Source organism: Engystomops pustulosus, chromosome 2, assembly GCF_040894005.1.
Source record: "Engystomops pustulosus chromosome 2, aEngPut4.maternal, whole genome shotgun sequence".
In the NCBI taxonomy this organism is placed as follows: Eukaryota; Metazoa; Chordata; class Amphibia; order Anura; family Leptodactylidae; genus Engystomops; species Engystomops pustulosus.
The window spans coordinates 123919662-123980609 of record NC_092412.1 but is presented as its reverse complement, the minus strand read 5'-3'; the positions used below and the strand labels follow the sequence as shown (position 1 = coordinate 123980609).

The following is a 60948-nucleotide window of genomic DNA, read 5'->3' as shown; positions in this document are numbered from 1 at the left end:
TCCATGTCCCCACAGGTCCCTCTCACACTGCCTCCATGTCCCCACAGGTCCCTCTCACACTGCCTCCATGTCCCCACAAGTCCCTCTCACACTGCCTCCATGTCCCCACAAGTCCCTCTCACACTGCCTCCATGTCCCCACAGGTCCCTCTCACACTGCCTCCATGTCCCCACAGGTCCCTCTCACACTGCCTCCATGTCCCCACAGGTCCCTCTCACACTGCCTCCATGTCCCCACAGGTCCCTCTCACACCGCCTCCATGTCCCCACAGGTCCCTTTCAGTGTCTCCATGTCCCCTTTGCCTCCCACAATGTCTCCAGGTCCCTCTCACACTGTCTCTATGTCCCTGCGGCCCCTCACAATGTCCGCCTAACCGTGCGGCCCCTGCCACACTCTTCAATTCCCCAGGTCCCCCGCTACTTGCAGAGGGCAGGCAGCAGCCTCTCTTCCTGTGTTAGGGGCTTCAGGCTAGAGCCCGCCTCTGCTTCCTGTCACGTGATCCGATGATGTTAGAAGGTCCTTACGGAGTGTAGTATTGAGCCATTACATTACCATGGTGGCAGAGAACGGCCGAGGGAGTTCATGATGTCGGGGGGAGGGGGGCACCGGAGCTGACAGGGGCTGCCTGCCCGGGACCGGATCCAGGTAAGCGACACACCAATAACTTGTACACACTTACTGAGAGATATGGCAGCCTCGGGCAACATAGCGGAGCTCCGCGCACTGATGTGCATGGAGCAGCAGAGGATCGGTTATCGTACATGGGCAAACATATTCACATGTGCGTATTGCCCTAGACTCCTGGATAGCAGGTATCGTTCCATGACCAGTGCCCACAATGAAGGACCATCTACATCATTATCCTCCGCTTCAGACTGCTGACGTCCCAACATGATGGATGGAGGCTTCAGATATCTGTTCAGTCTGCAGAGTATCACTTGTTGCTGCACTGTGCATTTCTAACATTCACTTTGCACCTCGTATTATTATATTTAGGAGGTTCTGGAAGACTCTTTACAAGACTCTTCTTGTCTCCTTGGGACAGATCTGTACAAATTCTAGGAATAAATTACTGTGTCTGTGTACTTCCATCTAAAATGTCCTGCTACCTGACTATATAGCATGGTAGAATTTACAGTCACTTTCCAACCCCTGCTGTGGGGGATCACATTGTAAAAAGATCAAACAGAATGCTGGCATAATGGGGCACGTTCACTCAGATGGAATTTTTGGACAGCGTGCACTGTATGTTTTGGGAAAGGATTCCAGATGACTTGGGTCAGGATCTGATTTCATCTGCTACTTGAAATATGTGCACCTTCAACACATAGATATTGGGGAGACACTATGATCTTCCATAATTGGAATTGGTAGTAGTACACCCAGTGGAATCGCCATGGGCATCCAGCTGTGTTCAACCTTTGCCAAAGATGCGCCGCAGCCTTTTTTGAAGCATGTGAATGAAATTTTGTAACAGCTAGAGGTTTAGCTGTGAAGCTGCGTTGTGTGACCCTATAGCTAAAGGCAGCTTTTCAATTTTGTTGTGGTCTTGAACAAGGAAAGCTGTACAGTAATTGGTTACGGGGGGCAACAAAGTCAGTGTTTCATTTGGGTCTTTTAATTTAGATGTTCAGTTTTACAGAGTTGTCCACTAGCAGCTAACTGAGACACAAACTTCCCAGATTAGCCATCTGCCTGACAAAGCCATGTTTGTGTATTGAGATAACTAGGAAAGCTGTAAGAACTTGATAAACACACCATTAGATCTGCATATAAAAATTGGATTTGTCATCCCTGATCTGTTTGACGTTTGGAGAGCACACAATGCCAAGAACGCATGGCATCATTTATCCTGCTTCCTTCTCCTGGCAATATATTGGGCATTACAGATGTGCAGCACCAATGAATGAATATAAATACGTTTCTGGTTAATATCTGAGAATAGCTATAAAGAAAACCACATGTGAACCATGTGTATGTGTTACTGTGTGTGTGGTTTTCAGTGGAAAGATGCATATCTTAAAAGATGTGGAGCTGATATTTTATGCTGCAAATTACAGCCCATGTTGATGTATCCTTGAGTACATCTATAGCCTAAAGCCATGTTCACTCAGAGAACAATGCAAGTGAATGTGTTTTTGCAAAATATACTACATAAGATGGGAATAGATTTGTCAGTGGACTTTGTTCTATGTAGCTTTCCTGTTTCTGAACTTTGGACTTTGACTTGGTCGCTCCTAGGAGATGCCAATGTTTTCCAGGTTTCCTGAGCTGCACTTACTATGAAGGTTGCGTATGTTATGACTCTTGCATCGGTTGTGAACACCCTGTATTGGGACAATGTCGGTATCCAGGTTTATTTGTCAGAGCCAATCCTATGTATGACGTCACAAACCTGCTATTACACAAGGTGTAAGAAATCTACAAATGTACAAATTCACAGTTGCCGTATTATCGGGGTGGGCGATTCCTCTTCTTGGAAGAGTTGAGTGGATTAGGCATTATACATTGAAGTGTTTTTCTCTAGAACGTTATCAAAGCCAGAGAGCGTTCATTGAAAGACTACTCCTCCCCCCTCCTTGAATACTGCAGCCAGGTTAGCCTTGCTACATAATCTTTGGTCATCATATTTTCTAAAAGTAGACTACACTTCTTGTAAGGGTATATTTACACACAGCAAATTTGGTGCAGTTATACCTGTGACTGGAATTCAGTTTCACTCCTATTAGACAGGTTGTATATTAGAGTTTTTAAGGGGTTAGTCACTTTACCTCTTGTTTTTGTAGTGTTTGTGATGGGGCAGAATATTAGGTAATTTACCAATCTACATCAATTAAAAGTTCTGTACCGTTTTATTGATATGTAAATTGATAGCTCATGTATTTTACCTTATCAGCCAGGCATTCCTGACCATAAAATGGCTGATGGAGAGTCATATAATATCTATCTGTCCATGAACAATCGCCCTGCAAGGACCTTATGATTGTATTTATTATATAAGATCAGACCTGAAGGACTTCTACCAGTCCCACTGAAGTAAATGCACAAACCCAAGTCCTTGTAGAAAAAAACCTGAGAATGTCCCATTCTTGTGCTTTTTTGTTGTGGCCAGGTGCAGTCTGGGATTTTCTGAGATTATACAATGGTAAGTAAAGCCGCTGCACCTGTTTTTTTCCCATTATCCTTGTTTTGCAGAGGCATCAAAGCTGATAAAAAGAAAAAAAAACCCAACCGTGTGAATGTGTGTGCTTGTCTCAAGAACCTTGCATTTTTATGGCTGGGAATTGGCTTTGGGTACTCGGGAAGTGACCGCAACCTTGGTGTGAATGTTTGATGATAAGGAGGGTTCTGTGTGTATAATTTATAAAATGTTTGCAAGTAAAACAAATCATGAGCTGTCACAGTGTAACTTGTTGGCCTCCATATGTGTATACATTGGATAGGAAGTTATTATTGCGTCCTCTGTTGTTAGCACATGTGGCAAGGACATGTCACACTATGGAAAAAGAGAACTTGCCCTGACCTCTTCCCTGTAACATGAAATTTGCCCAAACTCACATAAAAGTGAATTTATGCTTCTGTCCTTTTTGTACTTGTTACCGCGGTTCAGCGCATTTAGTGGTTCACAGGTTGTACATTGCACACAGTGAGCACATGTCTGTGCTTTCTAAGTATTTATGGTGCTCTACAGACCTGAGCATTGAATGGTTCAAGTCATCCATTTGCAGAAGGGTGTATGGTATGATATTTTTGAGCGCAAAGGGTGATGCCACACATGGCGTTTTGAATCCGTTTTTGGCCCGTTTTTAAGCAAAAAGCATGCGTTTTGCTTAAAAAAGGGTCAAGAACGGATTCAAAACGCCATGTGTGGTATCACCCAAAGTCTTTCATAGGTCAAAGCTGTAATGTCTGTAATTGTGTGTCCGCAGTTGCAGATCATCTGGGTGATAACGTGATTTATGGAGAGTATAATTATGTAGCACACAATAGTAAAAGTCTTTGTAAATGACGACACTGGAACGTACGTTTTGGCAAGGTTACAGTGTGGTTTACATTCATGGTTTCAGCTGGTGCTGGTAGTTAACTATTGCACATGACAGTCATTGTGGAGGCTTTGGAAAGACACCATCATACAAGGATCATTACAAATGTAGGGAATATTAGCCAGACATCAGATTCCCTCAGCGTTTTACACAATCCATTAGGAAGTCAAATTAAAATATCAAAAATATATTTCATATATATATCAGCTTATAAGCACAGAGGCTATTATTGCCTGTTACATGCTTGCAGCTTCAGGTATTAAGCCGAATTCACACGAACCTGGCTACGGTGTTATGGAGAGGAGGAGGTGTGACCCCTCCCCTCTCCGTAGACATGCACGGCATAAGGCCTTGTACACAGGGAAAGACATGTCCTGTCCTATCTTTTCCCCATGTACAGGGCTGTAGGGTGCCGTATCGCTCTGTGCGTCTATTGCTGTTAATGGGGGACATATTTGTGGCCGCATGCCTGTGGCCATATATACGCGCCCCCCCCCCCCCCCCCCCACACACATGTACATGTAAATGGAGCGTAAAGGTGTTTTAAAATTTTTTTTACTATGTATTGTTCTTGTTTTGTAAACAATTTTTAAAACCCACTTGTTATTAAGCCGTGCCATGTCCATATATGGGGCATTCCTAATATTAGGCCTCATAGTACAATAGTAGGGTCAACATCAAGGCACTAGCACACCTATTTCACATAGAGTTGTATGATAGTCGCTGCAGCTGCTGAAGAGCTTCTTTTGTTTATTTCGGTGGTACAGAAGAGGGTGCTTCCTGCACAAGTGATCTACAACATACTGCTTCTGCAGGAAGAGATAAGTTATGTCAATGGCCTATGTTCAAACACAGAATATTATATTATTCACAGACCTGATAGCAATGGTATTATAAATTGCAAAAGCGACGCTACACTAATTAACTGTATTTGTGTTATAAGTTAATTTTTATGGAAAACACTGCAGCAAAACTGAACAATCTCATGCCTATGTGGCTCTTTAAGTTATCGTGAAAATTTAAGTTGCTATGGTACACATGGATGCTGCATTGCCTTAATATGACGTCCACAGGAATATATACCTTTTGCTTCTCCAGTGCATTATAACGTATAGCTGTTATAGTTACTATACAAAGTATGCAGCAGTGAGATATTATCATGCAAAGAGTACAAAGGGTGGCGCCACCATCTGGAAGCCACTAGATCAAGGGGCTCCTATGGGGGTTCATATGGCAATATTATGCTGGTGTGACATTTAACTACAGTACCTGTATCTGCGACAGCCTAAGATAGGTAGAATCCAGTGGCTGTAGTGGTCACATATCTGTCCATGTGACATCACTACTCAGTCTCTCTATACAAACAGATTGGCGGTAATGGGAGGCATCACACTGAACAAAAATGTGTTCTAGAAGTGAGTATACCCTGTTTGGGCTCCTGGGGCCCATAGTAAAAAACTATAACAATCCTTGATAACCCGTTTAAAGGGAACCTTTCATCACGATTTCACATCAGGTTAATCGCATGCTGCTTTGACTAAGGTTTGTTTGTTTGGTTTGTTTTTGAGAAATCACATTTAGAGAAGATACTTATTTCCAATTTCAGCCATGTGGGCATCTCAACCAGCAGCTCGAGACCAGAGACACATGCATGCGGTAGGACACAAGTAGATGAGCATTCCTATACAAGAAGAAGTCTGTGCGAATTCTAGTCATGCCCATATAGCAAAGGGGGAGGTTGTAGTGTCTGTTCCAGGGACTGGCTACTTTTCCTGTTGGCCAGCTATAAGTAGATGCTATGTGCCACTCCAGTCTCAGGCTGCTTCTTGCTTTCCTTTGTGTTGGAATATATGATAAACCGCTAGTTTTCCTTGCCATTTGGGGACAGCTGGGGTTGATCAAATGTGTTTTGGGTTGGGAAGAATGTCTAAACAATATGATGTTATTGCTGAGAGGACAGTACATGGCGAATACTCCACAGCTCTGCCACGCAGTCATTCTGGTTTATTGTCTGCTTCACTTCCAGGAGGATTTCTTTAGATGTAAAATTACTGGTGTTAATGGCAATTACTCAGTTTTTCCAGAAATGCAAGTCATCTTTGAAAAGCACCAGTGTTGTGGTATGGAGATCAGGTTTCTGGAAATTCTGACAATTTCTCATCTCTTATGTAGACCAGTAAATTTTACTGTGACTGACATGAAAGCACATATGATAGACAAGTGACGGAGAACCTTTTTGAGACAGAGTGCCCAAACTGAAACCCCAAACCCACTTATTTATGAAGTTTCAACACAGCAATTCAAACATTAAAGTTTTTGCACTCATCTCGCTTCTTGCTGTTCCATAGCTTTCAAGGGTCCTGAGGACACAAGGATTTCGGGGGTTCCAGAGATGGCTCCAATGATAATCTGACCCTGTCAACACCTTCACTCTATTCCTTCAGTCGCAAGTAGACCAGGAAGCTTCACTTTAAAATAACGCTGGGCATGACATGTCCTGGGCTACCTGGGACTGCAGGAGGATCCCTTAAAGGAAATATACCATCAGAATCAAGCAGGGATAAACCAAGGGCACGCAATTCCAGGCACTGTGACACTTGTAATCTTATATTTGTTATCACATTGCCTGGATCTAGGAGTAAATGTTCCTGGTTTATCATGATGGATTTTGATGGAAGATTTTCCTTAAGACCTGTCTAGCGAACCCTGTGCTGAACCACTAAGAGGGCTCAGAGTGCCACTTATGATACCCTTGCCCTAGGTTTGCCACAACTGATATAGACAATCATCGCTATTTTTTTCCTAAAAATAGTAATATGTGAGGATTACAGCCATACCCCACATGTGTATATTCACCAGAACATTAAACCAGGGAACATTAAAACCACAGGGGGCGCCTGCCTTTCACAACAATAACCCAAATAAACAAACTATGTATCCATAAACCAAGCTAATGAGATAAGTCACCTTTAGATATGCGCCATTCTATTAGCTGTGCATTAATGGAACCTTCCATTGTTCACAGGAATTTGAGTAAGAACGTCATAACAAGGGTGTAAAAGATGGAGGATGGTGTTAAATAAAAAATTTATAAAGAAATGTGTGTGTTTTTTGTGTTCCATATAACTTTATGGACATGTTCTGGGTCGCAGTGTTAACATGTAGCCACATTAGTCGAAGAGGATTGATTTGTTCATCGTTTCACTAAATTTACAAAAAAAAAGTGTGTTAAGAGAACATCAGGTAAAGGAAACTTGTCATCAGGTCTCTGTTACTAATTCTGTCATGACTACCTGTTGGTAGCAGCTCACAAGGATTTCATCCCAGCCTTTATCTAGTTAAATGATACATTAATCATTCTAAACTCATATTTTCTGCCATTGTTCTTGCCTTTTTTATTCTAGAATGTTAGTTTGCTAATTTTTGCAGACATAATAGGAAACATCTTTGCTACTTTTTTACACTGCAGTAGTTAGACTACAGTTCACTACATTATTTGGTTCTGCTTTATTTCCACTGTTGCTGGTTAGAACCAATACGTAGGAGATGCAGGACTATGCAGTGAAAACACTTACAACTTATAGGATAACTTACAGATATTGATAGATTTGTCCCATACTTCACTCACTTATAGAGGACTTCTGGGATATGGGGATTTTGTTCTAGACGTTAATTAGACGTGATAATTAGACGTCAGTAGGGAGCTTTAATATTCTTAAAGGGGTTTTCCCACAAAAGAAAATTCTCAAATCTTAATCCCCTAGTGATGTTTACAAGGCCTCACACAGGAATCCAAGATGGTGGCCCGACACTAAAGTCAGAAGTTACTGGGTCATGTCTAGGGGCAACTAATGGTGTACTCCAGGACTGATAGAGACAGGTTGAACTTACAGCTGTGATATGCTGTATTTTTGTTAATAGTGAATAAGAGAATGTGTTATCATGAGTACATTTAGGAAACTTGCTTTTCTGGGAATACCTCTTTAAGTACAGGGACTTCTTACTTTTCTTTGACAAATGATTTCCGGTAAAGGAGGAATTGTGTTGTATTATATCACATCTGATCCTTTTTTTCTCTAGGATGTAAGCTACTTCCTGTTTTGTTAATTTTTCACATAAGTAACAGATTATAATAGAGATGAATGGAGATACATTGTTTTCTGTGGTTTGCAAGATGCAGTCACAGCAAAATTGCAGAAATGGTGTATGCATCTGCTTTTGACCATCAAACTGAAGACACCCCCTTCCATATGTAAGAGTCTAAGGAATGTTCTATGCCTTCTTACTTGTAGTTACAACTAGAAGGGTGATTGACATTCTGTCCCATGACTCATTGGGAGAACGCTCCTGGGTGTAAAGATCAGTACAAGTTTACAAATGGGTTTATTTGTACCTGAAGCGTGTAATATAACACTTAAATTTCTGTTTCGGCAGTATTCTGTCATTTTCCTGTATGTCATAGACCTGGTTGCCTGGTAGCAAGTAATCCAGGGTGATTTCAACTTGATGAATGATTGCATTGACATTTAATGTAATTCAGTCAGAAACCGTCGCACTAGTTGTCTCTTGCGTTTATGATAAGTATGACAAGAGAGTGGTTAGCTGATCTGTGCTGTATACTATTTATAAAAGAAATAGAGCAACTAAATGGTCTGTTGTGAGATATCTGTGTTGTATATATCAAATAGCCTACTTGCTATAGGGTTGCCTTTCCCTGGATATCATCAAGCTACTTCTCGAATCATTGCACCTTAGCCATGCATGTAAATCCATGAGAACATATTGGCTGCTGTGGTGGCCTGACATCCCATATGATTCATTGTAATAAAGGAGAGCTCTAATTGTTGGCTCTGGCAGATCCTCTGGCCGTGTTCCAGATTGAATAGTTCTTCCAAGACTATTCACAGTAATCCGTATCGGTAGAAGCCTGTTTTATGATGCATTAGCTTTGTGTAACCCATGTTTCAATGCTTTTATTGATTGTTAGATATTACCTTTACCACACTTGGATGAACTTGTTGATGGGTCACGGTTCTAGTCAGTAACTTTTTAATATAAATGTATCCTATTTATTTATGTGCAATGGCTTCACAAAAATTGTCTGGAATTTGTATTTTTTTTAACACCATGTAATAATTATGACCTAAAGAAAAGCACTTGTAAAGTCTGCATTTCTTAATAAGTTCAGAAAAATATCCTTTATTAAAGTGAACCTGTAAATTAACCCCCCTCTAAATGACAATCCTGAAGTGAAAAAGGAAAAAGTGCCGCACGGCCAAAGATGTTTGGCCAGGGCACTCTACCAGTCTATGGGGTTGTATATCCGGCCGCAAAATACACGTGCCTCAGACAGACGTGTGGATGTGGCCTAAGAAAATGTACCAATATGTTTTGTATAAAGAATTGCGGCCAGGTGCGATTTGTGCAATTTTGGGTACTCACCAAGCACAGAAAAGGGAAGCGTCTATTTACAGCGTGGAAACAAAAGTCCAAAAGCATTGACTACATGTAAATTTCTAGTTGTGAACAGTCTCCAGTAAACATTAGTGGAAATCAAGCTTGATGTGTTTCCTGTGTACTTTTCCCAGCTGAGACCTCCTAATGAGTTTGTTTGGCTGTTTAGCGATCAGATGTTAGCACATATGTTGCTGAATGAATTGAGAAGGAGGACACTGACACTACCCTTCGATTTCTCATGGAAACAGATCAATATGCGGTCTTGCCAGCTCATGTAGTTAATAAAGATGCAAAAACTACATCTTTTCACATTCTATGCACCAAGCCACTAATGTGTTTCCCAGCTTTGTGCTGAATAACTGTGAGAACCATAGCATAACAAGTCTACGTGTAACCTGGATATTAATGACAATTTCAGAAGGCAGAGAGATCATCTGATATGTTAATGATGATCTGTAGTCTGGAAGTCTCCGTCCTTTGTCATTTTATTGATTATCTGTTTCAAAGTGAAGGATTTATGGTGTGAAGGATATGCCAGTGATAAAACTCAATACCTAAGTTAGGTGTTCCCAGAAATTCTAGATGGTGAATAGGTAATGTAATACTCTTATCTTATCAGAGGAAATGTACACAAAGAATGGGTTTTTTAAATTCTTTATCTTAGTGCTCTGAAAAAGTGGAGTCTTTATCCCAGAAATATCGTGAAAGAAAACTTTGCCTCTATTTTTGTCAGGAATACAGGCCACAAAAGTGAGGTTACTTTCTCTAAGGAATAAATTCTACCTATAGGAGTGTTCTTTATGAATAGGTAATAAAGGAACGCTCCAGTCACAGCTGATTCATTGAATTATACCCTGTGCAGGGCCTGAGAGAGGACCATGACTCTACGTTCTAGACTCTTCTCTTCAAGCCCAGTAGCATACATAATTCAATGAATTGGCTTTGACTGGAGTGTTCCGTTTAACTATTTTTGAGCTAAATTCTGTACGTGCAGTTTCAGAAAATGACAATGAAGACCTTTAGGCTACGTCTAGTGTGATGTTAATATAGCTGTGCCAAGTTGCTGGTCTGGCACCACAGAGGGATAATATTCCATTCTTTAGATTTAGGCCGGCGCCACACGTGGCGCTTTTGTCTGCGCTTGCAAACGCAGACAAAGTCGCGCCCACCGGGGCGGGCCTCGGCCCGATCGCATCGGCGTTTCTATGGAAACGCCTGCGATCGGGAACGAGCCGCCGGTGTTTCGCGTTAATTTAACGCGAAACACCGGCGTCTCGTTCCCGATCGCAGGCGTTTCCATAGAAACGCCAATGCGATCGGGCCGAGGCCCGCCCCGGTGGGCGCAACTTTGTTTGCGTTTGCAAACGCAGACAAAAGCGCCACGTGTGGCGCCGGCCTAAGTGGGTTAAATAAGTATTGAACCTATCACTAATTTTCTAAGTAAATATATTTCTAATGGAGCTGTTAAGATGAAGTTATCATCAGATGTCCGTAACAAACCATCCACTCTACCCGCAAAGAAATAAAACTTTGGATGTCCTTGAATTAATGTATGTGTAATAATGAGAAAGGACACAGGGAAAAGGTATTGAACACATGGAAGTAATTGAAAGTCATGACACCAGTTTTAAGCTAACAGTAGTTAGAAAGCAATCCTTCCACTTAGTGAAAAGAGGGCCATTTTTTCGTGAGAACTAGGATTAACAATAAATCCTAATTGCAGATGCCTTTTGGTAACTGTTACAGCTGATCGTTATAGCCTGGGACCAAAGTACAGTAAATTACCAACATCTAGAGGTCTGTGTGTAACAAGGGGTCGTCTGTAAGTCTGGTGTTCTTAAGTAGGGCACCGCCTGTACAGGAAGGGTCTTGAAGCAATCAAGCTAATACAAAGTAGTATGTTTCAGTAAGTGTGTTCAATACATTTTTCCTGTAGCTTTTCAGTTTTACGCTTGGACGTTGGAGGGCCAGGGCATGGAGTGAGCTGGGCATAGTAATAATAGTTACTGGTACCATTTAGTTACCGTAGTAATGGTACCAGTTATCAGTTGGTAGATGTCCTTTAAAGCTTATCTGTAAAGTTACTTGACAAAAAAATAATTTTAGCAACAGCCTTTGACAACAATTCCAACGATGCCAAAATCATGCTTTTTGCTTCTTCCTATCCTTGAGATATAGGGCTAATGGATATATAAGTCTATATAAGTCTCCTCTCAGCTTTTCCTAAAGTGGGTGGGACTTCATGGTTGTGACATCAGCTATGGGTAAGTATCCCAGAGCAGTTAAGGGCATTCACGTGAATGTGCACAAACCCAGCCAGTCAGCACACAGTCAGTGTTACTACTCGTACAGAGATCTAGTGTAGGGCAAGGAAGACGGACCTGACAGCACTGTGTCTCTGCATCATAGTAAGAAATGATCATACAGTAATTTACTACATCACTGAGAAAAAGATATATTAAAACGTCTACATATGTATAAAAAGATGAACACATTGCAATGTCACAGTATGTGTATGTGTGTGTGTCTGTGTACACGCACATGCACACACACCGTGAAACCTCTCCAGGGGACCACCTCTCTAATTTGCCATTATGCTCTATGGAAGCTGCTGTCTTTATACTGACCACCCCTTTCCTGTGCAAATAGATCTGCTCAAAGAGGTTTTACTGTGTATATATACTGTTCAGTGTGTTCAGGGTCTGATCTCTGGTTTATTTGTGCATAAAAACTTTTATACATACACATTTCTACTAAATTCAAACTTTCAAAGACAACCCGCTCTGCTACATCCCATCCCTGGTGTGTAATTGGATGACCTGAAGCAAGGAGGTGATCGATCACATGCTTGTGACATCACTTAAGACATGCTGTCGGGACTGATGTTCTCCAGCACCCAGCAACTTCTGCCGTGTGCTGGAGAGGAGGAGGAGGTGGTGACCCCTCCCCCTTCCATAGGAAACAGCGGTGCATGGCCGCACACTCGCGAAAAGATAGAGCAGGCGATAACACCTATGTTATGCCTTTCCTACTTATAACTCATGGACTGTGGAAGGTTCTGTTATTGCATGGCTAAACAATGGCACACATCTAAAAGTGACTTTTGTTATCTTGTTAGCTTGGTTTATGGATACCATATAGTTTTTTACTTTGGTTACCGCTATGTAAGGGAGAGTGCAATAATATATCTGTGTGAAGCATTGTGAAATTTTCTTTTTTTTTGTGTAAATTTTTGTTGATGTTGGATATTGTGGTACATGTAAGTCAGCTGACTTTGTGTTATTATTTTTAACTCCCTTTTTGTGCATACACCTCCAATATGATATAAGTTTATAATATTTTTATAAATATATTTTCATTGCATTTCAATGTATTTTTTAAAAAAAGGATAATATTGTGTTTTGTCACAAAGTTGCATTATGGTGGTATGGGCAGGACACATTGGGGCACATTTACTTACCCGGTCCAGTCGCGATCTAGCGGCGGGTTCTCCGACGCTGATTCGGGTTCTGCCGGGATTCACTAAGGTCCGTGCTCCGATATTCACCAGGTGTCGCTGCTGCGCCGAGGTCCGCCGGAGTTCACCTGCTTTTTTCTGGTGTATGTGAGTGCTTGATCTTGCGACACAAATGGCTTTTTAAATTCTGCGGTTTTTCCGAATCCTTCGGGTTGTCCGATGACCACGCCTCCCGATTTCTGTCGTGCGAAAGTCGGCGCGATTGCGCCAAAAATCGATCGCGTGCGCCACAATCCCGTGAAATACAGCACAAAGTGGAAATATTCGGGAAAAACCCGACGGATTCGCAGCTGCGGACCCTTAGTAAATGTGCCCCATTGTTCTTCTGTCTGACATTGCACCGATCTCCGCTCTGCAGCGGCCCCCATCCTTGCATTCCAAGACAAGCTCCACTCACACAGAGACTTCATGCCAGCAAGCAAAAGTGTGAGGAGAATAAATCTACAAGCTATAGATAAGATAAGGTCTTTATCCAGGGGAGGGGGAGGGAGACACAGGAGAGCTGACAGTGTATGTTATGGATGTGATATCTGAGCTGAGAATGTCATGTGTTATATGCATCTCGTTATCTCATCATCTCTGATCTGTCTCATCTCTTTTTCTATGTGTCAGATACTAGTAAATGTTCAAAAGCTAAATGAAAGTATATATAAACCTGTACCATGATAATCTAAGCACATTGTCAGCATCACAGCACTAGAAGAATCATGAAGTTTCTGATTAGAGCATCACCACCCACATCTTGCACTGACCAACCTAAGGAGTTATCAGAGTGAAAAAAGCAATTTACATTTAATGTGTAAGAGGACAGATTCAGTAAACTACACATGTGGAAAGAGGTATGAAATGTTGTTGTGTTAAATAGTGCATTGCATGAGGAAGGGCATTCAAGAGAAGAGGAGACCTTGTTGATGTACTAGAAGTAAAGGTGTGTAAGGATGAACAAGTAGAAGATCTGTGCCAGAATGGAGATCATCAAGTGTAAGAAAAGCGAGGAAATGGTGGCATCAGCCAAGCTTTACACTATTCACTTTATATACATTATATATTTATATACACTTTCATTTAGCTTCTGAACATTGTACTAGTATCCGATACATAGAAAAAGAGATGAGACAAATCAGAGATGAGATGATGAGATCCATGACATGCATATTCCACACAATGACAAAGTCAGTTCTGCTACATCTCTGCTCTCACACTATCAGATGTCAATGAATCATACAGGAGAGTTGTACCTATGTTTGAGGGAGTACTACACTAATGCAGATGAGAAAGACGTGTATTGTTGCATATTTCTTGTTGGTTAATACCCATAGCCATTTTTCAGGGTATTGTAGTAGGTCAGACTTTCACTTACAGAATGGGTACCTATTGGTGGCTCTTGAGACTGCGTGTTTGTTGGTTTTCTGTTTCTAATAGACAAAGAAATTGATATTGGTATTAACCAACAAGAAGACCTTTAAATAACAGTCTTCTCTTCGGAGAACAGCTTTTTATGCTTTTTCCCACAGAACGTTGCATATAAGACTCCTTTCACATCCAAACGGAAAATCCATGCCCCCAAAACTGTCAGCAACGCTGACAATTTTCCAACCTATTTCACACATTTTCTTCCTATGTCCTGTAAGTAGTGACCTTAAAGGGGTTTGCCCACGAAAGAAAATTCTCAAATTTCAATCCCGTAGTGATGTTTACACAGTAAAGATCATTTTTAACCCCTTACTTTACATTTTTACTCAGTTTTATTGCTGTTTTAGCTCTTATAACTCAGTGATGGTCAGTGTAAAATCCCAGTGTGTGGGTGGGGACTCTCTAAGCAGACACATTATGACCCCTATAGTGATGTGAGATAGTGTGCTGACAATTGTGGTTAGATTATTAGGGTACTGGTTTATATACACTTTCATTTAGCTTCTGAACATTGTACTAGTATCCGATACATAGAAAAAGAGATGAGACAAATCAGAGATGAGATGATGAGATCCATGACATGCATATTCCACACAATGACAAAGTCAGTTCTGCTACATCTCTGCTCTCACACTATCAGATTTGATAGTGTATATAGAACTTATCTGGCTGTAGCTTGTAGCTCTCCTCTCGCTGCTGCTGTTGTTTGCCGGCAGGAAGTCGGTGTCTGTGTATCAATGTGAGCTCGTCCTGGACTGGTATACACTAGGAATTATATCTGTGAAATGCTTTATTTTTGTTAACGGTGAAAAAAGTGGGTTTTTAAATTATCCTGAGTACATTTAAAAAACTTGTCCTTGTTGGAATACCCCTGTAATGGGTTACAAGATCTGAGCTTGATGGAATATTTCTTATCTCGGTAAGGGAAGCGGCACAGATGTTAAACAAGTAAAGGTCCTGTAAAATCTACTCTGCCCCAAGTCCTCTAAAACAAATAAATAGCCGTGATAAGTCTCTTATAATAGCCCTGACTTGAGTATAGTGCACTTCTAATGATTGTCTGCTGCACTTACTGAATCCTGCCTTCAGCTATATATCCGAAGCAGGTGATCCATGTCTGTTTCTGTGTAAATAATACCTACTGTGTACTGTATACTTAAATATATCTCTCAAGTGATGTTAGTATAGTAAACACAGTCATTCCATTAAATTTCAGTCTCTATCTGAAAATCAATTGTGGCTTCCTTAATTGTCCGTGAAAGAGGCTAATTTTAAGCCATGATGGACCCCAGCCATTTTATCCTAACCTTCCCCACACAGTAGAAGAATCTATAAATACAGCAGATGTGCGTCACTACATAATAGAATTGTGCTCCGAAGCAATGGCTGCTGCCTTTGCTTTGTGACATTAATACGTAAACCCCTGAGAAGGGCTGACTCACTGCTCACTCTTCCTGTCACATCTGGTTAGATGTCCTGGAACCGATCTTTGGTCAGTCTGAATGCACATAAACTGCATGTGGTGACACACATTGGTAAGGTATTATTTTTATAACACTTTTTAGTGTACTTTGCATCACTATTTACTATGAAGTTTGTGCTGTAATATTTTTATGTGCATTCAGGTGAAAGAGTTTTGATTTAAGGAGGGCCTGAAACTTCATGTGTTTTTTTTTAATGACTTTTTTAATGTTTTTTTTTTTTTTTACTTTACTTTTGTCAATGGGGTGTTTGGCATATGGTGGCATAGTCAGAAAAAGTATACTGTTTGGATACATTCCCTAACTGTTAATACATTCAGTTCAGTTTATTCTAAAATGTCTTAGAGGAAATGTACGTGCAACAGTGGGTTTGGGTACAATGAATAATTCCTGTATTAAATAAAAAAAAAAAGACCCAACAGCAGAGCTGACACTTTTTTTTAAATATGCATTGAAAATCTATCTGTCAGCTATACATGAGCAGTAAGTTCCCCCCCTCCCTATTTTGAGAATAAACCGGTTCTAGTGCTGGATTTCATGATCGGATGACTGCCCATGCAGGGTCAGCTCTCCATAGAACCCAGTGGGAGTTATGGATACCTGAGCCAGTTCCACACTGAATCTCTTAAGATATGTATGAATAATGTGCTGTAAATGAATAATAATGACTATTATATCAGCCCAGCATCATTGCAAGTTAAGATGTAAGTTATTAACTTTTGTCCTTGCTTCTTGCTCAATCTCTTTCTGTAAAATCAAAATGTAGAGGGGATTGCATTACATTTCATTACTCTTTATTTCGTTGCTTCACATTGTATTAATTGTATTCTTAAACTGAACGTTGGCTGCATCACATGCTTTGTGTTGTCTAGCCAGCTGTATTGTCTGTGTTGTCTGTAATAATTATAGGTGTTTACTGTTTGTTTTGCAGATACAGTAGATGGCGCTCACCTTTCTGCCATGTCGGTATAAATAAACTGGAACTATTCCATCTGCCTCATTCAGGGAGACTCTGTTGTCAATATGATTGGGAAACTAAAGCAAAACCTGCTACTGGCCTGCCTTGTAATAAGCTCAGTGACTGTATTCTACTTGGGTCAACATGCCATGGAGTGCCACCATCGAATAGAGGAACGCAGTCCGCCACTCAAACTGGAAATCCCCAAAGCAACGCTAAGAACTGAACAAAGCGCAAATTCTAGTTTTACATATAACAAGGACATGCCGTTAATATTTATTGGAGGAGTACCTCGCAGTGGAACTACATTAATGCGTGCAATGCTTGATGCCCACCCCGAGATTCGTTGTGGAGAAGAGACTAGAGTTATTCCACGAATCTTATCTATCAAACAGATGTGGGCACGGTCCAGCAAAGAGAAAATGCGCTTGAATGAGGCTGGTGTCACTGATGAAGTACTAGATGCCGCCATGCAGGCTTTTTTACTGGAAATAATAGTTAAGCATGGAGAACCTGCACCATACCTGTGTAACAAAGATCCATTTGCTTTAAAATCCTTGTCTTATTTAGCCAAAATCTTTCCTAATGCCAAATTTGTCTTGATGGTGAGAGATGGACGTGCATCGGTACACTCAATGATATCCAGAAAGGTTACTATTGCTGGCTTTGATCTGAATAGCTACAGAGATTGCTTAACCAAGTGGAATCGTGCTATAGAGACTATGTATAACCAGTGCATTGAAGTGGGTTACGACAGGTGCATGATGGTGCATTATGAACAGCTGGTTTTACATCCAGAACTTTGGATGAAAACGTTACTGAAATTCCTCATGATACCATGGAATGATGCTGTCCTACACCATGAAGAGATGATCGGCAAAGCCGGAGGTGTATCCCTGTCCAAGTAAGTAATAGATTTGATATATTTTAGTTATAACATGAAACTTCAAAGGTGCGTGGTATAACCATGACTTATTTCAAACTAATCTACATTTCCTTACATAACTAAAATAGTGAATTGAAACCAAGAACATTTCATTTGGAGCTTTAGAGCTTTTTGATATAAAGGTCTGTAAATAAATTATAAGAAAATAAAGACTAAGGTGGAATTGAGAATTTGAGTTTTTTTGGGGGACGGTTTTCAAACACGTTTGTTATAGTATCAGCTGTGTCTCCACTATGGTTAGATGGTCAAGAACCACTGGCTTAAAGAGAGAATTTTAATAGATCTTTTTATTTTGAAAGATTTTTTTTTTTATTTTTTAATGGAACTTGAGTTCCTGCATGACCGCTAATCTGGTGTAGGGTCATTGGCACTTTACCTTTGGTAACCCTTTATCCCATTTCTACTCATGAGCTATATTTATACCTGTGTCTAGCAGGACTATAAACAGGGTCATAAAATATTCTAAGAATAGCTAGGATTTTAATTCACATGAAGTTTTAGTGGATAATTGAGTTGAATTGGCTCCCATTTAAGCCCTATGTTGACATTAGTATTTCATCAACCTAACCACAATCTGTCCAATAAATATATTTCTATAGTATTCACAATAGTCCATTACAGTCACCTATCTGGACCGCTTATGGTGACCGTCCACTACTGTTTTTTGTGCCTTCTATAATATTTGGAAATATTTGTTTTGTAAGACTGAATCCAACAAGGTCTTTAGATTAGGGAATTAAATAACGTCTGGATAGGAAGATGCCAGAAGATTATTGCTTGGATTAGCAGTGGGAGAGAGTCTGGCATTAGTCAGACACTTAGGCATGCATACCAATTATTCAGGATGCAGGCCATGAAGTCTTACATCACAGTCTTGTGTAGAACTGGGCAGCTAAGAATGTCAGTGTAACCTTTAAAACGCGGCTCCCCCTCCTCTTTTGTCAAAGGTAAAATATTATAGTAACAGACCAGAAATTTGCATAATCTACAGCAATATACAGAACTCTAAATCTTGAAATGTATTTAAAACTTACTGTACTTACTGTGAGTTGTAAATGTCTATAGAGAAGATATTGTTGAAAAATATTAATGATTGAAGAGAACAATTCATCCTAAAATATTCTAGATGTGAGTAATGCAGAATTTTGACATGCGACTGAAGTAGAGGAGATGAAGTACCTCTCCAACACTTTTCCATTAGTGGTAAAGGCTCCAATAAAGGGGTTTCCTAATCTAGACATCCACGGTTGCCCTTTAGGGTATTCGGATCTAATACATAGTTGCCTCCACCCCATACAATAATGGAAAGTCTTCTGACAATGGCCTGGCAGTATATCATTTGGTTGCTAATTCTTTTGAATAGGCACATTTAATTATTTTCTTTGATGTATAAAAAGGAGTTTGCCAAATTTTTACAGGTTATCATCTTGGAGCCGCAGCTTACAGAAATGGCAGTCCTATTCACATGGTCCATAAGGGTACCATTCTTCAGACCCCCACTGATAAACCTGTTGTCACCTATCATGTCGATCTGTTTTAACTCATTAACCACCAACCGACTGGATTATGGGTTGTTGTAATGCAGGATAAGATGATTTTTTTTTTTTCATAGATACAGTTCTATATGCATTTAGTGGACAAAATAGAGTGAACATGACTCCCATTATTGTGATTGGAGGGGTCCCAGTGGTTGGACTAACACTGATAATGATCTATTATATGGATTCTTGTTTGCTATGCAACCATATTTGCACAGTTTACCTAAAGTGTTATTGTCTGTCTTTGAAAAAATTTGAATAAGGGAATGCATTCTGCTTTGAAGGGTCCATCCAGACCCCTTGTGAAGCCCCCCTGGTTTCACTTTTGCACCTTTCCCCGACAGAAGCATTTTCTATTTATATGTTCATTCATGAATTGTGGCAGCTGTCTCTTTAGGTCTTGCACATATTATTGCCTTTGAGTAGAGCATCCACCGGTTGTCCTCAATGTAGATATCATGAGTATGGCTCAACAAGTTATTAAAATAGGTTTCCAAATTTATCCTGAATGATTGTGTCAAAATGAGATTGATCCTTGCAATTGAGGATAATCCGCAACATTTACAGTAACGTCAAAGTGAAGAAGATTGTACGTCATCTGAAAGAATAGGTGTAACATCCACATGGAGATTGACTGCCTGGAATTGATATCTACAGTATGTTACTCCACGTAGTGCGGTGAAATCTGTAATGAACAATGGGTTTCCTGCCCTATTGTTGTATAACGTAAGCTTGTATAGGCTGTAGTAAGGCTCAGAGCTCACTCATTTGTGCACATCAGATGGAGGAGAACACTTCTACTACATTCACATTCACACTGACTGCACTGGTTTCTTTCCACATTCCAAATGCTAGTAGTCAATTGGCTTCAGATGTAGTGTGAGTTATAGTATGTCACCCCCACCCCCTCTATGGGGTTTACAAAATGTTACACAGACAGAAAGAAGAAATAGTGAGCCTAGGAGGCATGCCTTCCCTCCCCATTACTAAAATTGCTGGGGCTTGTGAAAGCTAACTACTTAACTATGTAACTTCTGATCATTCAGGTCAGTTATGAGCTATCTTTTTGTTCCTTTTGGCTATGTGAGGCAACATTGTGATAATTACCATTATCTGCTAGTTCTTGGAGTTGACTTTGCTGCACTGGTAGTCACTTTATTACTACTCGGCTCTAGTGACTATTCATCAGCTGACAGAGCCATGGATGGAATGCCGGAGGCCCTGCAAGGAGGAGTAAGGGACAGGAGGCAGCATGAGGTGAGGTGAGGATACGGGAAGCCACGGATTTATTGTCCCGCTAAGGCATGAAACATCCACACTTTGCTGTGACTTTGCTTTTATAGTCGCTTGCCACCTAGTTGACAGAGTAATATCCTGTGAACATAGCTGGTAATTAGTCATTTGGAAAGAACTTGGTGACGCTTTGCACTTGTGTGAATGTGGAAAACTGAGTCACCTTACATTTTATGGAGTTAGAGAAGCTCACAGCATCAGGAGCTTCTCCACAAGTGGACAGCGCTCAGCCAGATTATCAGCCACACAGGTGCAGGGAAATCAGAACTGTTTGTTATAACGGTTTTTGCACCTGTGTGACATCACATGACCGTGGACAGACTTCTATCTACAGGAAGTAACCAAAGAGGTTTCCTATAGAATGACAGCAAGCAGAGATCTAGACAACTGTGAGGAATACAGTGATCATATTGGAAAATTGTTATGTGGGCATGGGGTTGCTATGATGCCAAGGTGCAGCTAGTAATAACTGGCACTGGGGTTTTGTTATATAATGCTATAATTAAAGTGTTGAAGGTGTTAGCTGGGAAAGGGGAATTACTAGATATCCCTCTGCGCTTCATGATTGTAGACAGATGAACTGAGGTTAGTAACTCTACCAGGAATATAGAAATACCCCAGTGGTTTTTGGGTTGTAATGATTTCTCACATACATACATACATACATACATACATACACACTCTCACACACACACACATATATACATACATGATTTGCATTTGATAGAACAACCAATATTCACTTAACATATCTTAACTTGGGTTAAAAAAAAGTACCATTAGTTAACAGTTGGTCACTGCCTTCTGTTCCTCGGGGTAGATACTTTGTCATACCCACTTTCTCTGGGCTTTTATATGTAGTGTGTTTACTGATCCACATTGTACATTTCTGCGTTTCAGGGATCTCATTAACCTTTTAGTCATCACATTTCACATGGAAGCAGTGGTTCTATCATATAAAAATAATGCAGTGACCCAAAGTGACTTCATGTTATGTATTTTCTGGTATTGCCAGTTTTTTTTGAAAAAATTTATTTTTTCCCTTATCTATCTATTCATGTTCAAACTGGAAGTAGATAAAATGCAATTAAAATGACAGCAAAACCATTTATGAGAATGGACCCCTGAAGTTCATCCAGATGATTTATTCAGTGTCTATGGGAATGCCGAAGAATGTTGCATTTAATATGGGGTAAATATGGTTTATGCGTACTGACCACTGATTGACTGGGTACTCAGAAAGTCAAATCGCATAGCAAAAAATTGTCCATTGGGACATCTGTACCCATTAGTCAATAAAACGTAACTTTTATTTATATAGTTAGAAAATGAACCAACCAAAAGAAAATGTTTAAAATTTCTCAAACAGTTTGAAATGGGCGTTACTGAAAGCAGTATAGTTTAGGGCATATACATCAACAGGGATGCCCCACAGTACTGTGTATTCAGATATGTGATGATCATGCTGCTCCGTTGTGGCTCTCATAGATGACAGCTGAGATGACCACAGAGATGAGCTACTGCTCTATGGGTGTGCGAACCCTAACTCACACAGCCTCTTCCCCCTTAGTATTCGCACCATACATGGTCCAATTGAGTGCACATAAACTCTGACTTAAAGACTAAGCGTGCTAAGGGGAGGAGGGGAGAGGGAAAGGGAGAATTCCTGTACACTTGCCCTATTGTCTAAGCACTCAATGTCATCACACAGTCATATATCAATTTTTTGGCTGCCTTCTCGAACTGATGATTCTAAAAACATTCACACAGTAGCCCCCCCCCCGACATGTTTCGCCACGTGGAGTGGCGACTTCAGGGGTACCGGGGCTATAATGCATTCTAAAAACATTCACACAGTAGCCCCCCCCCCCGACATGTTTCGCCACGCGGAGTGGCGTCCTCAGGGGTACCGGGGCTATAATGTACCCCTGAGGACGCCACTCCACGTGGCGAAACATGTCGGGGGGGGGCTACTGTGTGAATGTTTTTAGAATTATCAGTTCGAGAAGGCAGACAAAAAATTGATGTATGACTGTGTGATGACATTGAGTGCTTAGACAATAGGGCAAGTGTACAGGAATTCTCCCTTTCCCTCTCCCCTCCTCCCCTTAGCACGCTTAGTCTTTAAGTCAGAGTTTATGTGCACTCAATTGGACCATGTATCTGAATACACAGTACTGTGGGGCATCCCTGTTGATGTATATGCCCTCAACTATACTGCTTTCAGTAACGCCCATTTCAAACTGTTTGAGAAATTTTAAACATTTTCTTCTGGTTGGTTCATTTTCTAACTATATAAATAAAAGTTAAGTTTTATTGACTAATGGGTACAGATGTCCCAATGGACAATTTTTTGCTATGCATTTAATATGGGACATTAAGAAATTAAGACATTACAGTCATTTTTATTCTTCTTTGTTTTAGTCTTAAAATACCACCAAAACTTCAGACAGAGCCTGATTGTGATGGTGCCCTGTCCCTATGCTAGTCAGGAGTGCAGCAAGGGGCTAATAGTACTCTAATACTCACCTTTCTCTGCTGCCTCGAAGCAGCACCAGCAGTAGTCTTCTCTGTTTCCCTGCAAAGCAGCTGTGATCGCGTCATGTCTGCCAGCTTCAGAGCCACATACAGCCATTGCACAGAGAAGACTAGAGGAAGACTGCTGCTTCTTTGGGCCGGGGGATTGGTGAGTAAATATTTGGTTTTTGTTTCTCTTTTTCCACAGAAAAAAGCAGGGAAGGTGGGTAGTGAGTTGAATGAATGGAACATACAAAGTGGAAATTGGGGGCTAGCTGTAAAAGGGCTAGAGAAAAGGTGCTGTAATTCCCCTTTTTCTGTGGCCTGTAAGGGTGGATACAGTATAAAGACCAGTAAAGAGGGTGCTATAAGGAGGCTGCTAAAGAAAATTGACTTTTGGCTACTGTAGGACATAGTGACTACAGGCGGTCCCCTACTTAAGAACACCCGACTTACAGACGACCCCTAGTTACAAACAGACCTTTTTGTAATTTGTAATTTACTGAACTTTAGTCCTAGGCTACCTACAATAAACAGCTATAACAGTTATCACCGGTGTCTGTAATTAAGCTTTATTGTTAATCCTGGTTCCTATGACAATCTAACATTTTTAACCCCTTAATGACCGCCCTATTGAGTTTTTACGGCGGTCATTAAGGGTACTTCTTCTGACGCGTACGCCTTTCTACGGCGGCGCGTCAGAAGAAGATTTCGGGACACCGGGTCTCGCTGGTGCCGGTGTCGGGCTGTGATATCACAGCCCAGACCCGGCACTAACACCCGGGATCGGAAAAACTCCGATCCCGGGTGTTTAACCCCTTGCACGCCGCGGTCAAGCATGACCGCGGCGTGCAAGTGTGTCCCCCTTGGATCGGACCCCCCCCCGGTGTGCTTACCGGGGGATCCGATCCCTCCTGCCGCTGCCCCGGGTCCCGACGAGTGACCTGGGGCTTCCAGGTTCTCTCCCCGCCGGGTTCTGCCTTCCTGGCAGGACCCGGCTGTAAGTAACTGAGCATGCGCGGCATGCTCAGTTACTTACACTATACAATGCAATACAAGTGTATTGCAGTGTAAAGGCTTGAATAAGCGATCGGATGATCGCTTATTCAAGCCAAGAAGTAGAAAATGTAAAAAAAGTTAAAAAGAAAAATTAAATCTTTTTATAATATAAATAAATAAATAAAATAAAAGTCCCATAATCTCCCCAGTAACACATAAAATGCAAATAAAGTAAATAAAACACAAAAATACGTACATATTTGGTATCACCGCGTCCGTATTAATCTGTACAATAAATCTAAATCAATATTGAACCCGCTCGGTGAACTACGTAAAAAAAAATTTTTCATCAAACACCATCATAAAAAATGTTCTAAAAAGTGATCAAAAAAAGTTACGTTACCTAATATGATACAACTGAAAAGAACAACTGTTTTTGCAAAAAATAAGCCCTCAACCAGATCTGACAACAGAAAAATACAGAAGTTATGGCCCTGAAAAGTTGTCAATAGTAAAAACAATGCGATTTTCTCCAATATTGGTTTTGCTCAGGAAAATTGAGCAAAAATAAGAAAAACTATATAAATGAGGTATCACCGCAATCGTAGTGAACCAGAGAATAAAGATAAAATATTATTTTTACGTTACGGTGAGCGGGGGGAAAAAATGCTAACAATCCAAAATAAAAATTGATGATTTTGTTTGTGTCCCCCTTGAAATAGTTAATAAAATCTCATGAATAAGCTTTAGACTCCCAAAATAAATTATTTATACATTATATCTCACCCATAAAAAATAAGCCCTCATATGTTCGCATTACCAAAAAAAATAAAAATTTATAGGTTGTACAATGTGACAATACAAATCTGCTGTGAATGGCGCTTCCATTCATTCTATACTCGGCCGTGCGCCCGTACAGCAGTTTACCACCACATATGGGGTATCAGTACACTCGGGAGGAATTGGGCATCAAACGTTGCAGTGCGTTTCATCATTTAATTTATTCTGAAAATGTCAGTTTGGCCTAAATGAATGTATTTTCCAAAAAAAATTCCATAGTTTCTAAATCGCAGGTCCATATTGTTTTAACCCATGTGAAACACTTAAAGGGTTAATGGCCTTAATAGAAGTTGTTTTACATATGTTGAGGGGTGAACTTTCTATAGTGGGGTAATTTATGGGGTTTTACTATTATTTAGGCCTCTCAAAGTCACTTGAAAGCTGAGTTGTCCCTCAAAATGTGAGTTTTGGCAATTTTCATGAAAATAAGAAAAATCGCACCTAAAGTTCTGCGCCTCATAACATCCTAGAAAAATGACCGGAAGCATAAAATATCATCCCAACATAAAGCAGATATTCTGTAAACGTTAATTATCAAACTTTTTGGGTAGTTTTACATCTTGTCTGGAAAGCAGAACATTTCAAACTTGGAAAATGAAGAATTTTTACAAACTTTTGCCAAATTTTCACTTTTTTTCAGAACGAAATGCAAAACTTATCACTTAAATTTTATAACTAACATGAAGTACAATGTGTCACGAGAAAACATTCTAAAATCACCAGGATATGTTAAAGCGTTCCGAAGTTATAACCCAGTGGTGGCGAACCTATGGCACTGGTGCCAGAGGCGGCACTCGGAGCCCTCTCTGTGGGCACCCAGACCTTCACCCCAGAATGAAGTTCACCAGACAGAACTCAAAGAATCTGCCTGCAGAATCTTCCTACAATGATAGATGAATTTGCCCTCCTCCTTTCAACTGCGTTGGTGTCCTTGGGAGGTTGAAGGATTGAAAATAGTCAATGAACAAGGAGAAATACATTACTGCTTAAATTGCTGCGCTGGCACTTTGCAATAAATAAGTGGCTTTTGCTTGAAGTTTGGGCACTGAGGCTCTAAAAGGTTCGCCATCACTGTTATAACCAATTATCGTGAGGCATGTCAGATTTGAAAAATCGAGTCTGGTCATTGAGCTGAAAACTAGTGTCGGTGATAAGGGGTTAAAATCCAATTGTCACAGAGACCAAAAGTTATTTGGCTGGAGCTACCATTATAAAGTAGCTACGGAACCTATCTTGTATGTAACTGAGGGACAACCTGTATTGGCTAAAAGTGGGCACTGTTACTATTGGGGCACTGATACTTTTGGCTACTGGCTGACACACTAATTGCTGACTGAAAGAGGACTTGGACAGTATGTGAAGTACTGTGCCACTCTGCCAGGGGACTGTGAATATTGGGAACACATATTGATCTGAATGAAGTCCCCCCTCCCCCCATCTTGTTCAAATCTAACAAAATTTGTGTCAAATGTTTATTCTGGTTTGTGCAGCACAAATTTTTGTTTGTGCTGCTTTTGTTTTGAGGATGTTAATGAAATTGTAAAGTTCAAAAGGTCAGCCAGCCCCATCACATTAGCCGAATCAAACAAAAGTGTTGTCAAGTGCTTGTGCTGGTTTCATTTGCGCTGCTATCATTTTTAAGGTATGTTCAGCTGTTAACATAAATTAAGGTGTTTAGGATGAACTGGTAAAAAAAACAACCTATTGACACTTCCCTGGTTTCATCACCAGAGGGAGCTAGCAAGCACATTTAACTTTGGAAGGAAAAACCTCTGCTGACCTCTGGAAAAATGATTAATACATTAAAAATGATAGTGGCCCAAACAAAGATTTTAGCTGCACAAACATTTGACACCAGTTTTGTTTCATTCGGTAAATGTGGGGGAGGGGGGCAGGCTGACCGTTTACAATTTTGTTTATATCTTCAAAACAAAAGCAGCATAAACAAAAATTTGAGCAGCACAAACCTAGCACAATTGATTGGCAGCAGTTTTGTTTGATTTGGGTAATGTGGGGGGGGGGGGGCTGGTTGACCTCTGATGACCTCAGGAAACTTTTATTATCTTATAAACAATAGTGGCACAAGCATTTGACACCAATTTTGCTTGATTTGAACAAGGTGTGTGTGTGTGTTCACTGAGGTCACATATTGGCCATGCTGGTTTGTCAGGTTGTGGTTGCACTCAAAGGGCTTATTGTAATGGTAATGCTTTATAAACGTAACTACTAAACAACTTGCTTAACTATTATGAAATAAATATATTGATACAGTAATAAAATTACATTCTGTCCCTTTAAGGAGACTGATGTGGTGCCTGGGGAAAATTTGTTTTATACCCCTGCTCTAAGGTGTTCAGGTACATTGATGATGAGGGCAATAAATATGTAGATGTAAGTGTTCTCCCCATTTATTGCTTACAGTTTGTGTATCATATTCAGTTAAACCTGAATACATGAAATCGTATTTTTGATTGCTGTAACGCTCTTAATTACCGGAAATGCCTTTGAGTTGTTAGGGAGCAATGCAACTCAGATGTTGTCTGCAAAGAAACTGACATAGGAATACTTTTTATGCTTCAGTTCTATATAACAATTTTTATCAACATTTGTGTACAGCTATTAATTTAGGCCAATTGCAGAAACTCCCACCTGGCGTAGATTTCAGTTATTTTGTTAACCATTATATTAAAGGGGTTGGCCACTCTTTTACATTGCCCATGTGCTTTTTCTACCTTTTAATAATAATCCCTGAATGCTCACCAATCGATTCATCATCCTTGATGATTCCTCTATTACTGTGTGCAGACTCTCTATGCACTCCATGAATAGACATGTAAACTTAGATCCTACACTGATAAAAGGGAGGGACTTGTAGCAGGAGATTATGACTCATCCTGCTGTCACACCTCTCTGTGTATGTCAGTGAGATGGACAGAGAGAAAATACACACACTGGAGGCTGCCATTACAGATAGAGTATAGGAGTGAGAGACCAGGAGATGCAAAGTGCAGCATGTGGATAATGGGGAAAGGCTGAAGCTCTCAGAGGAGGCAAATACACAGGTACATATACATGCAGGGACCTGTCTAATGGAACAGATTTATTGAAAAGTGGCTAACTTCTTTAAATCTGACAGGTTATTATGATGGTTAAGAATAGGTTTGTGACTTCTTTATGCCAAAAACTGCCCAAAGGGATGTTAAGTCCCCACATAAGTGTTACATTTCCTACTAAAAATTAAAGATTATTTTATATTTGATGGCTTTCTTCTTAATATTGAGTAACAGTCTACAGATTTATCTTATTTGGAATCTGTATGGCAGGACAAAGGTTCTTCATCCCGGTTGTATCTTGTCCAGTAAACTAATATTGACACAGGCATTATCTTATTTGTTTCTTACAAAGCGGTTGTAGCCATGTTGATTAATGGTTACTGCTCCAGCAGTGGTGTTACTTCTCTTTTTACACAGGTCAGTTAACATTAAAGTAACACCCAATATGTGAAGTTTTTTGGGGGGGGTTTAATGGCTTTTGCAAAATTAGCTTTTTTCATGTCATTCAGTTTTTTTCTATTTTCTTAGTGGGGTGAGTAGATGTAAATAAAGTAAATGAGATGTTTAATAATATGTTTTATTTTTAGGAAATTTGAAATTCGTACCAATTTTTTATTTTTATGTCATAAAGTATTGCAGAGAAAAAATTTGAATCTCCCGGTGGTATCTAAGAGGTTAAACATTGGTGTTTTGTTGCTTTGAATGGCCAGTGCATTGCAGCAGGATCTTGGTTGGCAGTCATGAGCTGGCTCCTTCAGTGATCAGTTCCTGTGCCTGTGAACTTCCTCTGCTATTTATGATAACACTACTTCTACATGCTAGTGCTTTATTTACTTGATTCTAGGTTTTGTATCTGAAGAAATGACAGGGCAAGGAGAGCCGTGATGTCGCATGTTATGCTTCTGTTGGTTTATTTCAAGAATCCGATTTGACTACTAGTTCTAGGGCAGAATGTTCTTGTACATTTTAATATATTTCTAACCTCTTACTGATGCCCTCTCCATACAAGGTGACACCAGTAACAACTACGGTCGCTGCTGGCATCGATCGCGGGTGGTAACCATGTAAATGCCTCCGGCAAAGCAAAGGAGGCACTTAAATCTTAGTGGCGCGTGAGCGCCTTATTAAATTCGATCACTCCCCCCTGTGAAGTCATCAGGTGGCGGCAATCGGTTACAAAGACCCGAGGCTGTCTCATTCTATCCCATCTATAACAATGTGCAATTTGCTCATTGTAATATATGATGTGGAAAATCCCCTTATACTGCCATTCTGTAGTATGCCAGGATATGGTAGGATCAATCAGACAACCTAGGGTTAAAGTATCCTGGGGGGTCTAAAAAATAGTAAAAAAAAACAAACGAAATTTAAATCTAAAAATCACACCCCTTTCCTTAGAACTGATATAAATAAACAGTAAAAATCATCAACATATTAGGTATTGCCACGTCCCAAAATGGCCGATCTATCAAAATATAATAGCGTTTTTTCCCCATGTTTAACAGTGTAATGGAAAATAGCGCCTAAAGTCAAAAATGCCACTTTTTTGCAATTTTGAAAAATTATAAAAAAAATTCAATAAAAAGTGATTAAAAGGCCTTACAGACCTGAAAATGGTAGCATTGAAAATGTCTTCACAATTTGCACAGCTCTGTACACCGAAGCATGGAAAAAAATTTTTTGTACTGGTTTTAATTTTTTTAAATGTATGAAAACATTATAAAACTTATACAAATTTGTTATCCCCATGATCACAACAACCCAAAGAATAAAGTGTCATTTGGGTCACACAGTGAAAGCCGTAAAATTAAAGCCCACAAGAAAATGGCGCAAATGCTTTTTTTCACCAATTTTACTGCATTTGCAATTTTTTTTCCCCCGCTTCGCAGTACACGGTATGGAATATTAAATGCCAGCACGATGAAGTGAAATTTCTTACACAGAAAACAAGCCCTCGCACAGCTCTTTACATGGAGAAATAAAAAAAGTTTTAGATTTTAGAAGGTGGGGAGTTAAAAATGGAAACGCAAAAACAAAAAATGGCCAAGTCGTTAAAGGACTAAACATGATCTACAGGAATAAGCAGGGGTTCAGATGTTACAATATACTATTGTCAGTTCTTGATGTTGTATTTTTACATAAATTAATTCCCAAAACGGCATTAGGACATGTAATATCTATTATTCCCAATCCCGATTCTCTCTCTGAGAGTAGGTTTAGCCAATTGTAATGTAGAAATCTAGCAAATCTATACATGTTGCACTTGAGTTAATAATATAATAATAATAATCATAGCACCATTTTATTCTGCAGTGCATTATAAATCATGGTGCACTAATACAAATAAATTAAGACATTGCAGAGCAATCTATCTGTAAAATGGGTTGTGTCACCACAGACAAAGCGTTTGACTCTGTAAAGCTGGTTAAATCTTCTTACAGTAAAATGTATTTGTCAGGTTACTCAGGAACTGCTCTTAGTTTGTTTTACCTTTCACATGTCCAAATTCCCATTGTAATATAAGTTCTTGCCTAATCTTGTTCATTTTTCTTTATTATCTTCAGGGTTGAGAGATCCACTGATCAAGTCATCAAGCCAGTGAATGTGGATGCTTTGTCAAAATGGGTTGGCAAAATACCGACAGATGTTTTAAGAGATATGCCAGTTATTGCACCGATGTTGGCCAAATTGGGTTATGATCCGTATGCCAATCCTCCGAATTACGGAAAGCCAGATCAGAAAGTTATTGATAACACTAGACGGGTAAGTGTTAAAATAATGGAGGAACACTTATAACTTGCTTCATGTCATAATTTGAAGGCTCTGCACTTAAATGGGGTTTTGTTTCATACAGTTTCATGCTTTGCCACTATTAAAGGGAACCTGTCTTCAGGTAGCTCATTTTTACATGATGACAGGTTCCAATAGCTTCTGGCATGTTTATTTTACATATGCCTTTGTTGAGAATCTGAATTATTCCACTGCTTTCTAATTTCTTCTTTGCAATTACCTGGCTTCCAGCCAGCAGTGCACGGTGAGTCCTGGTGGTGGTGGTGTGTGTGGGGGGGGGGGAGTTGGGGTTGTCAGCCCAAATGAGAGTTGCATGTGGCAGTTTGCAGACACAAGTAGGGAAAGGCAGCAGGAGAGAGGCTGATGGAAGGGGAAGGCAATGAGTGAGGATGAAGAGAGAGGAAATTGAGGAAAAGGACCCCCCTGCTACTTATCTCACACTGCTGACAGGGAGCCAGATAATGTTAAATAAGTGGTTTAAAAAGTAGTGGAATTCTTCAGATGCATATTTGAAATGAACATGCCAGAGTGTATTGGAGCCTGTCATCATGTGAAAATAGAATTCGAATTCTTTAAAACTCTGCCCTGGTCAAGTGCGGGGTAGGCAGGTCACATAAACAAACCAGTATATTTCACTTATCATCTTGTCCTCAGCAATGGGTTTACAAGAGGTGATGATCTGTGACTTTAGTAGTTTTACTAGCCTTCTCTAGATTCAATTCATTCTTTCTTTGCCTTGAAATCAAGCATTCGCAATTTGAGATGCACCAAAAATGGTTTCCTCAGTGTTGTAGAAAAACTTGAACAGTCTACAAAGAGCCTAGGCTCCAAACCATTTACCATTGTCAGATATGTTGATTTTATAATAAATGAAAAAATAGTTGAAGACATTAGCCCACATTTATTAAAGCGTTTGTGTCCACTTTCTGTCTGACTTTGCACTGAAAAGTACATGTAAATTGCTTGCACATGTATTTAGAATATTTATATTTATAAGTGTCTACGCCAGTTTTGTTTCCAAGATGCACTGTGTCTCACATGACAGAAAAAATGTGCACTTAAAGGGGCATGTTAGTGATTTGTCAGAGTTTGCATAACATTTATTATTTTTATTAATTATTATTATTTACTGGCTTGGCCCACAATTCTGCAGCATTCACAAAAAATAATGGTGCACACTTCCAGGGAGCACCAGATTAATGAAGACCATGCACACCCTGCACACTCCACAGTTTTCACTAGTTTTAATAAATGTGGGTCATTGTCTCTTCATTATTCTGATCCTCGTTTATGCCTCCTGAAATTGTATTAGCTAATTGGTAAATAGTCCTTTCATTTCAATGGGTAAATCAGGTCTCTAAAAATGTACCAAAATATTTGATCCATAAAACGATAGTTTAGACTTTTTGTGTTCAACATACAACACAGACAGAATATGTGTGTGTCAAGATATTCATTCATGTAAAGATGTTTACAAAGGAAATATAATTGGTTCATGGAGTTTAGTGAGGGGACGTTTTATGAAAAACTCCACTAAAGCTGCAAAACAAAATCCTTGTTCTTTCATTCTTTTTTTCAGTCATCTTAAATTCCCTGCAAATAGGTAACCACTGCTACCATGGCCAGAAATATATACTAATGAGCTAAAATACTTGATACAGTTACAAAGCTTCCAGCTAGTGTACCTTCTCCATAGCAACAACATATTTTTACATGGCTGAAGTCCTAGTGACGTCTCTGCCATTGAATGCTCCGAGGATTGTGTTGTCTTATTCCGCTGCCTCTTTGAGTGTTATTCCATTCATACATGTAAATTTTGGAAGTAATTCTTAAGCCTTGAAGTGAGGAGCTGCCACGTCTATCAAGATAATGAATATGAAGCTTGTGACTTTTGTCTTTGAAGTGCTAGTAAATGTGCTTCTTAATTCAGCCTCTGCCTCTAGAGAGAGCATGTAGAGGCTCCGTATTGTACCAAAATTTCTGCATTTCATTTGGAAGTATTTGTTTCCAAGTGTATTCTGTTCTGCGTCCTGTAAAACTGACGGATGAAGGACAGGAACTGCTTTTGATAATGGGCTGTCAATAATTTTAGGTTGTGTCTTAATAAGATGAATTTTCTCACATAAACAAAGAATTAATCTATTAATCTTATAAGTAGAATCTCGGCTTGTGATGCCACATTTATAGGTCTGTGAGCCCTTTTGCCAATTAGACTATGGTGATATATACTGTAATTCCACATGCGTCAGGGTAACAGGCCAAGCAGACTACTCCCTTCAGGTGTGGTGTTGTGTTTTGTTGCATTCAGGTTCCCCTTGGGCTCAGTACATGTACCACTTGATGTATGATTCCCAATGTGAGCTCAAATAATTGTACTAATGCAAATCTGTGAATCTTTTATTAATTATCTTTATTTGTATAGCACCATCATATTCCGTAGCACTTTACAACACATAGGGGACATAAAAGTAAGACATAACAGAGTATAAACGCACAGTTATATGGAACAATAGGGGTGAGGGCCCTGCTCCCTAGAGCTTACAGTCTTTGAGACTATAATACCTTGTTTATGGCAAAAGCTTCTGACCAGCTGCATTTTGCCCATCCTACTTCTTGCTGCAGAACTACGTATATGCTCAGTTGAGGCCATAATGGCCTATGAGGGACAGATGCGATTGTATGTCCTAGCCCTCTGTTGTATGGATAATTCTGGAATCTGCCCAATATATCCTTATATTTGTTTCTGAGAATAACCAGCTGTACATTATATAGTAGTTTTGTGTGTAGGGTATGGGGCTTTGATATAGTCATACATAAATAGATAATCCAATTGGTACTATAGCCATAGAGCAGCATGTCTGTTTCTCGCACAATGGGCACTTTTGCATCTACTATGGCAGTTCTTCACAATATGAAAGATAAGAAATCTAGTGCCATCTCCTCCTGGCAGAGTGATTGTTGCAGACCTTTTTGTAGTAATAGACTGCACAGGATAGAAGACAAAGCTGAGCCTGTCTTACAAGAAGGCTATTGTTAGGACTTTCACTCTCATGCTCACGTTACCTTTCATGAGCAGAATTTTCTTTCTGAAAAGGTTATATTGCCTTACTGGCCTTTCACAGAAACCACATTACTAATTCTCCCTTGCTGCTAACAATAAAAAACTAGATGAAGCTTTTTGGCTGTTTATTGATGTCCGTAAAAAACATCTTATTAGTTTAATCTGTCCCTTACATAAATGTTCCTGTGTGATTTTTTTTTTTTTTTCTTCCCCTGGTAGTTTTTTTTCCCTTTTCTTACCTGACTGATTAAAGGGGTTGTCCGAGAGTTATGAAAAAAAACTAAAGGTTGCCGGGGGGCTGCTTAAAAAAATAAAGATCTCCTTACCTTCCGGTGCCCTTCTGGCCGGACCCGACAACCATTTGGCTTGCATTCACAAATCTGTGAATAGGGACGGGTAGGCGTGGCCGGTCAAGGCCGGCCGGAAGCTGGGTCCAGCACTGCTCTGGCGGCCATGTTTGTTTACATGGCGCCCGGAGCGACATTCTCGGACAGCCCCTTTAAGTGTGTGGTATGTGGTTGGCTACAAATCTTGATATGGTTTTGGCATTTTCGCCAAACAGATGTTAACGAAATGGAAAATCTGATTCCAGAATTTGAGTGTTAATATTGTTTATTAATGAATAGTACATCAGATGCAAAGAATATTTTATAAATGGTAAAGAATATTTTCTGAAGATGTAAGATACAATTACACATTGTAAAAATACTACAGTTCTACCTGTCTAGGCATATCGAGGCCCTAAGAGGCTTACCCTGCATATACCGTACCAAGTACTGCCATGAACAAGGCAGGTTCTGGAAGCAAATACTGTATCACTTGTCTGGGGGCAGCTAAGGAGAGGGTTGTATGTTTCTATTAAAATGAGTTTGAAAGTTTTGAATATAAGGATTACTGAACCAATCCCTTAATGGGATCAGTTTTCTTCTCTGCTAACTAATCTGTGAACCAGTCAGCTGACATGGATAATCTGTCGAGCATCACCGTTCCCTCTTAAAAACCTCATTGCATCATCGCACAATATTTGAATACCAATACCAATAGATTTTAGACTTGGCCTTTTATTCAGAGAAGACACAGCCCGTTTATATACAAAAAAAAATAAAACAAAAAAGGCTGTGTCATCGGATCCACTTTTTTTCCATTTATTTTTAACTATCTCTGGAATATACTTATAAGGAACATGCTACTTTTGCTTTACAGTGAATGGTTAAAATGAATGATCGAATACATTTTTTTTTTTTTTTATCCTCCACATTTGAAAGAGTTCGTATTGTATACTCTCCAGTAAAAGAAAAAACCTCATATGTTTGTTACCAGAAACCTTTTTTATAGCTTGTAAAGTGTGCCTGCGTCTGGTTCTGCTTAGGGCAGGCAAATGTGTAGTGTATAAGCTATATGAGACCACTTCAGGGTACCTTGCAGGTTTCATGATGATTTCAGTAGAAACCTGTAAAGGTGAACAAATCCTTGTCTAACCCACTATGACTACTAAGTGAAGCATAATACAACTGTATATAAATAGAAACACTGGCCATGATGCCAATAGTAACTAATCTGGGACAAATATATCCAATATATTTTAGCATTTACATGGATAAAATGCTAAACACAGGATTGTAATCTTGTAAGTGATAGTCTTTCCTTAGGCCTCCCTCCATCTGTACACTGAACATCTGTTCTTATCCTTTATTTTGGAGGCAATGCTGTCTGGATAAAATATGTGCCTAGACTTCAGTGTAAGGTCAGCCAAGAGGAAGCTTTCTATAGATGAGTATAGAGGGAGAACATGATGCCTTTCAACACACATATTATTGCACTGGCTGATGTTCACAATTATTTCCATACAATGGAAAAAGGAGAGAGGACACTTCTATGGGGTAACCGGAAAGTAGTAGGAAGAATGCAAGATTTTGATGGCACGTTTCAAGGTATACTCCAAGAGCAATTGCATAGGGTCGGCACAGTCCACGGAGGGCAATGTCTTACAGGACAGCTACAAACAGAGGCACAATGAACTTGGCACAAAACTACAGCGCGGAGCCATTTGGCGCTGAACAGCGCTTTCTCAAGCCAAAAGGTACCGCCCATCCAGGAAACACCAGATATATAAGTGAACACGGGCGGTCGGCACCAAGCAATGTTTAACTCATTCAATGCACCTGACCAAGCAGAGGGGAAGTGAACACCAACATGGGACATACCCCTTCAGAAAACACAGTGTGAACTGCTTCAAAAAACAAGTGGTACAAAGGTGAATTAAAAAAGAAAGAGTTAAAACCAACAGAAAGAAAACAAAACCTGTTATTAACATAGATCCAGGTTGGTAGTATTATACAACTATGACAATAGGTATTATAGCTCTAAGTTATTGGGCAGTTAATAATATTATTCTAAATCGTATGACATCACCACACCTGTAGTGTACCATCTGAGTGTAGAGCCATCAAAGGAAGGCGTTAAGTTCATTGCGGTCATTAAGACCTAGCGGTCCCAGGGCTTTAAATCTTATAATCCAGTTACTCTCACACTGTAGGAGGATCCGCAATCGGTCCCCTCCTGTCTGGATGGGTTATACCCTCTCTATCCCTGAGAACCTCAGATCCTGCGTCCCCTTTGTGGTGCATACGAATATGTTCAATTAGCCAGGGACTTTGTTTACCCGTCGTTATAGATTTTACATGCTCTCTAAAATAGGTAAAGAATGGGTTCTTACCAGTGTTACTAATGTTTTAAGGTATATTAGTTTAATTTTTCTACGAGGGGTTGTCCCAAGTGGAGTGGGATGATAAATCCCAGTGAGGCCCAGCCACTGGCAGTCCTCAACATGCCATACTTGGACGCACGTACATAGTGCATACACACCTCTTATATTTTGGCATCAGACTCATGGGCACTCTGTGTACCACTATATGTGAGGCATGGTACCCCCCCTAGATGTTTCTAGTAGAGAATATGCCTCTGTTTTGCCATATGTTGGTATCAGTAGAGGCAAACATAGGTACTATATAGTAACCAATATTATAGGTGGTTTGTAAGGTAAATTTTAATACATTTTCTACATCTATTAATCTGACTAAAATATGGAGCACATATAAGCCCACAAAGTCATTGCAACTTTTTGATTCCAGAATTTTATTGTTAATTTTAGTAAATCAGAAGTAAGTTCGCTTTATCTGACTTGTAAAAATTAGTTGTAAAGTAGCTATATCAAGGGACCAGAGCCTAGCAAAGAGTGGTCAACGATATGTGTAGGATACTGCCCACACTTCGCTAAGATCTGTTCCCCAATATAGCCTTCGGAAGTGGCTTAGGTAGTGGCTCGGTAGTATAGCCTTCGGCTCAGTTGTGTGATATTGTGGTGCACTTACTTGTATATGTTGTACCATGTATTTATGAATCTAGCATCATGCACTAACCCACTTTACAGGTCATTTGTTTCTAGTTACAGCTTTTAAGCCACAGGGCAAAGGGGCTTTACTGCCTGTATTGAAAGTAAAGGTTGTGACTTGTGACTGAATATGGTATCCCTAAAGGGGATTTGTGCATTCTTCTAAAGTATAATATGTAATAAGTGCAGTTGTCGGGTACAATGCTGTAAAATGAATGTTCCAGTGTGAATGAAAGGTGTTGAGATTTTCTAAGCATTTTGAACCTGCCATAATCCTTACACTTAATATACTTATTTGTCATACATTGGAAATGTCACATTCCACAATGACATTTTCATCCCTTCCATGGCTTTACCAGTGTCTCTGATGGACAGCTGGGGTTATACATTTCTGTGCTGGATTTATCACTTGTTGTCTGCGAGGCAGGAGTTGCGAAGGTCTTGTCATTCATCACCACCAGGTGGGCACAATGCTTTATGGCTGCTATCTTGTCTGATGCATCTACAGTGTAATTATGATTCCCCTCTGCCATGTTGCAAGTCCTCTCCTTCGTACCAGCTTGCAGAATGCCATATTAAATCACATTTTCTAAAATGTAAAATAGTGGTGAATACAAAACCAATTATAGCATGACATGTTAATAAAAAACTGTTCTCCTTTCAGGTGATGTAGCTGAATTTTTCCTCATGTGTCCCTTGTACAAATACCATGTCACTTATAAAGGAATAAGCATACACTAAAGAGTAACTGTAAAGTTACTTAGCAAAAAATAGTTTTAGAGCAGCAGGAGAGAGCCTTTGACAGCGATTCAAATGATACTTATACCACGCTTCTGGCATCTTCCTATCCTGAGATATAGGGCTAATATGGGACTATGTGTAAAATCCTCCTAGCTCTTCCTGAAGTGGCAGGCTTCCTGGTTGTGACATCAGCTTAAAGGGGTATTCCCATCTGGGCATTTACATTTAATTAAATTAATTTTCCTTATGTAAACATTTCTTCAATTGGATGTTCATTAAAAAAATGTTCCTGTGTGAAGATAATTTCTCATAAATGTAGTCATGTTGTCCCTTAGAAACGAGATAGCTTCCTCGGATACGACCACGTCACACTCTGGCAGCGGTGGACAGACTTGCACTATAGAGTCCTGATGGACCACCAGGATTCAGCAATCATTACCACAGGGTGGCTGTGCGACAAGTAGTAACTCCCGGACATTATATATACAATAACCTTTTGTTTCTTTCTGCACTCAATCTATCAGAGGTGGCCGTATCCGAGGAAGAAATCTCGTTTCTAAGGGACAACATGGCTACATTTATGAGAATTTATCTTCACACAGGAACATTTTTTTTAATAACATCTAATTGAAGAAATGTTTATATATGTCAGATTAATGAAACTGAATGTGAGTGCCCAGATGAGATTACCCCTTTAAGGCAGTGAGGCCAGAGCACTGAGGACATTTACTGTCAGCTACAGATCGCTAATGAGTACATTAGAGAATCGGTTATTTTAGCTTGGTGTAGAGCTAGGCAAAAGTTTTTATACTTTACAGTTCTTTAAAAAAAATCCTTCAGTATGTGTGGAAAGTTGAAAAGCAGATATACCGTGTGGTATACATTACTCTTTGGCAGCTTGCTAGGCATAAAGTGTGAATGCATGTGATCCATATTGAGAAAAGGGAATTTGAGTGCTACTTGGCCAAAAAGGATATGTCTTATGACTGTATAAGAGGAAGATGAAATAATGAAGCAACTCCAGATTGCATCTAAAGACTGTCTTCCCCAATTCTTTTCTTTTCCATATTAGAGATTTGGATTTCTGCTGAGGTGGACCTGGTTTGTCTGTTTTTTACAGTATTCTTGCCCCCCTATGATAACTGCTGATTCTTGTAGGCACAAGCCCAGCATAAGTTGGGTTTATCCTTATGAGTCAGTCCACTTTCCACTTCCCAAGGCTTTCCATTGGTTTTATGAACAACCGTTTGGGGAATAGTAAAGTACTATTCTATGAGTAAAAGCATTCCGTTGTGAATAAGCATACATCTGATAACCTGTATGTTTGCTCTCTACCCTGAGATACAAGCTGCTTAAATACAGCTACGTTTTCAAAGTTCATTTGCAATGGAAAATGTCAGCCTAGAAGCTTGCTTATAAGTGCAAATAATGTGGTTACTGAGCAAACTGTGATGGGTAATTCTATCCTGTCACTGTACAATGCCATGTTTGCTGATCTCAAGCCTCAGCAATCTGGATATTGTGAGTCGGCTCATAGTATTATAAGGAACTTGAGGAAATGACTGAGCAGGTCTTCCTATTCTTGTACCTGATGTTTCCTGGTTTGGGGAAGGAATAGGTGTTCTTAGGGGCTAGTGTGTGTTATGGGGCTTTTCAACTGCATAGTACTGCTCTTCTATGTTCTGAGGACGTAGACCCTAGAAAGTGACAACAGACCACAAACGTTCTCCCTTGTTTCCAGTCTGGTCAGAAGTGCTGGGGGAACAAATGACTGCAGAAGCCAGGACACTACATTTTTTTTATACCCACTCCTACCCTTTTCATGCTTACTGGAAAACCCCTTTAACCTCCAAATATGTATGACCACCTTCCTTGCTGATCGTGTTGGAGATTGGTTGTAAGTTACAGCCAGGCACCTTGCATTGCGTATGCATGTACAACTGTGTATAATAACCCTTGAAGTGCTTGTATGTGCTCATAATAGATCATTGATATTAAAATTGGCAGGAATCCAACATCCAAGACGCAAATTGATGCCAATTCCAGCTGCCTATGTAAAGTCACAAATTTAGGGAAATAAAGCGCTTGGTCAAAAGTGTACATAGGAATTATAGAGCCCTATAGTAAAGGTCAGGTTTGTGACCACTCCCCTCCCCCCCCCCCCCCATGCCCAAGAAAAATGAGGAAATTTGTGCAATTTTGATACTGAACACATACTCCTCCTAAATTTTTAAAAATAACCTCCATATTATAAGCAATTTCATGCCACTGCTGTTCGTGATACTCTAGGTCTCCCCAGTGAAAAGCAGGATAAGTGATTAAATCAGAATGTGAAATATATCCACTTTCCAAGATGACCACAGTTTTAGAACATTCTTACTATTACTATATACTACTACTATATTCTTATGTGTCCTGGAGGAATAACCATTGTTCTGAACATTATATGACTTCTACAATGCATTTCTGGCAGTGTTATTTTCAATCCTTCCTGGGCTGGTAGATAGACTTCACCTATTGTGACTCCCCTCCAATCTGCATTGAGCTTCTGTTTAACCTTCCTCATCAGATGGAATTCTGCACAGTTACATAGAATAAATGGGTACTGGAACGTGCATTTCACAAAAGTCGAATCATGTTTTTATATTATTTTATGATGCTTAATGGTAGCTGAAATGCAATGTGTTCAATATGTATGGTTTATATAATGTGTTTGAGAACCGTCCGTTAATAATTATAAGTTTTATCTTTCAGGTCTACAAGGGTGAATTTCAACTTCCTGATTTTCTAAAGGAGATGCCCCAGGTACAACTTTGACACTTTCGTCTACCCAAATTAGTTTTATCATAATATGGTGTTTGAAGGGTTCTAGGATTTTAACATCATTGCAATCAATAACTACAGTGAACAAATCTATGTAAACAATTAGCTGAACCGGTAATTTCAGTTATGGAGGGCCTTTTTCAGGCAAACGATAGTGATGACCCATCCATAAGATAGCTATTCAATATCAGTGGCTGATCTGCTCCCATTTAAGTGAGGGGGAGCTGATCTGCAGAAACCCGTTCTGGCCACTATATGGACAAGGAATCTGTCTGCCTCCTGTTTGTATATAAACTTCTGATGACAGTAGTTCTATGGGTAGAATTTTGGAAACCAGATTTGGTTTGGATTTTGGTACAGATTGTGATTCTCAGAATCCACTTGATGATAGGTCAAGGGTTTCTTTTCCTGAAGCACATAATCTGTACTACCTACTGTAATGATTGTGGGCATATTTTCTTCTACACAAAAATCCTCTGTTTATACTAGGTCTCAGCTTGTACTAGGTCTCAGCTTGTACTAGGTCTCAGCTTGTTTCTGGTTTATCTGCCTGTATGGTTTGTCACTTTTATGTCTTTATCAATTTTTCTTGCATTTATAAGAGAGAAATTAAATCGTAATTTTGTTCATTGTCAGCAGATTTTAAATGGGAAAATGAATTAAGATATAGATTTTAAAGTTCTGTAGCTATAATACAGACAAAAATGGGAAATGGCCCCTTCATTTTTTATCTTTCCACAGATTCCTGTACAGGGGGTCCCTTACTTAAGGACACCTGACTTACAGATGACCCATAGTTAAAGACAGACCCCTCTGCGTACTGTGACCTCTGGTGAAGCTCTCTGGATGCTTTACTATAGTCCCAGACTGCAATTATCAGCTGTAAGATGTCTGTAATGAAGCTTTATTATAGTAAAAAATTTTAAAACTCCAATTGTCACTGGGGCAAAAATCTTTTTGGTCTGGCTCTACCATTATAAAATATACAGTTTCAACTTACATACAAATTCTTCTTAAGAACAAATCTACGTAATCTTGTATGTAACCTCGGGACTGCCTGTATTCAAATAAAGTCTATTGTGCAGGCTATCTCTCATATACAGTTCTTCACTTCTTAATATGAATGCAGGGCGCATGTAGGCATCTCCAAGGGATGCTGCTTCCAGGAACCAAGGAGCAGAATGTGGAGAAGCAGTTTTACAGATTAGTTATATTGTGATGTCTGAACCAGTACTTTCTGTTCCTGTTGTAAGACAAATTGGAAAAACAAAATAGAAGGAACCAATACAGTCTTTTTGTGTTCTAGCTAAAGAAGACCAGGGATGGAAATTCTTGAGGCAAGATTGTATTTTCTTGGACTGCTAACTTGCTTTAGGGCTGTAATACTCTTATTTCTATGCAGCACTTCAAATAGGGGCATATAATACTGGCATTTCTGCATGTTTTCATTACTCTTACCTTTCTATTTTAAAGGGGGTTATCCAGAGAAACAATAATGCATGCTATTAAAATTAGTTCCCCATTACACACAATTGGCTAATGTTTTTTTTTTTACATCTGCACATTTTTATCAGTAGCATGACTGCAAGGGCCTAGTTACATTGTTATTGCCAACCCCTTGCAGTCATGTACCTGTGCCGTCAAAACCTTATGTGAGCTGTGATTCAATTGGTGTCTGATAGGGACTGGTATTTGGCTTTTTGTGATATCCCAAACCCATTTCCTTTCAATCATGTACCTAGTCATGGATGGGGAGAGGAAGGAGGCAGTGATGACATGTTGTGAGCATTCCTTCCTACAACTTGGAAGTTTGCTATAGATTGCACGAGATGGGCAGCTCTGTCCAACCTTTCTTAAAGGAAATCTGGGATAGGGCTGTATTCACCATTAACACTGCTTCGAAGCTCCCAGTAGGGTGAATATAGTCATATATTTATAATGTGATTTTGTACAGTAGCTTTATTAAAAAATAACTTTAATGTTTATTTAAAGGAAACCTACTATCAAAATCAAGCATAATAAACCAGGGACCCTTACTCATAGATATAGGCACTCTGACGGTGGTAATCTTCTTATATTTGTTATGGGAGGGGAAAGTTCTGAGGGTGTAGAGGCCTGTGACACTGAAACATAGATTTAATTTTAGAAGGAAGAAGGCCATGGATAACATTATAAGAAGATTATCACAGTGCCTGGATCTATGAGTAAGTGTCCCTGGGTTATCATGCTATCATGTTATCACAGGCTGTTGCACTGTGCAGGAGCACTTCCCACTGTGTGAGATTACAGCAGGTAAGGACAGTTGAACCCTGGTCCTGAAAAGTATAACAGCCTGTGAAGCCATAAATTCATTTTTAATTAAACTACTGTAAAAAATAAAATCATATAAACATAGAGATGTATTCAGCAATCATTGCAAATACAAATCCTTTCTATCCTTCAAGTGTAGCATGAATATATTCTATGTTCACTTTTCTTTGGCATCGTATAGCTGCATCATTTCACATTGGTTAAAGGCTAGGGTAAAATGAAAAAAAATAGCCATGAATGTTTACTGTAAGTCTTCTAATTCTCAATGTTCTCAATATGTCTGGCCATCCCTTTAAAGATCCAAGCATGCAAAAAGGGTCAGAAGAAGAGTGGGTAAAGTCGTTGTGCTCCAAGGCAAAGCTGGTTTGCACCTCTGTGTTACAATGATTCTTATGACTATTCAGAGTCCTAAAACAGACAGAGCACTAAAGAACATCTGAATCTATTATTGATTAAGCCATTGTGTGATTAATCATGGCTGTCCTATGCAAATGATTCCATAAAACCCTTCCAGGAAGGAGTCCTAAATTCTAAGCAGGATTTCATAGATGATTCTTGGCATGCTGGCATTGGATGGACACTTTGTACAATATTAGAGGATTAATGGAAGTGCATATTATTTGGTCAAGTAGAGTGTATACTGCAGCCATTAATGGCAGTATCTGGTTCCACCTTATTTGGCACAGGGACTGCTGTAATGTGCTTTTATGATCTATAGCCGTGACGGTGAACCTTTTTAGAAATGTCCAAGCTACAGCCACTTATTTATGACAAAATTCTGATTCTATAATTTAATAAGCAACTTATTGCTCCCTTCTTCTACAACCTTCAATCATATTGGCATCAAGATGGCATCAATACCATTGATGGTCGCCAGGGTCCCCTTGAACAGGGCAGTAACTCCAATGATAATACAGCCCTGTCCACACCTCTTAGCTCATTCTGCAGTCCCAGGAAGCTCGGGTATTGTTTTTTCAAAGAAGTGCTGAACATAGAGCATCCTGTGCTACCCAAGGACTGCAGGCAAAGGCCTTAAGTCACTCAACCTGTCTGAGAAACTGTGCTGGGGAGACACCCTGGGTGCCCACAGGGGCGGCGCTGACTTCCACCCCTAGCACCATTGCCATAGGTTTTCCACCACTTCTATAGGATAAGATTCTTGTTTGTTTCTGTTGCCTGCCTGAGATTACCAACTTATTAAGGCAACTGATAGATCAATATGTCCATATTATGTACACACGTTTTATGCAGGTACTACGAAACTTTCTTTACAGTCCATGTGAGCTTCAAACAATCTTTGGTGTGCAAAGTTCTGCCCATCAGTTTCTGGATTCCCTGAACAGTTTGGTGCTGGATCTCAAAGGAGCCTTTATTGGGTTCATGTCCTTATTGTTACTAGTTTATACAGAAAACACAGAAACAACCAATCCCTATTGATAGTCCGGTGTACTGGCAGTAATGTGCTTGCTATTGGCTTGCGGTTCATAAAGTGCTGCTAAGGCGTCACTGTGCATGCTTTTCTGCCATTAACCAATCGCAAATGCTTACAAGTGACATAAATCAATGTTATTGTCTTCTCTCTGTAAACACGACTTCCTTATGTTTTACAGACTGAAGCTGTAAAGTAGATGATCCATACTCGAGCCATGTCCAGGTAAGAGGTCTGCTTGTCCAATTAAAGACCTACTCCATTAAGAGTGAGATCAATTACGGCAATACATGTTGTTAATTGACTGTTAAGAGACATTTATATTAATAATTTGTATACAGTTTAAGGGTCAAAACTTTGGCAGAATGTGTTATTATTTACAGTTGGAACCAGAGGTTTACATACAGTATAAAAAAGATACATATGCATGTTTTTCTGTCATGAAAGCAGAATAAACCTTCTCGTTTTAGGTCAATTATGATTACCAAAATTATTTATATTTACCAAATGTCAGAATAATGAGATTTTTAAAGACATTTTTTATTACTTTCTGCAGTCAAAAGTTTACATATATTTGTTACATACTAATTTTCATTAGCATTTGGCACCATTGCCCTTAAACTGTATGACTTTAGTCAAACATCATTGTGTGTATCCTTCCACAAGCAATTTGGGCCCATTTTCCTGACAGAAGTGACGTATCTGAGCCATGTTTGTAGCGGACTTGCTCGCACCTGTCTTTTCAGCTATGCGCCTAAATTTTAAATAGAATTGAGATCCGGGCTTTGGATGACCACTCCAAAACATTGACTTTGTTATCCTTAAGCTGCTTTTTACTTTTTTTGGCAATATCAGGTCATAGTCTTTTTGGAAGACCCATTTTCACCCAAGCTTTAACTTCCTGGCTGATGTCTTGAGATGTTGCTTCAGTATTGCCACATAATGTTCTTTCCTTTATGATGTCATCTATTTTGTGAAGCGCACCAGTCCCTCCTGCAGTAAAGCAACCCTACAACATGATTCTGTCACTCCCACAGTTCAGTTTCACAGATGGGAAAGGTTTTAGGTTTGCAAGCTTCTCCTCTTTTCCTCCAAAAGTAACAATGGTCATAAAGTTTAGTCATTAAGTTAAGTCTTGGCACAGTGGCATTTTAGCCCATGTCGATACAGTACTAGTTTCACTGTGGATAACGCACTCTTACCAGCTCAGCATCTTTACATGGTCTTTTATGGTTCAATAAAAAAGTTTATTGAAAAACAGAATTTCAAGTGAAAGTGACAATAGTATTAACAGTACAAACAAAGTGCAAGTACCCAGAGACCTACATGGCGGTCAGGATATTCGGGTCCTTTACATGGTCTTTTGCTATTGTTCTTGGATTGATATGCACATTTTGGATCAAACCACATACTGGGATACAGAACCTGTCTCCTTCCTGAGCGGTATGATGGCTGGACATTCTCATTTTGTTGTACTTGTGTATTATTGTTTATACAGATGAACAAGGCACCTTCAGGTTTTGGGAAATTACACCCAAGGAACCAGACTTGTGCAAATCCACAATTCTCTTCCTGATTTCTTTAGACTTTACTTATAATTAAGCACAAAAAGCAGTGTGTTTCAGGGGTGCCTTAAAATATATCCACCGGTGTGTGTGTGTTTCTAATTAACTCAGATGTTGCCAATAATCAGAAGCTTCAGAATATATCACATCATCATATGGGCTGTTTCAAATTGTTTAAAAACAAAGTAATCTTAGTGCATGTAAACTTTTGACTTTGCAGAAAGTAATAAAAATGCCTTAAATTTTCTCTCACATTATTCTGGCATTTGGGAAATATAAATAATTTTGGTAATCCTAATTGAATTAAGCAGGAAAGTTTTATATTGATTTCATGCCAGGCATGAAACATGCACATGTATCTTTTTATATAGTGTATGTAAACTGCTTGTATCATCTGTAAACTGGTATAAGAGACCCATATTTTGCCACTATCAGTCTAGTTTCGCTATAAGCTGGTTCATAAGCAGCAGGAGCGCACTGGTTAACTACTGAAAACCTGACAGTGCACAAAGTCAGTCTCTACAGAAATCAATTGTGTTATCATGGATGTAACTTTTACTGTCACTCTTAGATGACCCATTGCAAATACTGCCTAGGATGCAGCAGAAAACCGATTTCTGCAGCAGAAAGTCCCTTACTTTTATCCCTTTTATCTTATGTTCCCTGCACACGTTAGCTTTCTCTTGCTTCAAAACAATGGATTCATGGTCTGTAGTTTGCGGCCCAGTGTTTCATCAGCAAAAAGGTCGTCTGGGTCTGAGTCACACATTGGGCCAAGGAAAACACAGCTTTGTGCCCGACCCAATTAAAAATGTAAAATAAACATTTAAGGGGTTGTACAGCTTATTCTTAAAAATAAGTTTTGCCGCCGATTCGGGGAATACATTTTTCCATGCTGAATGATGTCAGTAGTTAAATTCCACCATGTCTGCTGCAACCCATCACAGGCGTTAAAGGGAAGAACCTGGCACCACATTTGCACATATACAGCCAGTGACAGATTCCAAAAGAGCCCTATTAACTGATTGACACCCTTTCACACATCCACTTAAAATCTTACCACACATCAAAGGGGACATGTCCTGCTCGGCCGCCCCCTCCCATCTACTTCTACCTCCTCACTATTCAGCATTTTGTCATGTGACCAGGGTCATGTCATCCTTGCAAAATGTACCCAGAATTCCCAACTGTCCCAGTTTTTAGGAGCTGTCCCGGAGCAAGGGGAGAGACATCACATGACATCATGACATCACTTTGGTCACATGACATGAATGTAATACAAGGCATTGTGTAAAAAAAAAAAATTGACACAATATTTCCTATAAGTAAACAGAGCTCTATATGTCTGTATTTGGATATTGGTAGATGGTCCCCAAGTACTAGTTACATACAGGAGCAAGTCCTAGCAGTGAGACCTGTCAGTCAGGAACAAGGAGATTTGAAGATACACAAAGATGCCGGTCAAAATAAGGGGACGTGGTTCACTGGCAGCCTGGGAGAAACTAAGAGTCATCTCTTGAATAAAAGACTCCGATATGCTAATTTGCATATCAGAAAATGGTTCTATTTATAGTACAGTGCCTCACTGGCAGCTAATTTTAGGTGATATGGGGAGTACTTGTAACCCTTTACCAACAGGCATTGTTGGTTTGGGGGTAAAAGGCTTATTTACACATCAGTTTGTTTTTCTTCGTATGTGATACATGGTTTTCCTGTTGCTTTTCATAGGTAAAATAAATTAACCTTCTTGAGATTCAGATACCCTTTAATTGAAATATAACTGAAATATAAGATGTTACAACCAAGCTTTCGGGACAGCTCAGGTCCCTTCATCAGGCATGGTATATTCAACTGGCTAACACAGTACAAAACTTTTTTCTTGTGACATGTTTTCCCAATGACGGCATACTGGTTTGTCATTCAGTTTTGTGTCAGTATTGCATCTGTTTGTTTTTTATTTTTTTCATCCGTTTTTTTTTTCTTGGATGCAAAAAAATAATTATTATGGTTTACTTCAATCATAAGACAAAACGCCTGATTCCCCATCGTCAGTGAAAAAAGATTGAACACAAGTCATGCGGAACCATAGACATATATTGTTGTCATTGATAAATAGGAAAGGCTCTAAAATTTTTGGATCCGTGGGAAAAAATGTGAAATAGTACTTAAAAAAGAATGATACTCTTAGGCTACATGTACATGAACATATTGGAGGTTGTGATTCGGCTGTACAATTTAGTTCCTGTCTAAACCTGGTTAAACATATGGCCAGATGAAGAAAGGAGCTAGGACTTGGGCGTTCCTCCCCCCTCCCTTCTTCACAGGAAGCAGATCGGCCGCTTTCTGTGGTGAAAGCAGGAGAGCTCACCCCCTTCCCCACCTGGCCATGTGCTTTCCCTGGGTTACGACTCGGTGAAGCACAAGGTTGTGTGCATGGAGCCTAAGGCATAAGTGAAACTCATTGATGCCATGCTGAGAAATAAAATGGCGGATAAACCCTTATGGTGCAGTCACAGGGTGCCATTTCCAACAAGGCCTGTGAAATAGAGATTATGAATAGTCTTTGCTGAAATATAGAAATGTGTGTAATGTGTGTACGGTATATCTTTAGCATCCTCGCCCCCTGCTCTCTTTTAATAAAAACCTGGGTCAGCAGGGAATATTAATGAAAGACGAAATCACTGTACTGTAGATGTATGTATAGATGTTCCTTTTTTAATATTTTGTGTATCTTCTGCGCAGGTTTTGTCAGCTGATGAAAGAACAGATCCATGATCATCTCCTCACTTCAAGCAGAGCATGGTGTCCGTGTTGGCTCTACCCTGACAGTCTCCATGTTTATGTGGCTTATACCTGTCTCCACAAGGGCACAGACTCATCCTCTATGATTAATGGCACTTTCCTATGGCCGGAGCGTTACCTCTGGCAGTGGTGTATTACTGTATTTACCAGCTGTATTTTTGTTTTTAATTAAGAGATATTAAAAAAAATCCTATCACTGTGTGGCCTCTCAACATTGCAATGCTGTGACTATTTTTTAATGTAAAATAGGGTGCGATAAATATTAGCAAAGTATATAAAAGATGTATATACTAGAATGCTTGGACACATGCAGTTGTTTCTCACCAGCAGTGTATTTCTGTGTATTGTATACATGTTATATTACTACATAAGCAAAGCTCAGCACAAATATTATATGTGTTACAGTGAACCTGTCAGGTGATCAGAGAGCAGGAAGAGAATCCGACATCTGTGATATACCGTAAATACTCAAGTATAAGCCGAGGCCCCTAATTTTACCACAACTAACTAGAAAAACTCATTGACTCCAGTATGGGAAACCGCAGCCTCCCCAGTAATGAAATGCATGCAGCCTCCCCAGTAATGAAATGCCCCATGCAGCCTCCCCAGTAATGAAATGCCCCATGCAGCCTCTCCCTATAATGAAATACCCTGCAGCTCCTCCTTGTATAAAACAAAAAAAAAACCTTGCATATTCACCTTCCGATTCTTGGGGCGTTTCCTCTACTTTCTTCTCTTCATGTTTAACAGAGCAGGCAGAGACACATCCATGCACTCTGCCCACGCGTCCATGCCCACTCTATTATGAGTGAAGAGGAGTCAAGGGGAGCATGTAAGTTTTTTTTTTTTTTTTTTTTTATACACTTGTGTATAAGACAAGTTGGGGTTTTTCGACACTTTTTTTTTGTGCTGAAAAACTGATTATACACAAGTATATACGGTATATGGATAATTATATGACTTGGAACAGGATTTTGGTGTAAAAAAGAGTAAATAGTAAATCTTGACTGGACTCTTTAAAAGAGATAAGGCTACTCTGCCCACACAGGATGATTTCTATTTTCTGGACATTATCCATTTAGGGAAGGGTAGAAGGACTCTCCAGGTCATGGTATATCGCAATGCAGCTTCTCACTTGTTGTTATGGGCTGCCGTGAGTGCATCAGAAATAATATGATCTGTTTGCTTTAAAGGGGTTGGCACTAATACTAAACTTTACCAGGGTAAGTATAAGGCTACATGCAGACTGCTGTTGCCTGCCATACCGTAGCATGGCGGGCACATGGCAGCGAGCGGGATGTATGGGGATGTATGGCACATGGCGCCGTAATATGGGAAAAGATAGGAGATGTCCTATCTTTTCCCGTGGTACGGTGCCACGCGTGTGCGGCACCGTACCGCTCCTGTAGGGCACCGTGCGCCCATTGCCATCTATGGGCGATTTATATCGGTCCATTGGGTAGCAGGATTTACGAATATCTGTAGATTCCCATGTCTCCTGCCAGCAGGTGGAGGGGCAGTGCAGTCATTACTGTATGCATGCCATCCTATAGCAGTGAGCATGCCCTGAACTGCATACCATAATGACAGCCCCTCCATCCCATGGAAGACCTCAGGACACTGGATGTTTCAGGAAGTCCTGAATCCTGCTACCAGTGGTAATATGATATGAGTAACTGTATTACCCTGGTTTATACTGATTAAGTATTAGTGGCCAACCCCTTTAAGCTTGGTGGTTATAATGAAATCAGTCAGATGTATTTCAGAGCATGATAAATTAAACAGTATTATTCTAAAAGCCTGGAAATCTATTGAGTATAATGACTGTTCAGTGCTAACACAATGACCCAAAGAAACCATGTATGTACAGTGTTATTTCTTCATCACAGTATATAGGAATAAATCCCCATTCACACAAAGCAACTAGCAAGCTGTTATTTATTGAGACAAACAAAAAGTTAATGTTCTTTGCATGTAAGGCATTCATATTGTCTTTATAAATAATGTTTCATTTTATAAACAAGGAAGATTATTCAATGTAACTTTAGGGTTTTTGCATTTAACATAATCTTTTTGTAGCTCTTATACATACTGTTTCTTTCTCTCACCACTTTTCAGAATACCTCTCTACATTCTGAGGCTGGAAACTAGTCCTGGTCATGTGCGGCTCTCACAACTCCTGGATGTGATATATGATGGGGCGTGATGTGCCGCCATTGGCTGTCAGGGTTGTTCCTCAGTGTTGAAATGTATGAAATAAAATTTTTGATCACTAACTGCAAGGCATGCTGAAACTAGGGTGGATTAAAGCAATGTATATTAGGTTGCATTCACACTGCAGTTTGTGGGCATTTGGACACTTTACTTTTGCTAATATTTACCCCAGATGAAATCTGGCATGGTTTTGTGTGATATCTACTGTGATATCTATTTTTCTAATCCACAACAGGAATGATCTAAGTATTAAAATGATTCATTGTAAAACAAGGACTATAAGTTGATCTCCAATTGTTTGTGCTGTAAAAAGTCATAAGAGGCTAATGATACATATTGAAGCAGGAAAAATACACGTGGGCCAATGCCAACTCATATGTCTCAATTTATGAAAGATGTGAGAAATCATATTTGTAGAAATATCTTCAGGGTCTATAAAAAATAAGACTATTGTAATTGCCTGGATCTGTGCTCAATTGGTGTTGTATACACAGGTTATAGTAAACTATACAACATGACCTTTGTTCTTATTTTTAGTTCTTCTTAGTATAACCCACTAATAATAGATTGATGGGGGTCTGACTTTTGCCCCCACTAATCAGTCAAGGGAAATTTGCCTGAATCTGTAACTCAATTCACAGACATAGTAGTTGTACATACCTGGTGGTGTATAGATCTTTCTATGGTCGTGCACAAAGTCAGACCACCACTGATCTAATATTGATGCCATATTTTAGAGGTCTGACAACAATTTACAACACTGGACAACTCTGCTAAAAGTAGTTGCCACTCTATTAGCTGAATGTGTTGTCTCACATTAACATTTTTTTTAAATGGACAAATTCCTATTTCAAATTAATTTATAGGGAAACAATCCAATCATTCCTGCTACTGCTGTGCAGTGTTCTCTAGCAGTGACAGCGGCATCCTTTATGTCATGTAATTGCTTTGACACCTAAAGTGAATATGATGTTGTACATTTTGGAGAGATATCTGGTGTTTTAGGTCCAAAGTAAGAAACTTACTAATATCCGCCACCAGAGTCTACTGTGTATACATAAAGAATGCAGGCTTCTTTTTAATTATTTAAGGAAAACTCAAAGAAGTTGGGTGGGGAATGGGGTTTGAGAAGAAAAATATACATTTACAATTTTACTGACTTTTTTTGTATTTTATTTTTCAAAATAAAAGCTTTAAATGTGAATTTTTGCTGTGTTTTAGGTCCGTTATTTAAAGTGAAACTGTGATATTTTATTCCACAAATCAGAAGCTTTCCACGTGTAGAACAACTTTGAGAAGAATATCAAATATATGATAATAGAAAGTTTAGACTATTCCTACAGTAGCTGTTTCTTATGCATATGCTGACTATCCCTGTTAGGCTACATTCACACAATCTTTGCAAGACTGTTGGGGGACATATAAATGTCCGCAGTATATTTGTCCCCCATAGGCCGGCTATGGGTGCATGGAACGGTATGGAGCAGTATGGTGCTGCACTGTACTGCTCCGTACCCATGGAAAAGATACATGCAGTGCCCGCTCCTCTCCCGTGTGCCCGCTGTGCTACATCCATGTAACCTTAGACTGTACAGTGCTTACATAAAGGATACAGATTCAGTTTTACAAAGGGAGAGATGAGTGTGTGCTGCTCTGCGGATGTAGAAGTCTCTTAAACAGAATAGTTAGTTAAAGATCTTCCCTGTTCCCTATCAGTTCTTCATTCACAGTCTGTGATTTTGCAGAACTCTTTTTGTCTCTCTCTCTCTGCACCTCAAGCTCTGTCATAGACTCCTCCACCTACTGCTCTCTGGACACATTCTACACAGCAGGGAACTGTTAACCCTAAGTCCTTATTCAAACGGCTGTGTGCTCAATACTGTCAAATCCTGGGCATTGCACATGGCCAAGTGAAAAAAGGGAGTGCTCCTCACCCCTCCCCTCTCTAACATAAGTGTACATGCCCGGCTTGGTCACAGTGTGATGAGACACCGTGACCGGGTCCCACAGATGTCTATGTGAATGGGGCTTTAGTGCTTGCTCAGCTCAAACTAGATACATTGTTATTGTTTCACTGCTGGTTTCTACTACTTATTACATTCATCCTGTTCCTCCATGTGATGAAAGATGCCAGGTTAGTCACTCTACGCATTCTGTATGTACACTATAAAGTGTTCAGTAGATCTACTAGATTACTATTACTATAATTTGACTTCAAGACAAAGACCGGAAAAGGTTAGTCTCCATCCATTTCACTACCACTGGGAAAGATTTTTGACAACCAGCTACAGAACAGAAAATGCCATAACTCTGGAAAGAAAAGAGCGAGCAGCACAATATTTGCATGGTTCGGTTTGTTTTAAAATTGGAACTCTCATAAGACAATTTTGCAAAATCTTCTGAGTTACGCTTTAAGTTATATGGTGCATTTCTGCAATGCTTTTTACGATAACTTGAGTCTTCAGCCATATTCAGAAAGTAGTTTTCTTTATTTTTATATACATTCTCAACAATGCAGATTATTTTATGATTATACTGTGGACATATATATATTTTTTGCTCAGTGGGTTTATATGTTTTGCGAACAATGTACAGAGCTATTTTATACTCTTAACCTACTGTTGCATCATTCTATATTTTCTATATGTTTTGCCTCAAAATAGGGTCCATTAGGTAAGTGATATATATATCACTGTCTATAAGGAAATTACAGCACTTGGTTTCCAATATGAACAAAAGGGAAATCACTAGTGCGAACAGAACCTAAACTGTATGATTGAGTGTATGTCTAACAAATTATTAAACTGTTTTAAAATTAAAGCAGTTTTGATCATACAAAGCTGAAAAACCTGGCCAGGTGGGAGGAACATCCAGGGTCTGATAAATTCCCCCCAATGAGTATGTTATTGAGACATTGCGGCACATTTACATGCCTCATCTGCAGAGTTCACCAAAAGTGCATCTGCACCCGATATCCTGCATGTGTTGCTTCCCTGCTCAGGTCTGACAGAGTTCACCCTATTCTTCGTGGTGCATGTAAGTGCACTGTCTTGCAACTTAATTTGAAAGTTAAATCCTGTGCTCAGTCTGAATCAGTGAGATCGTCCGACGGTTAACCCCCCAAATTGTGTTGCGCAAAAAAACGATCACACGACACAATCCCAGCGTAGACACCTGTTAAATACCTGTCCAAGCCGCGCAATCCCCGAAAAAGGTACGACAAAAGTGAGCAGCGTGACCCTTAGTAAATGACAAGTGGACAATACAGTTGCAGATGTTACCATATAAGAAAGCACCAGCATGGTTTGTATATAGTTTTTACCAAGCCCCTTGTAAATATTAATGGCACTCCAGGGGTGACGGAGACAGCGGGCGACCACTCTGGATAATTCTGATTAGGATTTATATGCACATTATGTCCCTGCAATTGTAATCAGCATGGTAATAAAAAGCAGGGTTGCTATACCAACAGCCTTGGTTTTGTGCAGAGCCTCTGGTAAAACAACCTTCATGATATTGCAGTAAAATGTTTTGTATACACTTGGCTCCTTCACCCCATAACACAAAAGAGAAGAAATTGTTTAAGGAGGGATAGACTAGTCATATTGAACATAGTGAATTTCTGTAGGAATGTTGGAAGAATCTTCGCAAGATATAACTATCAAAGTTAGTTACAGTAGCTGTGTAGCAATGTAATTATTCTAATGAGATCGGTCATTTGATCCTTCCTTTCCCTTTTAAATGTTTTTTTGTGATGTGTATTGGTAAATGACATAATATACAGCCCCCTACACTTACACAAACATCTATTACAAGTTCTGCACTGCTTTCTTGATAGATAACGTGAAGCCTCCTGTCTTTTACCTCATCAGCAAGACAATCCTGTCCATAAAATGGCTGCAGATGAAGGGTCATCTGATCTCTGACTGGCGATTGCTCATGGACCGGCAGACATCACATGACCCTCCATCTGCAGCCATTTTATGGACAGGAATGCCTGTCTGATGAGGTAAAAGACAGCAGGCTTCACTTTACATATCATGAAAGCAGAACAGAACTATTAATGGATGGATTATTGGTAAATTATTTAATATCCTGCCCTCCACACTTACACACACAATACAAAAAACAAGAGGTAAGGTGTTCAACCCCTTTTAGGCCCCTTACACACAAGCGATTGTGATGTATCCAGTTGGCAACACACGTGCATGATGTGCTGGCTGAAACATCAGGCCTGAATGCTGAGGAACTAGAACTGAACTCAGGATGCCAGTTCAGTTCCAGTTGTCAGCATTCCAGCCCGACACAGCAAGTAAGATGCAAGTTGGACACTTAACACTCACTCTTGTGTAAGTGGCCTAGAAGTATGATTCCACCAAAAAATTAAGAAAATTTTGTGCTGTCAGTTTTTTTTTTACAGTTGATGATAGGGAACCAATGTTTTGCCAACACAACAGATTCCAAATAGAGATGAAAGAACCGATGCAAAATGGACCCATTTACAATCGGTTTTGCAGATCAGACCTAAATAGAAAAAAAACAAGGATGGTGATGTCACTATGTTGTCCAAAATATACTGGTTTGGCTTTAATCCCACATCATTTCATTAGGCTTCCTGAAAGTCATGCTTGATGGCAAGGGGGCTGCCTGCAAATAAGGCATTATTTTCCTTGTCCCATCCTGGAAAACATATTTGCATATTTCCCAGAACCTCTTAAAGGGTCACACAATTGTGTAAACTAGTATATGATCTGCACATGAATTGTAACCATGTGCCATGTGTATTTTTCTCATTCACGTAGACTTCTATGGAAAGGCTCACACTGCAAGCACGGGCAGAAATAGGTCTTGTCTATAGCTCCGTATAGGGTCCGTAAGAAACATTAAAATTAATTTGTCTGTAAGATATCTGTAAAAAAAAGAGAAGTAATGGAAAAAAACCTTTGTGTGCATGAGTTCTTACAATAGAAACAATGTAGATACACATACACACAGATATATCAGAATTATATACTAAAAAGGAAAATCATATACATGCAACAGCAAATTTATGGAGTACAATAGTCATACCTCCCAACTGTCCCGAAAAGGAACCGTAAAAGTTAAAGTAAAGTTAAAAAAAAATGTGTTGTAGATGAGCAAATGGGTCAGAGAGGAACAAGATGACATCATCCGCACATAATGCAATCTTGGTCATGGTCCCCGATGCGGATACCTTCAAAGAGAGATGAGTCCTCAAAGAAGCACACCAGCAGCTCAAGGGCTCCCAGGTACCCCAGTTGCGAAGCCGCTAATAGGTGGAAAATATCATAGTATTATAGTTTATACAGTTGAAAAAATACACGTGTCCATCAAGTTCAACCAAGGAAGGGAAGGGATTTAGGGGAAACAATTCTATATAACATAACCATCAATGTTATTTATATCATAGTATATAAGGCTGGAAATGACACAAGTCCAACCTTTAAGAATTAAATAAATGTTTTATCCCCATAACCCGTGATATTTTTTCTCTCCAGAAAGGCATCCGGGCCTCTCTTGAACATGTACATAGAGTCCGCCATAACAACCTCCTGCGGCAGAGAGTTCCATAGTCACACTGCTCTTACAGTAAAGAACCTTTGTCTATGATGCCCCCTTGTCCTGGTCACAGGCCTAGGTATAAAAAGATCTTTTTAGAGATCCTTGTACTGTCCGTTCAGGTATTTGTACATTGTAATGAGGTCTCCCCTCAGTCGTCTTTTTTCTAAACTGAATAATCCCAAGTTTTGTAATCTGTCAGTGTATTCTAGTCCCACCATTCCCCTAATAATCCTGGTTGCTCTCCTCTGCACCCGTTTCAGCTCTACTATGTCCTTTTTATACTCTGGTGCCCAAAACTGTACACAATATTCCATATTCTGACCAGGGATTTGTATAAGGGCAAAACTATGTCTTTATCATGAGAATCTATTCCTCTCTGGATACATCCCATAATTTTATTTGCTTTAGCAGCAGCCGCCTGGCTCTGGTCACTAAAATTAAGTTTACCATCCACCAATACCCCCAAGTCCTTTTCAGCTCCAGTTTTACCAAGTAATTGACTTTTTGTTTCCATGGCCCAAGTGTCATATGTAAAAAAGCATCTAGAAACTAGCATCTGAAGCTCTCTGTTGTCCCTACTGTGACTAGCGCCTGAGGAAGGCTATACCACAGATTGACAGTTGTCATAGTAAAAAAGCTCTGTCGCCTCGGTGATTAAACCTTGTTTTCTCAAGATGGAGACAGTGCCCCTTGTCTTTTGATTTTATTTAATCTGGAACGACTTTCCACCATATTTTTTGTATGTTCCATTAAAATATTTATATAAATTATTTTTGTCCCCTCTAAGTTGTCTTTTTTCTAGACTAAATAAATCTAGTTGTTTTAATCTTTCCTCATAATTGAGACCTTCTATAACCCTTATCATTTTTGTGGCTCTTCGTTGTACCCTCTCCAGCTCCCGGGGATCCTTTTTATGGACTGGTGTTCAGAACTGGACTGCATATTTCAGGTGAGGCTAAACCATTGCCTTGTACAGTGGTAATATTACATCCTTACCAGATCCATACCAGATCCTTCTCAACAAGGGACTTTCCCAGATTTACTCCCCCAAGGACATATGTTGCATGTGGATTATTAGTGGATTATTAGCCCACATTGAACCTCGTTTGCCAAGTGAACGACCAAACACTCAGTTTGTCCGTGTCACCCTGCAGCCTATGAACATACTCCAAAAACTGTATTACACTACACAGCTTGGTATCATCTGATAAAATTACGTAACAGTGGGCTGAGCACAGAACCCTGGGGTACACCACTCATAACTGGTGACCATTTCGAGTAGGAATCATTGACCACAACTCTCTGGATACGATCCTTGAGCCAGTTCTCAATGCAATTGCAAATGATTCCTGCCAAACCAGTAGACCTTATTTTACCCATCATGCGTCCATGAGGGACATTGTCAAATGCCTTTGCAAAATTCAAGAACACAATATCCAGAGCAGCTCCTCCATCCAGGCATCTGCTCATCTCTTCATAGAAGCAGATCAGGTTAGTCTGATAAGTTCTATTGTTAGTAAACCCATGCTGGCTGTCATGTATTATACCGTGTGATGTCACATACTGCTGTATGTAGTCTTTTAAGCAACCATTCCAATATTTTCCCCACAATTGCAGTTAAGTTGTAGGCTTGTAATTGCCTAGCAAAGTTCTAGGGCCTTTTTTTAAATATTGGCACCACATTTGCCTTGCGCCAGTCACATGGCACCATACCAGTCATTATGAAATGTCTGAAGATTGTATAGAGTGGCACAGAAATAACAGAATTGAGTTCTTTAAGAGCTCTGGGGTGTAACGAGGGACGGTTTTAGACAAAGTGGGGCCCTGGGCAAAACTAGAAGTAGGGCCCCAAAATAAAACTATTTTATGAACAGTCATATTCAATAAGAGGCTCTCTTTAGCCCTGCACAATAATAACACTTTGTAGTGTAAAAACAGTAGTATGGCAAGGCAATCTGTAATATGGGACTGTAGTAGAATTTTATAGGAGATCAACATATGATAGGTAGATAAATATGAACAAAGATATAGATTTATAGATGCATACATATAAAGTAGATTATATATAGATACCTAGATAGATGATAGAAGATAGATATGAGTGCTAGATACAGTAGAAGAGAGATAGGAGATAGATAGATAAAATATATGGATAAATAGATAAGCATCTTCTTCACCTGGCATTCATCCAAGGAGTAATAAAACAGAAATACAGACTCTGCCCTCAAAAGTCCACATGCATGGGGCCCTTTAAGGACAAGCGGCCCTGGGCAAATGCACAGTTTGCCGCCCCCTAACGTGGGCTCTGGGTGTAACCCATCTGGTCCAGGAGCCTTGTACACATTTATTTTATTGAGCTTAGATTGGCTCATGTCTTCATTCTGCCAATCTAGTATATTACAGGATGCATGACCCACACTGCCACCACCCATTCCAGATATTATTTCCTCTATTGTATAAAAAGAGCTGAAAACTAATTTAGTATCTCCGCCTTCTCTTGGTCTCCAGTTACCAATGCCCCATTTTGAGAATATAGGTGTCCAACCTACTCTGACCCATTTTTTCTTTGCATTGATATATTAAAAAACATTTTAGGATTTGTTCTGCTATCTTTGGCCATGTGTCTTTCATTTTGTATTTTGACTGATTTTATTTCCTTCTTACAGATTTTGGTAAGTGTTTTGTAATTTTTTAAATCCTCAGATGACCCATCAGATTTATAGTTTTTGAATGTTCTCTTTTTATCCTTAACTGCCCTTCTATCTGTAGCTGTAAGCCATGCGGGGTGTAATCTATACCTGTCTATAGGAATAAATGTAGAAGTATAATGACCCAGCATAGATTTGAATGTCTCCCATTTAACATTGGTATCATCATGTGACAGTATCTGATCCCAATCTATATCCTGTAGTGTAGCCCTGAATTTCAGGAAATTAGCCTTCTTAAAATTCAATGTTTTCATTTTTTTAAATTTTTACTGTTTAAGAGGAAAATAATTTATATGTGATAGAAAACCCCTCAGCACTAATATGGGCAGTGGGACCATCATAAAACCTTTTTATATAGGTTCAAAAGTTTCCAGAGATACAGAATTCACATGTTCATGTATAGATAGGCTTAGAGGGAGATTTAGTATGGATTAATAGCACACTTGTGATGAGAATGGTCAAATTCTTTCTTTAGGCTGCATTCACACTACAGTATGGGGAACGTATATACGGCCGACGTATATGCGGCCGATATACGTCACCTCGTGCTCACCTCCTCCCACGGGCTCACAGCAGTGGGAATGTAGCCTAAACCTGTTAGCAAAGGGAAACAGTTGGGTACTCAGGGGTCCTGTCTGATGACATGGGAGATTTGTTTCAGAAGTTGCTTATGCAGCCATTTAGATCTGACCAAATTCTTGCAGCTCTGCAGTGCTCTGTAGCCCGCCAGCTGTGAGAGTTTCCTGGCAGGTCTCCTCACATCATGAGAATGGAAAAGGTGCACTGGCAGACAGTGATTTGGACTATTAACTTCTAACAAGATAATCAGAGGTGGCAGTAAAGTAATACATGGTGGACAGTAAAGTATTATTTTCTATTACACTTTAATAACTTTTTTTACTGGGCCCTTTTAAGTTTTTGCATTTCAGTTTTTGACATCCTGAATTACAAAAGCCATATCTTTTTTATTTTTCCATAAACCCTAGTGGCAACTTTCATTATTCTATGTAATCTACTTGGAAGCTTGAAAACTATTGGGTTAAGGGGAAAAAAGAACTGTGCTACAGTTTCAAGGGGTGGTCCTAATGACACATCCCCTTTATTATTTAGATCATTATGATCATGGAGATACCAAATTTATATACTGTAGTTTTTTCTGAATGCCACCATTTTCTGAGACTCATAACAATTTAAAACTTTGGTTTGCGGCACCAAGTCAAGTGTCCTTTTTCAGGATGAGCTGATGTCACTGATAATATTTTGAGAACTATCTGACCATCCGTTTACTTTTTTTTAAAAACATTTTTAATAAAAGATGAGTCTTGCCAAACAAATTCCTTTTATTCACATAAAATGTTCATTCCACGAGGGGACAAACAGGTTAATGAATTTCGTCGCCAGGTGACGCCTTGCGTCGATAAGCGTTAACCCGTTTGTCTCCTTGCATTGGAATGAACATTTTATGTGAATAAAAGG

General features: G+C 39.6%; 1 protein-coding gene across 4 annotated transcripts; it reads left to right on the top strand.

Moving 5' to 3' along the window:
* Window positions 1–484: 484 nt before the first annotated feature.
* Window positions 485–52385, top strand: TPST1 (tyrosylprotein sulfotransferase 1). 4 transcript variants are annotated; one of them, XM_072136234.1, is made up of 7 exons: window positions 485–645; window positions 16843–17773; window positions 30620–30818; window positions 40793–40843; window positions 42168–42198; window positions 44782–44825; window positions 48908–52385. In XM_072136234.1, the coding sequence occupies exons 2-5, from the start codon at window positions 16935–16937 to the stop codon at window positions 42195–42197; spliced, it is 1119 nt and encodes a 372-aa protein (XP_071992335.1). In that variant the 5' UTR covers window positions 485–645; window positions 16843–16934; the 3' UTR covers window position 42198; window positions 44782–44825; window positions 48908–52385. The 4 variants fall into 4 exon arrangements, with proteins under 4 accessions (XP_071992335.1, XP_071992338.1, XP_071992337.1 ...); XM_072136236.1 differs by lacking the exon at window positions 485–645 and adding an exon at window positions 761–781; XM_072136235.1 differs by lacking the exon at window positions 485–645 and adding an exon at window positions 15862–15965.
* Window positions 52386–60948: the final 8563 nt, after the last annotated feature.

Bases quoted from the DNA above. Each gene is read 5' to 3' on its own strand.
- TPST1 (XM_072136234.1), top strand. From the start codon at position 16,935: ATGATTGGGAAACTAAAGCAAAACCTGCTACTGGCCTGCCTTGTAATA. The intron at 30,819-40,792 runs GTAAGTGTTAAA...TTTATCTTTCAG, and splicing joins TTATTGATAACACTAGACGG to GTCTACAAGGGTGAATTTCA. The intron at 40,844-42,167 runs GTACAACTTTGA...TTTGTGTTCTAG, and splicing joins TTCTAAAGGAGATGCCCCAG to CTAAAGAAGACCAGGGATGG.